This window comes from Platalea leucorodia (assembly GCF_965183815.1).
Source record: "Platalea leucorodia genome assembly, chromosome: 2".
NCBI lineage: Eukaryota > Metazoa > Chordata > Aves > Pelecaniformes > Threskiornithidae > Platalea > Platalea leucorodia.
Window position 1 is genome coordinate 18811012 of NC_138824.1, and position 65353 is coordinate 18876364.

General features: G+C 42.8%; 1 protein-coding gene across 1 annotated transcript; it reads left to right on the forward strand.

Moving 5' to 3' along the window:
* Positions 1-21606: 21606 nt before the first annotated feature.
* On the forward strand, positions 21607-46639 carry ZC3H12C (zinc finger CCCH-type containing 12C; the record flags this gene model as incomplete). Its single annotated transcript, XM_082337693.1, has 6 exons — positions 21607-21630; positions 26892-27658; positions 40176-40315; positions 43221-43455; positions 44380-44486; positions 45243-46639. The coding sequence occupies 6 exons, from the start codon at positions 21607-21609 to the stop codon at positions 46637-46639; spliced, it is 2670 nt and encodes an 889-aa protein (XP_082193819.1).
* Positions 46640-65353: the final 18714 nt, after the last annotated feature.

Here is a 65353-nt window from a genome sequence, read left to right on the forward strand (position 1 = left end):
CACATGAGGTTAATAGTTCTTCATTGTTGGATTTTAGTTTTTATGACCCTGAGAAACCCAATATTATCACAAAATTTTGCTGCTTTATTCCCCACCTCTTCTTCCACATCACCTATGAATATGTTGATCAGCACACGTACACGGGCAATGCATGTCTTGTGTAGAAAAGCACAGTATTAATCTTTAACAAGAAATCAGTACAGGAAGAAAATCCTCATTCTCTGAAAGGATGACTATACTATTTGCCAAATTGTCCTTAAAGGGAAAACCAGGTAGGTTTAAACTCCTGATGGACATTGACTTTAAAAGCTCTGCAAGTAATAGATTCAGCATTGAGAATTATTGCAATAGCTTTTTTCTTCTAGGGTGCCCAAAATGTACCTGGGTCTGCTCTCACAGACATGCTGATTTAAGGCTATAACAGCAAAAGTTTGTAGAAAGAAGTAATATCTAATTAGACTAGATAACATGGTCGGAAAAATAGAAAACCTATCAGGCATGCTGTCTGTTGATTAGATCTGCCAAGTAAACAAATGGCAGTTGTTCTTGGTATAAGCTATTTATGTATAAGTGAATGTTAAACTACATTTTTTTTAAATATACGAGACTTTGCAAAAGCAAATCATGTCTAGAAAATAAGTAACATAGGACAGTTCACATTAAAAACTTCTATGGGTTCCTTGCAGTGAAGACTGGAGAATTTAGGATTGTGTGCATGAAGTAGGTCTGGGATACAATAACATTTTATGAATTGAGTAATTTTATCTAGTATATGTCTAAAGAATCTCAGATTTATGTTAACATTATGTAGGGTTTATGTGGAAGGTGTTTGAATAGACCCACAACGGTCACCTAAATAATTTTTATGGCATGTTTGACTCACATGAAATTATCATAGTTATCTCAGCAGCTCACTGCAGTACAACTCACCAGTCTGTGTCCGTTGCAGGCTGTCAGGAAAACGAGAAAGGCTTTGGTCTTCGACTACACTCAAGAGAAAAATGGGACAAAACATTTTTTTTCTTCCAAAGAACACAGGAATGACTGGGGATTCTACTTGAAAAGAAAACAGAAAGTACAATGGGACTGGATAAAGGAATGATGATTAATGAGAAGCCTCAGATTATATGTAATCACAGAAAAATAGGTCTGGAATGGACCTTGATTAGTCACCTAGTCCATCCTCCAATTCCAATGCCAGATCAATAGTACTTACTATTTGTCCACTATGTACTTAAAGACATCCAGTAATGGAGACACTATTACACCCTCTGTAATATAAAGCTGTGCCTCACTAATGTTACCATTAAAAAAGCTTTTCCTCCTTGATGCAATTTAAGTCCATTACATCTTACCCTACCTACCAAGAACAGATTATTCCCTTTCTCTTTGCAATGGCCTTTTAAGTATATGAAGACTCTTAGCGTGTCTTCTTCTGCCTTCTTTTATTTAGCCTGAACAACTCCAGCTCCTTTAGTCTTTCAGTCTTCTGCTCATTCTTGTTGCCACTGCCCTGTCTCCTGTTGCTCACATACTTCCTGAGCTACGGTGCATAAAACTAGCCCTTCCGCTGCTGCCCAACAAACACTGCATAGAGCCCACGGACCGCTTCCCACGCATACATCTTCCTGGGATGTTTACTGGTTTTGCCATGAAAACACATTGCTGACTCATATTCAGCTTGTGACTTACGGTAGACTCCAGATGCCATTCTGGAAGATTACTTTTCACCAGTTGTTCCTTTTCCTGAATTTGTGCAATTTTTTATACCTGCCTAGCTGTAGCAGCTTGCTTTTGTCCCCACCAAGTTGTGCCTTATGTTTTCTAGATCAGTTTTGTATTTGTCAACATCCTAATGGGGTGGGGGAGGAGTGGCTGGAGAGCTGCCTGGCAGAAAAGGACCTGGGAGTGTTGGTTGACAGCCACCTGAACATGAGCCAGCAGTGTGCTCAGGTTGCCAAAAGGGCCAACGGCATCCTGGCTTGTATCAGAAATAGTGTGGCCAGCAGGACCAGGGAGGTGATAGTGCCCCTGGACTCAGCACTGGCGAGGCTGCACCTCGAGTGCTGTGTTCAGTTTTGGGCCCCTCACTACAAGAAGGACATCGAGGTGCTGGAGCGTGTCCAGAGGAGGGCAACGAAGCTGGTGAAGGGTCTGGAGCACAAGTCTTATGAGGAGTGGCTGAGGGAACTGGGGTTGTTTAGTCTGGAGAAGAGGAGGCTGAGGGGAGACCTTATTGCTCTCTACAACTACCTGAAAGGAGGCTGTAGCGAGGTGGGGGTCGGTCTCTTCTCCCTAGTAACAAGTGACAGGACAAGAGGAAACGGCCTCAAGCTGCGCCAGGGGAGGTTTAGGTTAGACATTAGGAAAAACTTCTTCACCGAAAGGGTGGTCAAGCATTGGAACAGGCTGCCCAGGGAAGTGGTTGAGTCTCCATCCCTGGAGGTATTTAAAGAACGGATAGATGTGGTGCTCAACGACATGGTATAGATGGACTTGGCAGTGCTAGGTTAACGGTTGGACTCGATGATCTTAAGGGTCTTTTCCAACCTTGACGATTCTATGATTCTAATCCCCTCCTCCAACATGCCTGCACATTGCAATTCCTCCCAGAACTGCACAGAACTGGAGCTAGATTCTAGAGGCTCCTACTTGGTAGACTCATTTTGACACTAGCCATTGATACCTGCTCTGTAGGCACGGGTGTCTACCTGGTTAAGCCCCAGCTCCATAGCAGCTCTACACAGATGATGTTTCCTTAGCTTTTTATCAGAATATCAAGGTACAGTACCAAACTATGTAACGTTACATTTTCGCATGACTCAGTTGCTGTGGTAACGTAAATTAACAAAATGTACATTGTCGTAGCAGCTTTGTCATATAAAGTCTGTAGGCTTTTCTACGCAAATAATGGCAGAAGCAGCACAAGATTCTGAGATTAAAAAGTTACTGGACAAAATGTGGTGGCTGAAAAGGGAAAATAATGCCAGGTGGAGGCTAAAGAAAGAGCTGACAAATCATCTAGGCATTTCAAGAATGCCAGTTTGGAATCAGGAATCATAACTGTGGTTAAGTGAAGAAAGGAAAGGATGAGGGTCTACCTGCAAAAGGTACTCAAAAGACTGAAGCAGAAAGCCAGCAAGAAGGAGACTTAATGTTTAGGATCTTCAAGTAAAGCAGCAGACACAGATAGCGATGACATTCTGCTGAAATCAGTTATCTGCTCTGGCACATCTGATAATCTCAGGGACAAGCTGGATCAAGAGAGTTTTGGGCAGGGGTTACCCGAGAAGTGGGCTGTTGCGAACGGAGGCACGAAAAGCAGGTTTCCCAGGCCAAGAGGGTGAGGAGCAGGTTCAGTTACACAGGCTGGCCAGCTCGTCGGACAACTGTGGGAATAAAAGAGGCATTCTCTGTGTCACAGGCAGAAAATATTCCAGTCATGAAAAACAGCTGTAGCTCGTCAGGGGAGCACAGAAATGGCAGATGAAATGCACAACACAATTGAGAAGGTAAAGAAATTTTGAAAATACGAATGTGTGGGGTTTTAATAAAAAAAAGGTAACTTTTAAAGGTAACTGTAAAGCTGCTAAAGCAAGTCTGACTTGACAGAGATTCATAAAGAAGACAGAAGGGAAATCAGAGTTAGCATGTACAGGAGGCCAGTTCTATAGAAAAAGTATTGTTTATAAACTTTTGCTATTCTGTATCGTTACATTGTAGTTATGCAAATACAGATTCTGGAAACGAAGGAGGTTCTGGTTTCAGAATGAGGCAGCCGGTCCTGTTTTCTCTCTTCTTGCTTTTAAGTACTGATTAATCCCATGAGTATGTTCTCATTTATTAACAACTTTTTCCTCCGTTTGCTGACCAGGAAAGTGTTGTGCAACATGTGAAAGTCCCAGAGAAGCTACGGAAATCCTGAGTTTCGGCAAAACTTGAAGAACAGTGATGTGGGAAAGACTGCGGACATACAATGGGGAACCAGACCCAGAGGAAGAGAGAGATGTAGGAAGTGCTGGGAGGCATATGAATCCCCAGCCCCTGACTGTCCTATCCAGAGAACACCTTTAAACGCTTTCAACCCCTGCTTCCAAGGTACTACTGCTGTTTTGGGGGTTTGTGGTCATGGGACAGGAAAATCCTGTATTCGGACTCCCACGTCTGTTTTAATTGGGAAGCAACTTGCTTCCTAAGGCAATAGAGAGGAAATGAGGTTTTCCCAATAAGCAATGTAGTGACATCAAGCAGCTCACTTAATTTCGAGAAAGCCTCACATTTGAGCAGACTTAACTTGTGCTTATAACTAGCATGTTTTAATCAATTACAAAGGTACGGTAGGCTTACAGAATCACAATCTCTGCTAAGCAGGAGATGAGGCCAAAAAGATCCTTTAGACAAACTCATCAGGAACTATAGTATACTAAGGAAAAAAAGTTAATCTGAAACTCTCTTGTGACTTTAAGTAGTTTCAAAATCAGTTCCACTCCGTATTATTCTGTTCTCTCTTATTCTGATAATTGAGAACCATTTTCTCCAGCACTACAGTGCTTTTAACTGACTCATACGCTCCTCAGTCACTGGCAAAGGCTTCCATAATAAGCAGCAAAGTAGCACTGCAAGTGTCTAATTCTTTAGTCTTGCTTTCACCGATTTCCTCTATTAATTTAATATTCATAGTTGCATTTGGACACTGCTCTGACATTTCTGAAACAGCATCAGCATGTCTGGGACTGAGGCAACAAGCATTTTATTTTGTTTAGTAGAGGTCTCAAACTCCTTCTGCACAGCTAAGTAACTAACCAGAGGAGAGAGCCACCCTCTTGCACCATGAGCTGAGCCCTCCAAACTCAGCGCCCAAGATGGGGATGAGATACACTGAGGAATTCAACAGACCTCGTACTGAATGAGTTGAACAGGCAAAGTCATGCCATTGCACTTACAGGCGATGTCAGCTCTAAGAGGGAGGGTTTATTGAAACATATATAGCAGAGCAACCCTCTGCCTCTTTTGTCCAAGCAAATCTATCACATTTTATTGGAAAAATAAACCCTGCAGAGCAGCCCTTCAGACTCATATTTCTGTGTAGGATTTGCGTAGATGAGATGCAAAATTTTAAAAATTTAGCCCGTTTTCTGCTGGGTATCGGAAGAGTTTTTTATAAACTTCAGTAGTAGAATAGGCGCGAATAACAATTATACACACACACTTCCCGTCTGTGAGTAGCAATAGCTGTATGTCGTATCTTGTATACGATACGCTCAGCCAGCTCGCAAGCCGTAATCACAACACCAGAGTTTCATTCATATCCTCCAAGCAGCCTCCTGGCGCTCAGCCGCCTCGGCAGGAGCACAGAAGGCCGGGTGGGATGGTGAAAGGTAGATTACTTCATCTGCATAAAAGTAACTGCGGGGTGGGAGGAAACATCTCATAATTAGAACACGGGACGGAAATTAAGGTTTCTACCAACTCCGACGCAGACTGAGTTTATGATCCTTGGCAAAAAGCTCTCCGACGACCTCCCTTTCTCCATCTAGGAAGACGGGGACAGTAAGGCACGGGGAGACCTGAACAACAAAGGTCCATAAGCGCCCGGACATCTTCTGGGATGGCAGCAGGACCTTTGCCAGGCCGGGAGGCCCCCGTCGCCCACCCCCGCCGGCCGGACCGCTTCAGCGCCGTGCCCCCCCTCTAGCCCCGGCCGGAGACGGTAACGTCCGGGCGTTCCGGGAGGGTGTGGCTACGGCGGCCTTCGCCCCCGGGGTGGGAGTCCGCCACAGGGCCGGTGACCCGCGTCCCTCCGCCGCCCACCGCCGAAGGCCGCTGCGGAGGCCGGGCCGGGCCCTCGCCAGGCGACGCCGAGCGCCGGGGCGGGCGGCTCCCCGGTCAGGTTTCGTCGCGGCCCGGCAGCAGGTGCCGCCCGCCGCGGCCCTGCCCGCCCCGGCCCGGCCTCCCAGCGGCGCGGCGGGCGGCGCGGAGGGGGCGGCGGCGGCGGGGGGCCCTGGCGGGCCGGTGGCAGGGCCCCGCGGAGCGCCTCTCGCAGCGCCGCGGGCATGAGGCGGGCGGCAGGAGGCGGCGCGGCGGCGGGGGAGGTGAAGGCGACCTTGCCGCTGCTCCTCCCGCCCGCAGCGGCGGGGCGGGCCGCACCGCCCTCCTGACGGCATGCGGCTGCCGGCGGGCTGCAGGTGGGTGGCTGGGGCGGCGCTGGGGGCCCGGCCCCGGGCGGGGCGGGGTGCGCGGCTGCCCGCGGCGATGGCGGCGAGGGGAGCGCCCGGCCCTGCCCTGCCCGGCCGCGGCCGGCGGCGGCTGCCCCGCTCCGCGCTCCCGCCCCGGCGCCGCCCATTGCCGGGGCCGAGCCGGCGCGTGTGCCAACACGGGGCCGCGGCGCCGGCCCTGCCCCCGGCGCCTCCCCGAGGTCGCCCGGCGGAGGTCGCCCGGGCGGCGGAGGCCGCGGCGCGGTGGGGAGGAGCCGCCGCCGCCGCTCGGCGCTTCCCGGGGAGGCGGGAGGCAGCCCCGTCCCTCTGCCCCGCCGCCCGGGGGTCCGGCGGGCCTCGGCAGGCCCCGCGGCCGGCGGCCCTCGGCGGGCCCCGTCCCTGCGGAAAGTTTTCCTGGACGTCGTCGCTGCCGACCCGGGCGGGAGCGGCCGTGCCTCCCCGCGGCGGCGGGTGGCCGCCCGCTGGGCTGCGCCCGGGGCTGGTCCTGCGGGAGCGGCCGCTGTCCCGGGGGACGCAGGTACCCGCCAGTACCGGGAGTCCGAGAAGGCATTTAAAAGTTATTTCAGGTACTCTGCCTACCCCGCCGTTCCCTGCTTCTAACTTTTGGGTTTGGGGTTTTTTAATGATTCTGTGAGAACAGCGGAGATTCATTCTCTGTGCTTTGGGTGAGAGAACCGGCTGTGTAAGTTGGCTTGCTCTGTTTAACCAAACCCTTTTGGGCAGAAGCCTCTAAAAGCATTGGTTGAACCGTTCTCAGATCCAGCTGTGGCTTTTAAGTTGCAATTTCTCTTAAAAATTAATTTTCATTCACCTGTGTGTTTTGGACCAACTTATGCAGGCATGTCTGAGTAATGCCGGGCATGTACGGTTGTATTTCTGGAGCGGTGACGTTATTTTATAATGTCCCCGGGGGAGGAAACTCTGCTGTGCTGTGTTTGTACAGCACCTTCTGCAGCCGGTCCCGGTCCTGTCTGACGCTCCCGTGCCTGACTCTGGTTTGGTAGCTTTGGCAGGGCCAAATAGCCCTTATGTGATGGCGTTGTTGAAAGTTAGATTAAGTGAACCCGTCCTGCTGAACAGTAGACCACACTTTAACAGCAGATGTATTGAAATGTCTCTGTTTACTGTGTCTTGTCCTCTTGGTTTGTGTTTGCAAAGTGGAGACATAATTCATAATTGTGGCTCTTAGGGTTATGCAATTAGCAACAGACATAAGGTAGCAGTAGCTTAAGTCTTTTGATCTGGAAAGAAAATAAACCATTCAAGTATGTCTGGGTTTTCAAAGTGGCAGAGTACTTCCTCTTCCACCTTCTCCTTACCACTTAGCATTTGCCCATATAGCAAGCCAGTGAGTTCACAGTAACACTTCTTCCAGTACTTTATTAGATAAATCTTAATGAGCTAAACTTTCTGTCTGGGGATGCTCCAAGGTGAGATTATGCTTCAGCAGAGTACTGTAGTGAACGGATCAAAATGTGAGCATGTTGTCATTTTAAAGAGTATTTGTTACATCAGTATAAAACGCATTTGCAACTATTTTAGGGAAGTAGGGAAAGGTTTCTGTGTTTTCTCTGTCCCCCTTCCCCCTTCTTTTTTATTAATTAGACCAATTAGTCTTGAGAATTCAGAAATTTCTCCCCCCTCAGAGGTAGCTGAACCAATTCAAGGTATTTTATCTCTCCACAAACCTTGCCATATTTATGGTTTTAGTCCAACATGGTTATTACACCTTTATTACTACACTAGGCTTCCATAGAGCAGCAGTCAGTGGTCTGATAATTACCATTACCGTTTGTGATCCTTTTAAAAAGGCAGTTATTATTTATGAGGTCCTGATCGACAGAGCTCCACTAACAATATTTTTAGTCATCTGCAAATCAAAACACGCTTTAAAAAATGTCATCTTATAATGTAAGTGCAAAGAGAAGTGGAGTTTATTGACGGTATGCAATTTAAAAACAAACCCCATACTCTGAACCTGACAGAGCATGAAGGGATTATCCAGACTTGACTCATCTGTGTAGATTGTGCATTTCAGGCTGACTGCTGAGCTGAGCAGCAGTCCGCTGAAGTGATTTCACTGCCTGCTTCTCTGGGTTGTACCAACCTTTAAAAGCATTACTGGTGTTCCAGAGCTGTGTTTTTTGGTTTTTTTTTCTTTGAAGAAAACTAGCCTCACAGTCGATGAGACTTGAAAAGATTGGAGATTCAGTTTGATATTTGATGAAACCTATTTACTGTTCAATTTTACATAGGTAAGTTGCAAACCTTACAAGATTTTCTTCTATGAGATATATCCTATATGCAGTTGAAAATACTCTTTAAGTGAGCTGGAAAAAGACAATTCAAAGTCAGCATGAAGTGAAATGAGGAACTTGCTTGGCTCAGGTCAGTTTTTGTTGTACTCAGAAATGGCTATGGCTAAGCAGCTCTGTGTTCAGTAGAAAGGAGATGTGTGATTTAGTTTCACTTACTTCATTAGAGAAGTCATAAAACTTGGTATTTTCTGCATCAGATTCATAACTTCTGGCTTGAATCAGTAATTTAAAAAAAAAAAAAAAAATCTTCCCTTGAACACTTGAAGTCTCTGTAGTTTTTTTCACTGGTTGCACTTTATTTTTTAATTAAAACAGATCCTAATCTGAATTTTGCTAGCCTCAGCTTCCAATCATGGATCTCTTCATAGTCTGTATTTTAAATAATTCTTAAAAACTAAAGTGCTTGAAAGAGAGTGACAGTAGTAAGAAAGGGGAGGAGGGGGTTATAGTAACTAAGAGGAAGGTTAGAAAGTGTGTGATGTGTAAGGTTATGGTGTAAGACTCCTCTTTTTCGTGTTCTGTAAATATTATTCTGCTGCTTTTGCTGTTCTGTGAAGCAGTGTCCCACATGTAGCTAGGAAGTCATGGATAATGTTTTTTTTTAAGTTATTCAAGAGAGATTTCATCGTTCACTCATTTCCGTAGTGTTTGTTGCCATGGCAGCTAGCCAGCGGCCTTTTTAGTGATTAAGGTGGTTACACTTCGTTTTTTGTCTTGTGGTACTGGAAACTGTATCTGAGGTACCGTAAGAAACAGATGTTGTACAAAGGCTGCAGTGAGTTGTTTCTATGAAGAGACTGAAATGTTTCTGTCTTCGGACTGAAGTTATTGTATAGTGATGCTTTATATCTCTTATTATGTATAATTATGTTTAAAATGCCTCCTGTCTTCAAGCTTGCTAAATATTTACAATAAATGTACTACTTCTACCATATGTTTGAAGCAAGAAACCCATTAATTGAACAAGCCCGTATTTTTATGCTTGAAAGAATTGACACTTACTTCATTTTAGTTACTAAATTGTATGTTAAAGGTAGAATATAACAAAAGCAGAGGTGAGGTGGTGTAACAAGAAGCAGAGTCATTTTTCTTACCTCCTGGTCTCAAACTGTAGTCATTCCAGTTAGCACATAGATAGAAGATCAATTGTAATCTGCTCATAATTGCCTTCCTGATAGAGTTATGAGGTATTTCTCTCCCCATATCTCTCCCCCCTCGCCCCCTCTCTTCTTTTTTTTTTTTTTTTTTTTTTAATTATTCCCCCCCCTTTCTCCATACTTTTTCCTCTGCATGTCTTGTGGAATAGGCAGCTCTCCAGAGTTAGAGGAGAAAAATACTGTATGGATATTTCTCAGTGTAAAGCTCTGCATCTTTAAATGTTTTTGTGTAACAGCTTGAGGCTCTGTCAAAAAGCATGTTCCTTACCGTGTTGTTTAGTGATGAGCAGAAATTGAGGAAGGTTTTCATAACCTTGGGGCTTTCTGTTTAGATGAATTAGGCATTTCTCTTTTACCTATCAGGATTGATTACTTCAGGTTAGATTACATTCCTTGTGTAAAAGGCTGAGCTTGCACTACCAAAAATCCAAACTGTATTTTGCTTAGTATGAGGTGCTGGGTTTGACACTTGACACTGTCTTTCCCATTCGGCAAGGATATTGTATTCCTCAGTTAAGGAATTACTTTAGCTTTTTGGTAAACTCAAGCTCCGTTCATTCTTGAATCATAGCTGCAGAATGAGACTGTTCTAAAAGAGTACTTTCATTTTAAGACTTGTACTTCTGCTGTCCTGACTGGAAAGGTCTGGACAAGACCTTTTCAAAGTTTGCCCTGGGGAGTAACGAAGCTCACCCTCTGCAACTGTGAGATTCATCATTCTTCCAGGCTCACCTCACAGCATGTGCCAGACTACCTCTCCTGACTGCCTGGCCATTTTAAGGTTGTATTTCCTTGATTTATGATACCGGTGTAACACTTTAAAATTTGACATACGTCATCCTTCTCCTTGAGAGGGGAGATGTCTGTTTATGTATATTATCTGTACATGTATATGTATGGGTAGATAGACACAGAATAGAATGCTAGACCATCCCAGGGTCTGCCATCCTTTAAATGTAGAAAGCTCCTACGTGCTCACAAATACAGCTCCCAATACCTGTTTTAGACCAAAGTGATGTGGTTCTGAGTTCTTTCAGGATAACTATGTCCTTTGCATAAAACTTCTGCAAGATTATACAAAGTGTTTAAAATGTACTCTGTGTTAAAATTATAGTTTTCTTGAGGGTAGCTAGTGAGGAAGCTAAAGCTATATTCAGGAGGAGGGATTTTACTTAATAAGAAGTTGATATTTTGAGAAAAGAGTGGGGAGAGAGGAGGGAGAGACAAAGCAAGACATTCGGTGGTTGGGAGTGCAGGAGAGTTTAATGGACGTTAGTAATCCTCCCAATGGAAGAAATATAGTAATTTCTTTTGGTATGAAAGGAATGTCTTGGGAGGTGGTTGAAAGTTGCAGAGGAGTGCCAGAGATTGGGGAAGTCGGTGAAGCTGGAGGTGTTCAGCAGTAAATGTGACACAGATTATTGCAAATACCTGAAAAGCGACTGCTTGCTGCAAGCAAGTTGGGAAGGGGTGAGGCTGGGAAGACTCTTAAATCCTTGAGTCCTTTACTAGTTGACGAAAACTGTCATGGTAATTCCTAAATGACCATTTGTGTGAGCCATCCTCCCCTATGAGCTGTAAAAAGTAATGTGTTAAGTTGCGAAATCAATGAATCATTACCATCAAACTTTGAAGTTTTGCGATGAGCTGAAAATTTCTGTGGTACTGTGACTTAGACCTTTTATCTTAGGACTAATGAAATTTGGTGGTTTGGCAGAGATTGGCTGGAAAAGGGACAGGTTGCATTTCCTTTAACAGAAGCTACTTTCCTACTCTCCTTTTGTTCTGCAAACTGTTAACGTAAGTAGCTGGTATCTATAAATCCTCATCTCTGTGCTTTCCTAGTCCCCATTATAGTTGGTGCCCTGACTCTCGACAGGTCTCTTCAGTCCTTCGTCATCTGTAAAGCTAATGTTTGAATCACTGGGTTATTTAACTTTTCCAGCATCAATGCATGGCCTCATCCTTGAGGAGAGATATTTCTCTTGTAAAAAGTACCATCAACACTTTCATGAAGACCTCCACTTTATCTAAGTGGAGGGTCTGAGGGCCTCATAGTTTGCAGCAACATCCCCTAAGGTCTTTCTACCTTAAAATACTCAACTGATTTGAAAACCTCAGATGATTTCTCCTTCAGCAATAATTCCAATACATACTATTTGTAATGCCAGATACACCTGTGGAAACAGTTTGTTCTGGCTAGGGAAGGGCTATGATGTACAAGTGCCCAGGGCTGTGCACCTGGGTTCATGAGTCTCTGTAGCAGCTGCTTCTGGGATTGCTGCTGCCATTCTTGCTGGGCTGCCAACTGGGCTTTTGCTGTTCTTGCCGAGCTGTGAGTTGGACTCTTTAGTGTTTCTGGAACTGTCGCTGTTGGGATTACAGTCTGGGTTTCTTGAACTTGTTGCTGAGCTACAGCCCATGCTTACTGTTGAAAGATTAAAATCAGAGTTTTCTGCTTCAGCTGTTGTTTCCCCAGCCACTTGTTCGCTTGTCTGTTAATAGTGTTTTATTGTAGTCGTTGTGTGGAAGAAAATAACATCTGGTATCATGCATGCATTGATGCAACTTTCATCTGGTTCCAGAAAAAGACTGTGTGGCTCATAAATGTGTTTAGGTAGTGCCTGCTAGCTGGACTTTGGCCTTATTACCAAGACTCATTCAGCGTGAGCTCTCTGCCTTCGTCTCTGAATTGACCATCGCTTATAAGTGAAACTTGGTAAACCACCCTTGCCTGACAGATTAGGAGAAATTAAACTACAGATCTTCACAGAGATTTAGCATGTGCTTGCATTGTGGAATTATGCAGCCAGTCTTTTTCAAGATTTAAAATAATTGCTCTTCGGCTTTGATAAGTTTAACTGTGTTGGTGCCATGCATGGTCTCTCCATAAGGTTTTGTTCAGTATTTGGTGATGGTCTTCCCTGCGATTTGTTTCATAAAACTGGCAGCTCCAAAGTTTCATGAAGCTGTGGTAGCAGTCTCTGGTTCACACAGGACACCTTGCTAAAATTCAGATATTACTGTGTTACAAATCGGTTACCTTTTGATATATACAGCTTTCGCAAGAGAGACCTCAAATAAGCAAACTCATTAGTGTGAAAACAAGCATCATCGTCTTAAGGCTGATCTTTCTTGCTGTGCTCTGCGTACTTCTGTGAGCAGTTTGAATTGTTCATCTGCAGCTTGGATGCGCTCATCGGTATGCCTGTGGGAGCTCTGGGGGGAAAACGTTTGTAGCAGGCAGACTGAAAACAGATGGCTCCAGCGGCCATTGTAAATAGAGTTTAGTTCATCTGCTGACATGGAATGCTTTTGTGGAAAGTAAAGCCTCATCCCTTGGTAAGTGCAAGATGATGTTGCAAAAATAAGTAATAAGGCCAAATAGGCTGTATTAGCAAGAGCGTAGCCAGCAGATCAAGCAGAGTGATCATTTGCCTCTTTTTGGCACTGATGAGATTGCATTTGGAGCACTGCATCCAGTTTTGGTCCCCAAAGGACAGGAGAAGGCACTGACTTACTGGAGCAAGTCCAGTGGATGGCTACCAGGGTGATTAGGGGGCTGAAGTACATCACGTACAAGGAGAGACTGGGAGAGCTGAATTTGTTCAGTCTTACTAAGAGAAGACTAACGGGCATCTTATTGCCGTCTTCAGCTGTGTAATGTGAGGGTATAGAGAAGACAAAGTACTCTGTTTGGAGGCATGCAGCAAAAGGACAAGAGACAGCAGTTGCAAGTTACAGTGAAGAAATTCTGGCTGGAGATGAGGAAAAATGTCACCATGAGGATACTTAAACACTGGGATGGGTGCCTTGGGAGGTTGTGGAATCTCCAGCCTTGGAGATGCTCAGAAATTGGCTTGGAAAAAGCACTGAGCAACCTACTGTAGTTGACCCTGTGTTGGGTGGGGGTTCGTTGGACTAGCTGACCTCCACAGATCCCTTCCAAACTAAATAATTTAATTCTAAATGTTAATAGCATCGCCCGTTCTGAATGAAGTCTTCCCATTTGCATCTGTCATTGTCAGATCTAACTTCATGATGAGGTGGGACTCTGAAAAGCAAAATGTGAACCCTGGGGGCCAAAAAGGGTTTGCAATATTGACCTTAATGAAGGAATCTGCAGAGGTATTCACAGGACTAAAATCTAGTTGGCTTTCCAACTTTAAAAAAAAAAAAAAAAAAAGGAAGAAAAAAGATTCATAAAGCGGAGGCTAAACACAAGGAAATTCGGTCTGTAATATTAATTTCTACTTTGAAAGTTGCAAACTTCTGAGTTCAGAATGAAATGACTCTGAGACTCTGAAGACCTACAACAATTATGTGAAATCACTAACAGATGGTTTGTCTCTTTCTGATATATTAGGTTATTAAACAAAAGTGAGCAAGGTGTTTTATTAATATATAAAATACTACGATTTCAAAGCCTGGTGTACGTAGTTCAGTGTGGGGACTTCCTGGTGATCTCTCCTGAATTCAGGGATACAGTAAATCTGAAGAAAAGCCATACCTAAAAGAGAGGTAGTAAGATAGACTTCTGTGTAGCTATTTTCTTTCTATTTATTTTTGAACTTGGATTTGCAGCTACAGTAACCCACTTTCTGTAAGATCTGGCTATTGTTGCTACTTGTCAGGTCTATTAAAAGCTTCCCCAGAAAGTAAGAAATAATTATATGCTAAGTGTGCCTCAACAAACCGCATGACCGTCTCTGTCTTCCCCAATTCTTAACTTACTAAATCCGGGTGAAAAATTGGACCTTAACATATTCTCTGGCTCTTTCATCCCAGTAGAGAGTAAATGGCAAGGCTGAAGGTCTTGCAGAAAATCCGCTGCTGGCAGCTCTCTCGCAGAAGGCTCCAGTCCAAAATGACAACTGCAGCCGTGTGGTACGGGCACAGGAATTGTCTCTCAAATAAGCATAACCCTGTGAAGCCATTTAGGGCGATGCAGAGTCCAACCAACACCTTGAACTCCGTCCAGGAACCCTGGAGATTATGGAGCTCCGTTGCCAGCAGCACGACCTGAAACACAACCTGGCCATGTCGCTAGACAGTTTGAGAGGCCTATTTTCCTCTGACGAGCCTTTCAGACTCTTAATAATAGTCTGTGGCACAGATAAAAGATGTTAGGTTGACTAGCTAAGTCTCTTAAATTTGTATTTAAATGAAGAGAATACTTTTTTTTCACATAACCATGTTAGTTTTGTTAGAGGATTTTCTTCTGATAGAACAAATTTGAATAAAAGTACTTTGCTAAGCATGATGGCGTACACTTTGTACAGTTGTAGGCATTGTCTGGCTGCCCAATATTGTCACAGGGAAAGTTAATTAGACAGTTCAAATTTTCATGCTCAGAAAGCATCCAGACAGCGTGACTCATTCTGAAAGTGGGAAGAGATCAGATCTAATGTGTATCGCTGGAAACTTTTTTTTTCCTGGAGTGCTTTGTATCTCAGTGTCTCTGCTTCAATTCATAGATAATAAAATTAAGAAAGAAATTAAACAGAGTGCCCTCCAGCGATAATCTTAAAATAATCACTGTTCCCGCATTTGTTGCAGAATTGGCAGTATGTTCCGTGCTGCCCTGGTGGTGATGAGAGCGGTTGCTTGACAGCCATCTTAGTGCATAGGGTTTTCAATGTTTTCTGGCTTGCAGACCCCTGAAAACTTTCCGGTAGGGCTGGAAGGCCCAACATCAAAGTAGCCAAACTGCAGGTTGGATTTTCTTGGGTTTCTTTGGCAAAGTATGTAAAAACAGGATAGACCCTTTGGTGTCTGTAGACTGGAATTTGAAAACCAGCGGCAGGTGATTTTTTTTTTTTTTTAAGGATTTTTAATTTGGGTAATATTCTTAATAACTTAAGACGTTTTAGACTCTTGCATCCCCAAAAACGGCAGAAACAAATACAAGATATTGTATTAAGTGCAGTTTTAAAGAAAGCTAAAAAGACTATTAAACCTACCTCTAGGTGCTAGTGGCAGCTGTTGTATTTTTTCCTTATATTTGCATTTTTAAATAAAATAAAAAGATTTTTTTTTCGGATAGGAAATGGTAACTGAGGCCTTGGTCCTAAAGGAAGACTCACAGAATGGGGTGGGTCTTACACGTGGCTGTATCAGAGCAGGGAGTGAAGGGATCTACCCCTACGAACACAGGCATAGTTGCAAAATTGAACCTTAATCTGCCAAACTGTGGAAATGGTCACATTGCTTATGTGCCTAGTGAAGGAAAACATTTCCCTGACACATTTGGTGGAGTGCTCTTGGTTGTCTATTCCCAAAAAAACCCAAGAATTTCTGTCCCTTGCAAACAAGACTTCTGTGATCACGCTGCCTGTGTGCGCACGCCCTGGTGTACTTGTGCAGGTATGGTTATAGTGACTTGTATGTTGGTGCGGGGTTTTAACCAGACTTGAGTTGGAGCATCCACTTAAAGATGGGAAAATCCTTGAGCCTGTGATGCGTCGTTGTGGCAGAGGTGGCTGGCAGTGTCCTGGGCTGCGTTAGGAGGGGTGGTGCAGCAGGTCAAGGGAGGTGATCCTTCCCCTCTGCTCAGCACTGGTCAGACACACCTGGTGGGCTGTGTCCAGTGCTGGGCTTCCCAGTATAAGAGAGACATGGAGCTGCTGGAGTGAGTCTAACAAAGGGCCACAAAGATGATGAAGGGACTGGAGCATCTCTCCTATGAGGAAAGGCTGAGAGAGCTGGGACTGTTCAGCCTGGAGAAGAGACGGCTCAGGGGATCTTATCAATATGTATAAATACCCGAAGGGAGGGTGCAAAGAGGGCAGAGTCAGGCTCTTTCCAGTGGTGCCCAGGGACAGGACCAGAGGCAATGGGCACAGAGTGAAACATGGGAGGTTTGCTCTGAGCATCAGGAAACACTTTTTTACTGTGAGGGCAACTGAGCACTGGCACAGGTTGCCCTGGGAGGTTGTGGTGTCTCCATCCTTGGTGATATTCAGATGCTGTCTGGACAGGGTCCTGGGCAACTGGCTCTAGGTTGCCCTGCTTGAGCAAGGGGGCTTGGACCAGATGACCTCCAGAGGTCTCTTCCAACCTCAGTGATTCTGTGATACTGCGGAAGGAGCATTGCTTAGGGATCCATGCCTACGAGTATCTGAAGTTACGGTATCTGAAGTAGTGCTGAGGCAACTACTTTTTCATTATCCTCTTAGGTAAACATAGTGGGGTTTTGTTTTGTAACATGCTCAAAACCATTCACTTCTTTCAAAATGAAAGTCTTTGCTTCGGAAAGCATATCTCATTTCAGGAGCTACTTCTCAGTGTGGTACTGACGGGTGATGCCAGTGCTTTTGCTGTTGCAGAATGCTGCTTTATGCTTTCTGCGTGGTTGGCTGGTGTGGCTCAAGCCTGTTGGGCTCCTGATGTAGGCAAACTGTGCAGTTAGGTGCAGCTGCAGGCAGGCACCTTGTCATCTTGTGATGAACAGCTCATGGTTACGGCCTTTGTCTACCCACAGACAAGGAAAGACTGGATCTGTTTATACCCATGGTTAGCAAAAAAGTAATCACTACTTATGATAAAACTTAGGGTTTTCCCCTTCTCTTCAAAACATGTCAAAGGATGTAATGATAAATGTTGCAACCGTTTGCTCAAGGCTTACATGCGGTCAATACTGATGATCTAATGGGATTACACTAGAAACTGTAGACCTTCTAACCTTCTTTTAAGATGATGGCCTGTGGGAAAATGCATCTCTGCTTTTTTGAATTTTAAGGACAACTACAGACAGCTGAGTCTTCTTTCAGAGTGAAAGAACTCTTTGCTGCTTTGTTTTAATGCATTTGAAAGTGCATATTTTTCTACAGAGAAATTACACTGCATTTGAAAATGCAATTGATCCTTTTTAAATATATTTTTTTTTTTAAGGCTAGTTATTCTCTAGGCAAAGCATTACTTTATCATAATATGAGTTGTTTTTCTGAATTCTAGGCACTTTTTACTGGTCATTTATTTCACTGCTCTGTATGGCTGTAGAGTGGTGGTGGGTTTTTGTTTGTTTTTATGACTCTGTGTAGATACAGTCTAGAGCACCACTTACTATTCCTCAAAACTAAGTAAACTTCTTTCAAAGTGTTCTATTTAAAGTAGTTTGCATCTTTTAACCTACTAACTGGAAAAGAAGAATTTCTGTTGTATTGCCACCTTGTAATTTTAAAGATAAGCATCTCCCTTGCAGCTCCCAAGTCCAACAGTAAATGTAGGGTATTTTGCAATGGCATAGCAGTGAGTTTTGTCTGTAGCATTTCTATTTCATAAATGCAGTGGTATGTGATTGATTTAACTTATGCAGTGTATTCTTGCAAATGCATCATTTTTTACTGGAGGCTTAGCATGAAGTTCTACAATAAAAGATAATGAAATACTTTAATGGGACAAGTTGTCTTTCTAATTGCTGCAATAATACCACTTGAGTTACAGAAGGACCATTTTATGTGCTTGCATAAAATAATTTCTTTTTAAATAAGGCTTTGTTTTCAACGTGTTTGAAACAACAAGAGTTGGCTGGAGCTAGCAGCTTTTTTTTAGGGTGTATTTTTTTCCCTTCATAGTAGTGCTTCCCTAATATCTTCAGCCTACGCTGTCTGAATTTCCCAGCTGCTCCAGCTCTCCCTCCTTTGGTCTTTCTGATCCTCCCATGCGTGCTTTTCATACCAAACTGGGCAGCGGAGGGGAGGGGATGCTCTCCTTCCCACCCCTCGCCCAGCTGAGAGGTTCACCCTGGTCCGTGTCTCTCTGCAGCATCCCATCACCTTGCTGTGTGCCGTTCAGAAATCTCCTTCCACCATGGAGTCTCTGAGCCCATCGCCTCCAGCCAGTTCAGGATTTTGTGCTGGTCTGCTGTTTAATCAGGTGGCATTAGGGACCTGATGAGCACTGCACACAGTGTGCGATCTCTAGGAGCCACAAAAATAGCTGTTTATAGCTTACTGATCTTGCAAGACCAGAAATGTGAAGAGCTGTTATGTTTTCTGTATTTTGGTGACTGGATTTAACTTACTCACTCTTTGTATTGTAGATACGGTAATAGGAGATTGCTGAATGAGTCAGATTATTGAATTTGGAGGTTTCAGCACAAGAAGTAGAACTTGCTTTGTCCATTTGCTCTGCGTACCTCCTAGTGATGCTGCTATAGCCTCTCACAGATGTGATGGGAGAGGCACAGCGTTTCTTACTAAGGTTTTTGTTGAGCTCATCATTTGCAGAAGGAAGCCTCGTGTACTGGTTAAACCTTAATACGAATGCTTTTCTGTCATCACAAGCATGATTTAATAGCATGATCTGACACTATGTAAACCATGGACAGTCCAACTTCTTTTAGGGAAGAGCTGAGGAGATGCTCCCAGAACAGACAGCTGGTTTAAGTAACTGACTTTGTGCAAAGGGTAGAACTAGAAAACGTTGTCTTAATTCATGCAACTACAGCTTGCTAGAATAGTTTCTGTAAATTAAACAATATAACGTAAGTCTTCAGATTGTATCTGTTCTGACTTTGGACATAGTCAGTGCTGCAGCGTGGCATTAGCATGAACATTGATCTGCAACTAAAGTTTAGACCTGGTTCCCTGAAGACATGCACTTGGAGTATGGAGAGTTGTTTGGGGAGGGGATAGTCATATTGTTACTGTAGAAGACATTGAGGGGGCGGGTCTTTGCAAGTAAACCTCTTACAACCTTATTTTTAAGGCACATTTTTAAGCCCGATCATACGCTTGCCCTAGTTGAGCTTGTAGAGCCCTAAGTATACGACATCTGTGCTACAGAGTTCTCTGTTTGTTACAGATGTACATAAAGGGTATCATACACATCCTCTGTATGTGTATGATACAAGCATTTCTGGTATTGCAGAAGTGCCTGGCTCTAATCAGGGAGGTATTCAACTAATGACAAGCCAAGCAATCCTGCTTGCATTTAAAGGCAGTTCTTAGACATAGGTGAACTGGACTGGCTTCCTATTTTGCCTACAGAAGTTTTAATATGCTTAACGTTATCCAATACCAGCAACTGAGGTAGTCTAAATACCACAGCAGGGACTGATTAGCTTTTTCAGATCACTGCTTTTATTCGCTGTTTGCAAAGAGGCTTAATCCAGTGCTGGAGATCAGGCGTCCCACTGTGCTCGTGGGTAGCTTTCTCTCACTCTTTGTGTTCACAGTGGCAGAAATTAGTGAGGAGTCTCCTCCTGCCTCTGACTTAAAAGCTCCAAAATAGCGGTGTTAGTAGTTGTTCTTAGGAGTGTAATGGCCAGTGCAGAGAAACTGTAGTTGGGGTTTCTGCTTTGCAGCTTAATATCTGGGCACATGATAAATGCATCAGTGTAATGGCATGATGATATGTGATTTCATTTACTATGTTGAATCGCTTTAATATCCACATAAAGCTTGGGAAATTACTCAAAACAGTTCTAACAAACCTATTCTCGTTCTTTTCTTCTTTTAAATCACAGTAGATGTTTCCCAGCAGATTGCCTGTCCTCCCAAGCAGAGGAGGACAGCTGCCTGTGTAGTTCTCAGTATTGCTTTTAGTCATGTAATGATGCTAAAGTTCAGTAAATACACTTTTCTAGTAGTTACTCAGATGAATATTTGCAAATGTAGAATCCCCTCCTCCTGTGTGCTGAGCTGTCTTCACTGAAGTTACCAGCAGTGGCAACATTTTTTTTGAAAGTCCACATTGCTTCACTTTTTTTTTTATCAGGCATCAAACCTTGCTACCGTTATATCGCTAAATGTGTGTGTTGCAGGACTTGGTGGTATTGGAAATGTTGGGCAGTGAGGGGAGGGGAGGTGTGGACTGGAGTTTGTGTTTCCATGTGGCTTACTTCAATAAAAATAAAACCAACAGAAAGCTGGCTATGGCCTAGCTCCTGACTTTTGTTCAAATATTTCATCGTTGCAAAGAGACAGGAGGATCTTGGCATCTAGAACAGTCTGTGAAATAAGAGGGAAAGAAGTTCTGTTGCAAGCAAATATGAGTGACTCCAGAACAAAAGAGTGGTTTGTAGTTCCTTTCTATCAAGTGCCTTAATGTTTCAATGCCGCTGCTTAAAAATTTCTCTTATTCCATATATTAATATTACATGGTTTTAGTTTAACCAGTTTCACCTTCCATTGAAATTACCCACAAGTACTCTGTTAGAGTTTTGTGTGTAAACGCAAGTTTATTACATTTATTGACTGGTGTACAAAAGTGTCGGGAAATTCAGAAAGCGGTTTCTGAATACATTTCAGTGTTTAGTGTGGTCTCCTTTCATACCTCCTTGCACTTTATACCAATATGATTAATTCTGCTAACAAGAAAAGGGGACTACAATAGCTACTGATAGATTTATTTCTCTTTAATATTTTTCCTTACAAAGAACTTTTTGTTTCCATAATAGAAGGGATTATATTCCTTAAGACTGCTATATTTTAATAGGAACTCACAACTTTTACTACTTAAAAATAATTCCTTTCTTTGTTTCATGAATTAGAAACAATGAGGAGAAGCTGAAGTCTGCCCAAGCCAGGTGTTTCTTGTTGGCAGCCTGCTCCCTAATGACTCTGGCTCTCATACAGCAGCTGCCTGCTAGTCTCTTTTGTATGGCCTATTGTTGCTGCACACCCCTCGTTAATACACATGCTGCCCGGGGCAGACCCTGAGAATGACATCAACTTGCTTATCTTAGAAACCTCCGAACCTGATGCAGGGTGGGGAGGTTGCCTTGCATCTGCCCGGCCAACTAATTGTGAGCTCTGCCGGTCGTGATTGGCTCCGCGGCCGCTCAGTAATAGGTTAAGCAAAGACATTGCGGGTCCATCTGTTCGTCCATTCATTGTTCTGCTTGCTTGCCTGAAGTCTGCAGCTGAAATCCTGTTAAGGAGTTGCTTCTGGAACAGCTACAAGAAACCAATGTCTGTGTGTTTTCCAGCGAACGTAAGTATACGGGCTTCTCTCTGCAGAAATGGGACGTTTCGCCTTTCTGGTGTTTCAGCATATCAGTTTGCATTTGGACAACGTAGCTAGCCTGTGCGTCGGCTGAGATTGACACACTTTGAGTGTCTCTTGGAAAAAGTGGGAAAGAAAAACAGTTATGTCTGAAGATTAAGTATATTAAAGAGCAGTGATCTCACTGAGTGCGTTCTATTAAGGAACTTTCAAAAGCATCGGTAATGGTGTATTTCCAAGAATTTGAAAATGGTAGGCAGTAGCCATCAACAGAACAAATTCTCCTCTAGCCCCTTGGGGGGAAGGGGAGGTTTCAACTTTAAGTTGTAGGTATTTACCCTTCTTTGCAAACAAGCTGTTATTTACTTTCATTTGTGACTGGTGGAAAAAGCTTTTAAGAAAAAAAAATCAAACAACTTTTCCATTGTAGCATACAATGGGTGAAATTTCCTCTGTTTGTGAAAATAGGAATAGCTCCATTGTGGGCTATCTGAAGATACTGAAGTGCGAGATAGGGTGCTCTTAGGTGGGAACATGTTCCAGTCAAAAGTTTTGTGCTTTGAAAGCTATTCATAAGTGTGTCAGATCTAGCCTGGCTATTTTTATAAATTTTCTAATCTGTTTTGTTCTATGTTTTGAGTTCAGATGTTAGGCTGAAGAGCAAACACTGTATACTCCATGAGCCGGTGTTCCAAGGATCCTGTAAAGAAAAAAACAAAACAAAGACCTTCATATATCAGTTGGGAGGGAAAGAGAGCATATAAAAGGGTTAAAAAGAGGTTTGCATTTCTACCACATGCCCTATTGTGTGAACATATGCATGAGTCTATTGAAAGTTTTCAGAAGATGGGCAGGCCACCAGTTGCTGGTCTCCTGCAGTTCCAGTAGACATCTGTTGCCCCAGAGCATTAACCAATCTGTTCAATGGGACATCCTTCCTTTGTTGGGTAGAATGATGCAGACAACAGCACTCGCTGAAATACAATGGTAATTAAATACATAGAAACTACAGCAGTGGGTATTTATTACATATTCATTATTTTATTTGCATTGTTGCAGTATCTTTATCATTTGGATAACTGATACATTCATTTTTTTTCTTCTCTGATCAGCCCTGCACTTCTGTTTGTGACAAGTAATGACAGTGTTTGAAAAACTGTGATTTCAATATTTTCCATTTTATGTTTAGAAGACTTAGAAAAAGTCTGCCTGTGTGCAAACATGCTGAACTATTTCACTGTAGAATGTATCTTCAGAAACTTTTGACGGTCCTTTGAGAATGCACAATTTCTGTTACACTGTGCCACATGACACGCTGTTTTACTCCTTGTTATCTTCCTCTGTGAACTAAATTTGCATTAAACTACTTTTCTATGTTCAGCTGTAAGTGGAAAATATTCTGAATACATATTAAAAGATTAGGTGATCTCCTTGCCTGCATCCCTTTGAGAAATAGAAATATTTTGTGTGAAGGTGAATTAATGAGCTGGTTATTGTTAATGGTTAGTGGAAAATAGTGGTGACTTTTAAGAAATGGGAAAACAATACAGTTCTACAATGTAGTAGCACAGTGCTCATCCGGAGTATTATACTTACACTTGATAAATGTCTTTGACTCAGTAATACAGTATTTTAGGCCTTTAACAACAAATGTAGTGTGAGATACTGTAGTTTTAAACAGGCTATAAATATATATATGTATATACGGTTTAAAACTTATCTTGTCATAATAATATGCGCCTAATGAGAGTTGCTTGTAAATAAAGAGTGCAAGGAATTCTTATCTGATGTTCCTCCTTGGATAAATGTGACCTTTTCCGGTCTTTGTGAGTTTCATTGTCCTATATATAGGTACACTAGTGTTTATTTGGAATACAAATTCATTCAAATAGACTGGCTAGCATGTTGCTCTTCCCTAACCAGATCAAGATAAAATAATCAATTCCAGCAGTGTTCAACAGTGACATCTGATTTTCATGGTTCTAATCAATGAATCTCATAAAAGACATCATGTTGGGAGCTCCAAAGTCTAGCGTTTCTAAGAGATGCTGCTGACCACAAATATGGCGTACAAAGTTCACAGACATTGTAAAAATTTGTCTGAAAATAAATTCACTTTGCATGCAGGGTTTAGGCCAAATGCCAGGAATAGGGTACTGCTTATGCAAAACTATTTCAGAAATCTTTAGCTTTGGATTTACAGTGTAAGCATCATTTTAACTACCTTTTAAAGCAATAGTATGGTGGCTATTTACTATGTGTGGCAGATTTTAAAGTTGCTGCTCTTATTACTCTCTTATTCTTTAAATACTTTCTGAAAAAGAGTAGAGTTCTGTGCAAAAGAAGGAATTATATATTGGAGCAAGATGGAGATTGACAGGAGACTTAAAGCAGATAGATGCAAGGCTGATTATGTATACATTCCCAACAATGGACAAGGCTCAGCTTATGGTCGTTTTTCATATGCAGTTGATGTGCAAATCATCTAAAGTATGTTTCATATAATGCCTGATCTTCAGACACATTTGTATGCTAGTAACTTCTTTGGATCCCACTGGAAGGTGTTAGGATTGTAGTTGCTGTAAAGCACTTAAACTTCAAGGAAGAAGTGATTGGAGAATGACTTAAGTATTATTTTAATGCTAAAAAAAAAAAAAAAAAAAATCCTCTTTCTCATCTGTGCACTTCAAGCTTTGTTTATTCCATGCTGTTAATATGCAACCTCCTCCTCCCCCCTTCCAAAAAAAACCCTCCCTCTACTTTTAGTTCAATACTAAAATGACATTTCACAGTACACGGATTTAGGCAGTGACCCATTATCTCCCCGTATTCTGCGGTGGCAGTACATGAGCCAGCTCAACTTTTCAGTCCAGCTTAAAAGTGTTGCCCATTAACTAGACTTCCTAGAGTCAGAGCAGATTGTGGGGTTGGTGGAACAATGATGTCGGGGCTTCCAGATCGGTTTGGCAGCTGCATTGTTCTCCGAGGGGAAACCAGACGCACTTAAGTCCCGCTCTCTTTCATGGGCTTTTGTTCATACCAAATTATTCTTTTGCTGTGCTAGTATTCATGATGGTATGTTAAAGGAGCGCATCCTAGCAACTAAAGGCTGGTTGCTAAGCAGCCTCGCTTCTAGTAGGGGTTTCTTGTTGGAGATTTTTTTTTAATTTTTTTTTTGGGTGTCAGTTCTGTGGAGGCCACAGTGTTGGGTTTTTTAACTGTATCCTTTTATTGGGATATTGTTGTGATTTGTTACTAGTGCTGTGCCATCGAGTGCATTACTTCAGTTAATAAATCACTGTGTGAAAAGGTTCGTTTCCTAAATTCTCATTGTGTTTAATCTGCGGTGTTGCTTGAAATCCTAAAGCTTCGAGTGAAGAGAAAGTAATACTCCTTGATACGCTGCTTGGGAGTGTTACAGCCCTACCACCTTCTAGCAAGATCAGATCTAAATAAAACTTTAAGAGTATTTTCTTTCCTGTCAGTCTTGCCTGGATTAAAGTGTTGGAGATGAAAACGCAGATGATAGATTCGTTTATTTATTTATTTTAACTAGAAATGCTTAGGTAAAGTAAGTTTTTGTGCTCCATAGCCAGAAAGCTCCACCACAGTGGTGATGTCTTGGCACTCAGCGCCTATAGAGTCTGCTTTTACTGAACCACGGATTGGATTTTTTGCTTGATTCTCTCTAGTCTTAAGCCTGGATGAATTTCTTTTATGTGCACTCTCGGATCTTTATCCCAAGAAGAGGAAAGTACACCATATTTTAAAAATACTGGGTCATTCTTAAATGCTAACCTGTAAGGGGATGGGAGAGTTTAATGTATTTGCTGACAGAGATTTTGGCTGTTGGTGAGACATACTTGTAATTTGTATTAGTATAGATCAAGAGATTCTGTTTGACATAATGTTTGTTCTCAAGATATCTTCCTTGACGAAATTTGTGTCTGTAGTGTATCTGTCAAGTTCAAGTGAAGTCCTTTGCCTCTAGTTCTTGCTTTTATGTTCTGCCTTGCAAGATGGAAGTGTGAAAGAACTCTTTGTTTCATAGTCTTCCCTTAATGTAAATTCTTCTTTTTCGTGGTAACCTTGCAGTACAATTGGTCCATATGGTCCATTTTTATCTATGAGAAATAATTTCTCTTTTACTTTCTTTATTGAAGCAATTAGCAAAGATTCCTGTTTAAAAGAACAAAATAAGGGAGAGAGGTAGCAATCTGCCTTTAAATGTAGACTGTGGAAGTAATCCTTGTGATGAAATGGGTAACTAAATTTTGTATAACTACCGTTATGCAAAATTCCTCCAGAAAAACTGATGTGGCAAGTGTATGAAGTCCAGAAAACCACAGCTTTTCTTCTTCCGTTCTTTCTACATTATTTCTATCTATATACTTAGTTTTGATTCAGCAAAAGTCTTGCACAAGTCTAGTCCAAGAGTTGAAATCAGATTTTAATTTTGTTGCTGTGTTGGCTTGATGAATGGTCTGTTGCAATCAGTGCACACGCTTCCATTGGCTTTATTGGCCATTAGATCAATCCAGGTCTCTAAATGCTGTATGTGTTAGTAATGCAGCACTCTGTTGAGAGCAATTAGTCTTTCTTGACTTAATTGTCACTTTATAAGGGAATTCAGAAATAGTTTGAGTGTATTCAGTTGAACTGATAGTGTCTTTCAGGGCCAATAAGTTTTCATTTAATCATGTTTTCTGTTACTAATTCATTTTATGTGTTATGATGTCTTATACTTGCCTAATAAGCCAGATAATCTAGTACTATGCTAATTTCTTTCTATTCAACAGAGAGTTTAAGGTATTTAGTTTAAAAAGCTTTTCTAGTACTTGTATTTTATAGCTGCATTTTTTTTACATTGTTACAATACTGTCCTGAGCTAGAAGAAATATCTTGGTTCTTTTAAATTGTGACAAGACTTCTGTCTCTGTGTTACAGTAGGTAAACTTAGTGTTTGGTTTCCTATTCTTTAATAAACCCATTTCTAGAAAGGTTTAAGTAAAAGCATTTGATACACTTAGAAAACAGATGATCAGTTGTTTATCCGTTTCGCTATGGATGTTCCTTAGGAAAAGTTTTTCCTCAAAAAAGTTTTCCATGGCTTTAAAAAAAAAAAAAAAAAAAAAAAAAAGGTCATATTTCTCTGCCGGGAAAGAATGAATGCAGTTCTGAGGAAGCAGCAAGAAAATACAAAATAGTAATATGTGTAACCAGTTGCAACGTTTTTGTTCTCTCTTTAGGAATACGGAACACTTTATATTCAGGAATACAAGAAAAACAGCAAAGTGGAGTCAAGTACATGCAGCAGCTTCATGGGCTTGAAGGATCATCTGGGGCATGACTTAGGCCACCTTTATGTGGGGAGCACTGGCACACAAATAAATGCAATTGTACCTTGGTCAATGGTGGAGAAGCCAACGATGGATAAGGTTAATTCTAGGAAAGAAGATGTAGACAAGGAGGCATCTGAAGAGACTTCTGGAAGCTCCAGCTGTGACTCTGAAGAAAGCACAAATTCTGATAATGATTCAGAAAGACTGAATAATTCTGCATCAGAATCACATTTATTGCCTAAGACTCACAGACAGCTGTGCCGATCTCCTTGCTTAGAGCCTCATATACTAAAAAGAAATGAAATCTTGCAAGACTTTAGGATAGAAGAGGCTCAGATAGTACCTAAGGAAGTCAAAAAGCCCCCTGATGCAGTGAAAGAATATCAAACCAAACTGGACTTTGCACTTAAGTTGGGTTACTCTGAAGAGCAGGTTCAACTTGTACTAAATAAGCTTGGTACTGATGCTTTAATAAATGATATTTTGGGAGAACTTGTCAAACTTGGGAATAAAACTGAGACTGATCAGACTGTAACTAATGCTAACACTAGTGTAATGCGTGAAGCGTCTTCCATAGAGTCTCAGAGGTCAGAGTCTCCGCTGCAGGAGGATGTGACAGAGGATGGTGACAACCTGAGGCCAATAGTTATTGATGGCAGCAATGTTGCAATGAGGTATGTGACCATGAAGAGTTTGCTTTTATATTTAAATGGTAACAGAATGACCTTGTCCTGTTCAAGCACTGGTGTTCAGTATAATTGCCTAAAACTGTGTGCAGGTTCTCTCACAAGCGTCTTCGGCGACGGCACAGTATGCCAGTCTTGTAATCAGGCTGGAGGTCTGTAAGAGTTCAGTGGTTTGTACTCACTGTTATAACAACCATAGGTTAATGCCAGTCTTCCTTTGTAGGCAGCTATCAAATCTCTCCTTCCCACTGCCAGTCTAGTACTTAATTAATTTTTGGTAGGCACCATTGCTATGGGCAATTGCTGTGTCCAGTTACATACAGGAGGTTAAAGCAAATGTAGGATTCCTTAAGATTATAAAATAGTGATTTAGAATTAAGTGGCTTAAGGGATACTTCTCCTTGGTAGGCTATTCTATGATAACTGCTCTGTCTGTAAAATTGGTCTTGGTTATCAGATTTGGAGTTAGGTTTTATTTCCATTAATTCCCGAGATTACTATGCTTCAGACTTTCACTTACATGCCCACAGATAACACATTTACCTACAGCATTCACCCGTCCTGACTCCAGTCATCTAGGTGCGTAGCAAGAAACTTGTCTGGGGGACGCGAGAGGTTCTTGCTTCATCAGTGATGAGAGAGAGAAGGAGGCAGCAGAGAGAGAGATGCTGGGAGAGGGGGGGTTTATGGCTATATAAATGATTAAGTGACAGATGAATTAGTAACTAATTGGGTAATTAATAAGGATTATCTGATTACTAGCACTATGGTTTAGGAGGTCAATTTTAGTCTTCTGATGACTTGTGTGGTTTTCATTAGCTTAGTAATAAAAGTTTGTGTAAGACATTTGTGGGCAAAAGGCCCAGGTTTTTTTAGCTCCTAATCAAGTCAATTACCTTTCCATGAGGCTTTTTAAAATGAAATGTAAATACAGCTCTTATTTACACCAATATGATAGTTTTTGTCTGTTGAAGTAGATGTGTTATCCCATAAAGCAAGGATATTACTTCTTTGTAAATAAGGTATTCCTGTGAGTTCTTTCTACCTGACATGTCATTCCTAATCTTTTTATTCAACTTGAGCTGTAAAGGAAGTATGTCCAGTTGAACAAACACTATTCTGGTACTCAACCAAGAAGTTATCCAGAGACTTCTAAAATAGGTTTGGGTTGTATTTCACATAAATCCAAAACAGTTGTGTAAGTGTTAGCTGGTTAGCACAGCTCAGACTTAGTGGGTGGACTTAGGTTCAGCTTCTCCACAAACTGCACTGAACACATTCCAGAAGTAGCTCCAGATCAGTCACTTTTCCTTAATGTTTATTCAGCTATTAGCGTAAATATTTAGGACCTGCCTTCCTATGCTCAATTTACTTTCTTGACCACCTACATAAAATGAGCCAAATATGAATGCATGCTGTGCATACTACAAGGCCTTAAAACAGATTAAATCTTTTAATATAACGGTCTTTCTGTAGCCAAGAATCAAATTAACAGGTCTTTACTTGTTTTCTACCGAATTTAATCACAGAATCATTCAGTTCGGAAGGGGCCTCTGGAGATCTTCTAGTGCAATCCCCTGCACAGAGCAGTGTCAATTCAAGACCATGACAAGTTGGGTTTCGAATGTCTCCAAGGGTAGAGATTCTCTGGGCCAGCGTTTGAATGCCCTCACTGTAAGAAAGTTTTCTTTTTTTATGTTTAAACAACATTTCTTGTATTCCAGTTTGTGCCCATTGCCTCTTGTCCTGTCACTGGACGCCAGTGAGAAGTCAGTTTCTGCCCTCTTTATTCCCTCCCATCGGGTGTTTATACACATGGGTAAAATCCCCCTGAGCCATCTCTTCTCCAGTCCCAGCTCTCGTGGCCTCTCCTTGTATGACAGGTGCTCCAGTCCCTTGGTTGACTTTGTTGTCCTTCACTGGACTCTCTCCAGTATTGTCCATGTCTGTTTTATAGTGGGGACCCCAGAACTGAACCCAGCACTCCAGATGTGTCTCACCAAGGCTGAGCAGAGGGGAAAGATCACCTCCCTTAACCTGCTGGCAACACTTTTCCTAACACAGCCCAGGAGGCTATTGGCCTTCTGTGCTGCAAGTGCACATTGCTGGCTCATGATCAGTTTGGTGTTCGCCAGAACCCCAAGGTCCTTCTCCTCAGAGTTGCTTTCCAGTTGGTTGGCCTCCAGCCTCTACTGATGCCTGGTGTTAGTCCTCCCCAGGTGCAGGATTGGCATTTCCCTCTGTTGAACTTGCTGAGGTACCTGTTGTCCCATTTCTCTACCCTGCCAGGGTCCCTCTGAGTGGCAGTACACCCATCTGGTGTACTCCTCCAGTTGTGTGTCCTCTGCAGACTTGCTAAGGGTGCACTCTGTCCCATTATCTAGGTCATTAACAAAGATGTTAAGCAATGCTTGCCCCTGTATCACTCCCTGGGGTACACCATTACTGATTGGCCTCCAGCTGGACTTTATGCCACCAATCACAACCCTTTGAGTGCAGCAGTTCACTCAGATTTCAGTCCACCTCTCTGTCCCCTTATCTTGCCCATACTTCATTAGTTTGTCAGTGAGGATGTTATAAGAGACAGTGTCAGAAGCTTTGTTAAAGCCACAATAAACAGAATCCACTGCTCTCCTAATCCACTGAGCCAGTCATCTCACCATAGAAGGCTATGAGGTTTGTCAAGTGTATTTCCCTTTCATAAATCCATGCTGACTGTTCCCAATCACCTTCACCCAATCTACAGAATTCGTCAGGAAAGGGCTTCCAGGAGGATTTGCTCCATCACCTTTGCAGGGATCTAGGTGAGTCTGACCAGCCTGTAGTTCCCCGATTTATCCTTCTTTCCTTCCTTGAAGACAGAAGGGATATTTGCTCTCTTCTAGTCCTTAGCAACATCCCCAGTCACCACAACCTTTCAAAGATTACCAAGAGTGTCCTCATAATGTTATCGGCCAGCTCTCTCACCACTCTTGAGTGCATCCCGTCAGGGCCCAGCAGCTTGGGAATGTCCCATTTCAGTGTTCCCTAACCTCTGCTGAGGGAAAGTCTTGTTCTGTCACCTTTGCGCAGCTTCCTGCACATCAGGGTGGACCAATCTTGAGCTTGGTGGAGGTGATCCTTGAAAATCAACCAGCCCTCCAGTGCTCCTCTTCTCTCCAGGGTCATACTGCGTGGGATTCTCCTGAACAGGCCAAAGTCTGTCCTCCTGAAGTCGGGGGTTGTGATCCTGCTTTTTGCCTTGCTCTTTCTTCACAGGATCCTGAATTCCACCACTCTCAGTCACTGCAGCCAAGGCTGCCCCTGACCTTCACATCTCTGACCAGTTCTTCTTTGTTTGTAAGTATGAGGTCCAGCAGGTTCCTTTGTTGGGTCCTCAGTCACCCATGTTAAGAAGTTCTCGTCAATGCACTCCAGAAACTTCCTGGATTGCTCATGCCTTGCTGTGTTGGGCAGCCTATTGGCAAAGACACTTTTCGCTCTGCTTTTGGTCAGCCAGTTGGCAACGATGCTTTTGTTCTGCTTGATCAAGTGGATCCCACCTTTTCCTCGAAATCAGTCTTGAGTATGAAAGCCAGTACCATGCTTGTAGAAGATGAGTCCCTGTTCCTGACACCAGCTCTGCAACCAGTTGTTTACTGGCAGGGTCTGTCCTTTTCCCTTCAAGAAAATAGGTAATAGTAAATAAGCACTTTAAATACTTAAAAGGAAAGATTTCAGCTTTTACATGCAAAAGAACAATGTTCAAAGCAGTGGAAGAGATAGAGGAATTCACCTGCAGTCTAGACAATCTCTTTCAAATTTCTGTATCTAAATGTCCAGGGTCCTGTTACGAGTTACTAACCTATAAATTGGCACAGTCTATTGTTTTCTTTGTTTTTCCAAGCTGTGGCCAATGAGTTCACTTTGGAGTTGCTAAAGGGAAATGGGCCTGTGCCCTAAGCAAGACTGTAGAGAGTCTTTTGAGAGATATTCTTGGGAGCTCTCATATGTTCTCACAGAAATGGGTAGACTCTGATCTATATTCTTACTCCCATGTTGTTGTAATACATGTACTTGATGGTACCATTTACTATGAGAATTATTCTAGATAAGAACTGCTAATTTTCTTTTAAAGGATGTATTTGATGGGGGAGGAGTTTTGTGGAGAAGGTTGAGGTGAGTGATGTCCAATAATACAAGTAGGGTGAGGCAGCTGTCCTCTTCTGGAAGGATCAAACACTGTATGCTGCCCTGTCTCTCCATTGCATGACTAATTAAGGATGCGGTTTCACAAAACATCTAATGAGTGACACAGAGTGAGTTACTTTCAGCCTTGCCTGGATTTGAGGGGTTGCCTCTATCTCACTGCCAGGGATTCTTTCCTACCTGCATCTCATCTAGTGACTGCGTGGCTGCAAAACGAGTTGATTCAACTTCTTAATACAGAGAAAAAAAAAATCAGAAACGATTATTCTTCCATTAGACCTGTAGATGAAACCCAGTGTTTTTGAGGTTGGGAGAACAGCTAGGTCTGACACAAAGGAGGACGGATGTGTCTGATTATGTGACTGGATGTTCATATTTGTGTAACTGGTTGCATCTAGTCAACTGATGATGAGTGGATTTGTGAGTTCCTTGAGGGCAGCACAGAACAAGGCTTGGGCTAGAATAACTTATTTTGGCCAGCCAGAGCCAGCATGTATGCTGGTCTAGTCTGGTGACTACTCCTGCTCCAGACAAGCTGCTTTAGCAAACTGTAGTTAAAAAAAGAAAACTCATTTTTTCTGCCTTTTGGTAATGCTTGGAAAGCTTTTCTTATACTTTTGCTTGTCATTTGTGCCTTACATCTGATCAACCACTTTCAGTTTATCTTGTGTATTTCAAGTTTAAAACTCCAATATTGGCTAAAGAATATGAATTGGTTAAAGTTTTAAAAACAAGCAAACCCCCTCTTTCAACTGAATAGCAGAAAGGTGGCTTTTGCAGGCTATGACTTGAAGAATTGCCATTTAGTTTGTATGGGATGCTTCAAATCTGGTCGTATTCTTCCATTATTCTAGGTTTCATGGTGTTGACTTAATCCTTTTTCAGAAGAGGAAAGGTAACTATGTGTTTAAGTGTAACACACACGAAGTCTTTTGTTAGAACGCTCTTACAGATGAGACTGATTTTTCTCTGTGTGTGTGTGTATATAAACTTACAATCAGGGCTGAACAGCAAATTAGACAGTCCCCTAGAGCAGCTGAGGAGCTCTCGATAGACACTTCCCACAGCTGAGAGTGAGGCTGGACTTAGGGGTAGGACCGGGGATTCAGTTGTGCCGTGCCTGAGCAGTGGCCTGTGTTAGCTTTCCAGAGAACTGTGTAGCTCTAACCCTGCTTCATTAGGTGGGGCTTTTTTGCATGTAGATGATGATGTTGTAATGCAAAATCTTCATTTAGAACCTTAGTCCACATGCGTAAGAAAGGCATGTGTCCATTGACATAACAATGCACTCAGGACCTTATTTAGTGTAAACTGCACCGCGTAGATACTAGACAGATAACACATTTCAGTCAATGGTAGTTCTGTATCCTGGTGTGATGAGACTTAAGATACCCTAAATTTTCCCTTTACGTAACTGAGATAGGTGAAAGAAGGTGATCTGTGCCCATCTAGCAACAGCAGATCGTCAGCTCTTCACCTCTACATCTGTCTGTTCTCCGGTGTGTTCTTGGACCTGCTCTTCATGCATCCCTCTTCCTCGGCTGAGCCTCCGCAGTCTGGAACGAAGGGGAGAAGGTCCTGTGTCTCCATGAGGCAGCAGAGGCAAGGTTATGAGGTTCTCTTTTGCCCCTTCATTTTAAGACTTCCCTTTACTACTGAGGTTGAGAGAGAGGGATTTCCTTCTGAAGAGAGAAATATACTGCAGCATATTTACACAGTCCTTTTCCTTTGCTGGTCCTTTTCAAGGATAAGGTTGGGATGCTGAAAATTGCCTAAAATCAGTTATTGCTGTGATTCTTCCCTTTGCTGGAATCAAAGTCAGGTTTTTGCCACCAAGAAGTAAAGAATAAGGAACAGAGTTAGTTGTTAGTTACAAAGACAGTGGGAAGAATTTAACTATTTTATTCATTTGCTTCTGTTCTGTATTTGTTAGTTTTCCCTGGCTACCCAGAGTGCCTTCAGATTTTCTTTGCTAACGGCAAAAAGAATGAGTTTCAATTTTTACATAAATGTACATAAAACTTCGTGTTGAAAACATACAGGCAAAAAAGTCTTCTGTGCTTACAGAGAGAGCAACATGAAGACAACACCGATAAGCAAATAATTGGATATTTTACTTGCTGTATTATAATTTTTAGACAACCACTTGCAGATGATATAGGCAAAAGAACTGAAGTATTTTGGTCATGTACCATCTGGGTTTGCAGGTTGAAATCAATGAATCTTATTTTGAGCAATTAGATTCTTCTGAAAACTTCACCCTCAGGATTCCCAGTCCATGGAGGTGATGCACTTCAGTTTTCCCTTTTGGAAAACCTTGGCCTGTGTATTTAAATGGTGCCTGATAGTACTTCATTGCACAAGGGAAAATGCAATGTGAGATAACCATTGCATACTTAATTTTTATTTGTGAGAGGAAGGAGATAACCATTGCATGCTTAATTTTTATTTGTGAGAGGAAGATGCTGATTTGGGGGGGTTGGTTTTTTAGTTAAATGCACTCCCACTTGAGACAGGTATTTTACAGTTTTCTTACAGCTTTCATGCCCAGCCATCCCGCCAGCCGTGAATGAGTAGGTGCTTGGTGGCATCAGAAACATATACCCAGGCCTGACAGATGTGACAGAGACCCCAGTGCCATTCAGGAGTGGCATTCAGCTGGAGGAAGTGTGAGATACCCAAAGGTGTCTCAACCAGCATTAGACATCTCTTTTTAGGCTGCTGAGTCTTGTCCCCCTGTGTTAACCACAAGGCAGGTCATTTGGCTGTAGTGAAAGGTTTGCTGATACCCTGTCTGCATAGAAGTTTTTCCACAACTGCAAATTACTCCCTGCAGTGTCAACCAAAGGATGGCTTGATTTCTCTCATCTATGCCAGATGTAGTTTTCATCTGGCAATTTAATTGCATATGTATTATAACAATCTAACTAAGAATTTAGCTCCATTAGCCTCTTCTCAGAGTGTGTGTTGCTGAGCTTGGTAGACGTGATGGTACCTTGGTACCTTGATTCAGACGTTCATCTTTCAGTGGCACTGGCTGTCTAACGCAGCATTTTCCTTGTAGCCTGGCTTGTTTCTTAGGTTATTTTGAGAAGTCGCTTTAAGGAATAGATAAAAATGTTTTTCCAACAAGTAACGATCATGCGGATAGGAGCTTGTCACTGGCAGCTTTGAGTATAACTTCTCTTTGCCTGATGTGACCTCTGCCTGCTGAGTGCGTGACTCTTGCTTGGTCAGACACCCGTGTGCGTGTCTGGCTGGCGACCGCGCTTGCCGTGCTCCGTAGAGTGCCCCAGCGTTGGAAGCCCTACAGACAAAAGTGTTTTGAAAGATGTTACAGCTTCCGAGGCTTTTTTTCCTTCAAAGGCCTCAAAGCATCGGAGTAATTTGTCATGGGCTAATGGAAAAAAACCATTTGGGAATGGTTTCATCCGTTTTGTGTCAGCACCAAAATGTATATGTAAGAAACAAATGCAGGACTGACAGAAGGCCCAGGGTACTGAGAAATGCTATGGGACAATTATTACTGTGATAAGGAAATTAGTGGAGCTTTAATAAATAAATAAATAAATAAATAAATTTTTAAAAGGGATGAGGCTAGTGACAAAACCAGGCTGCCAGGCTAATGAGTCACTAATCTGATACAGGGTGGAAATTCTTATCCCTCTATGCTATGGACTGAACACTGTTTTCCTCCCATAACATGATGGAAGAAAACAGTTTGGTAACTCTAATTTTACTAGGCTGATCTTGATGTGTCCAGATTTCAGTCATATAAAAACCTGTATATATGTTACAGCAGACATTACTGTAGACCTCAGCTCTAATGTCTCTTGTCATCAGTGTGTATGTTTTTTGTAGCTTTCAAAATCTGAGAGCTCTGTGTTGGTTTGAATATTGGGTTACAGCGTGCCAGAAGTCTTGCATCTACTCTAAGTAGTCAGTGTTTTAAGAGTATGCCACAACTCTTCAAGACTTTAGTCACTTGAAAATCTCATCTGGGGCCTAGGAGGGTAACGGAGAAAATGAAAATGGTTTCATCGTATTTTACCACTTTCTACTAACTCTGCTAGCCTCAAAAATCTTGATTGATTTTTGCTCAGGAAGTGTTATATTGCTTTTTTCTTTTAAAAATAAAACCACAGCTATCAACAGGCCAAATATAAAAGTGGTGATAAAAAGAATCGTTCGTGCATGGTATGAAAGAGAAATAGATATGTCTTAAGGAATATACTTAATCTTCCTTCAACTCAGAGTGGTAGATTAAATATAGTCAGCAAGCAGAACCAAAGCAGAATACACCGATGTCTCACCCAGGGCTACAGCTGTCACCCTGACTGCTCTGAGCTTTCACATACTTGTAATAATTGGGAAGAGATTTTTAAAAGAAAGTTTCTTGACAAAGTAGTACAAACATTTCTCCTCTTTCTTACAACTAAGCAGAAGGAAAAAAGTCAGAGGAAGAAGCATGATTTCAGTCTTTTCACCATATGATGTATCATAAAGCTGATGAAGCACAAAGATCACAAAAAGGAGAGAATCAAATCTGCATGACAACAAAACAGAAGAAAAGAACAAATTTTAATTGCACATCTTTTTCACAGACTTTCTCACTAATCATTTAAATTTCTTGGAATTTGTATCCACTCAGATACCAGCTTAGGCATGTGTCTGAAAAGGAGTGGAAAAAAATGTGAAGATTTATATGAGCTATAAATCCACTTGCTCAGCAATGCAGAAAAGCTAGTAGTATGCATTGTAATGCATTTCCTATTTCTGTTTCTTACAGTTTAAGTATATTTAAAATTTATGTTCTGGATGAAAGAATTTTAATGATCTGTATTAGGCAAGAAAAAACTGAGCAGCTGAGCTGCCTGGTCCTCCCTCTGCCTTTAAAAGTGTGGCTTGAATTCCAACCCGATGGAAAGCAATAGGCAAGAACGTCCATTTCTTTCAGAGAGGCCAGGATTTCATTCCACAAATGATTTCTCAGACTTACGGGAAGAAACATACTGTAACTAAAATGCAGTCTAACAAAAGGCTTGTTCGCTGTCAGGAGTGAAAAGTGGTTTTATCCATTTGAAACCATGGAGACTGTTTAAAGTAATAACAGTACAGTGATTCCACTGGAATTTAGTAGCTGGAACAAGCCCTTCCTGACTGTTTTAAAATGGATTGCAATATGTTTATGGTTGCACATGACCTGCTCATAGCATGCACAGTAACTTCTTGTATCTCAGGCTTTGCAAAGGAGGGTCCTGAATGCACCCGAGTGTCCGGATTTTGTCTCGTCAGGGGGAGGTGTAATTAGACTTGCCGTGGCTGGAAATACTGTTGGCCATATTTTCTATGCATGTGTATAAGTGCATTTTAAATGTGACATATCTGTGTGTGGTTTGGTTCCCGTTCCTGGGAAGTTATGAAATACGCAAAGATACTACTCTTTCAGCCAAACAAGCACAAGAATAATTGTATGGTATAAAACAATGCCTAGAAAAAATATTGCTATGTGTTTTGTGTTATTACAGTGTAATAGTGTATTACACGATATCACTGTACTAAACAGGGAATGTATTACTGCAGAGGGCTATACCCATAGCTAAACAGGATATTAATGTACATAGATGTCTTGTTCCTGCCGGTGTTTCTAGTATAGCCCTATAGTCACAGAAGATGGACTTAAACTGTCCTTGGGAGTACCTTGTGCCAGCTAAAATCTACAAACTTTGATGATTATATCCGGCAACAATTGCAATATCTTAGTATATGATGATGTTTCCAGGTCTTGTCTTCAGCATCATTAGAAAAGGAAGTAGTACAGTTCCTCGCTTAAACCCAGATAATGGTAGTGGGCTCTTTTTTTCCCCTCTTTTTTTTTTTCTTTCTTTTTTTTCTTTTGTTTGGGACCTGTGACCTTCAACACAGCCTCTGCTGACGTGATGCTTTGTGAGAGGCGTTAGCCATGACTCATTCTCTCTCGACACCTAGATGCAGGTGAATGTGTACGCCACCTCCTTTGCAGGCTTCTGGAATCTGAGCATTGTTTTGAAATTTTTCTCAGTTCTACTGTGTCACTTTAGCCATTGCACAACTACTCAAGCTCCCTCAAACTATCAAGGAACATATGGCAGTGCTATGTTTTAGAAAGCTGGAAATAGTAAGTACTTTAAAATGGTCCTACTAAAGAAAAAGTTTTTAAATAGCTTTCTGGTGTTTTTATTTACCTCAAAACATGCAAGTAGGAGGAACTTTTAGGATCCCTGTGTCTGTCTATCATCATATTGTCCCCTTCACAAATCACTCCACAGTGAAAGAATTGTCTTTTACCTTTTCGGAAAGCAGATTGTGGTATACGTGCTATACAAGGCAAGCCAGCCAAGCGAAAGGTAACAGCTTGCTGCCATACCCATGTATTTCTTCTGTTACTGAGAGCTGTGGGGTTGGGAGAAACCTCAGAAAAGTTGCTCTTCTCCTGTGCATGGAGAACCCAGACTGGCCCCAGAGGAGCCGTCTGACTTGTTCTGCAAAGTGTCCGGTGAGGAGATCCCAAAATCCATGGGCAGACTGTCCCATTGATCAGTTAGAAAGCTTTTGCTAACATACTGCTTAACTGTTCCTTATGCTAGTTAAGGACTTTTCTGTCCTTACCCAGTGGGACTATGGTGGGTTGGCCGCGGCTGGCACCCGGGCACCCACCCAGTTGGGTTCTCGCTCTGCCCACCAGCAGAACAGGAGAGAAAACAGGAGGAACAGGAGCAAGAAAACTCATGGGTCAAAACAGTGACAGGGAAATCACTCACCAAATACTGTTGCATGCCAAACAGACTCAACTTTGGGAATTCAGAATAGAATAGAATAGATTATTTCAGTTGGAAGGTTAACATAAATATTTAATTACTGATTCAGGTAATGGGAAACAAAAAAGACAACCATTAAAATGCTTAGGGGGAAAAATGTCTATCCTTTCCTTTTCTCAGGCTCACTCCACTCCAGCCACCTCTCCTGCACCTTGTCATGGTCACAGGTGATACTCAGTCCCTTCAGAGAGGCAGTGAATGGTGCTGGGGCTTGGGCTCAGGACATGGCGGTTTCTCTCTGCCGCTCCTTCCTCTCGTGCTTTTCTTCCTGTTCTCCACAGGCTGCAGTGCCTCTGGGGGTGTACCTGTTCCCCATGGAGCACCTCCTCCTCCTCCTCAGGCCTTGGTGTTCCCTCCATTCCCTTCTCCTCGGTTGTGGAGCTGGCTGCAGCCAGGCATGCCCGGCAACGGGGCAGCCCCTGACCTCTTCTCACAGAGGCCACTCTGCAGCAGCCCCCTGCTACCAAAACTTTTCCATGCACACCCAACGGTTGATTGCTGTCCTCTATTTTAATTACCTCCTATATATTGAAGATTGTTTTGTTCCTCCACAGGCCGCCTTTTTTCTCCAGATTAACTAAATGCAATTCCTTCAGCCTTTCCCCATAGGTCTCGTTTCACTTTCTTTTGGATTCTTTCCAGTTCCTCTGTGTCTTTTGTAATATGTCATGCCTGAAACTGGATGTAGAAGCTGGCTTGAGGACTCATCTGCATTTAGAAAATGACATAATTGCGTCTCTTGCCTTACCTCAGACAGTTATTGCACAGCAGATGCACATCTCTTGTTTTGCTTGTGTCTGATCGGTTTCTGCTGAACTGTCTCTCCGTGGCTTTTTTAATACACAATTAATTTCTCCTTCTGAAGTGCAGTACTAAGCAAATTCTTAGTTTTGTCATGTCGGTTTTGGACAGTCTCTCCAGTTTGCCTAATCTGTCCTGCAGGGTGCCTGCCACCTCCTTGGGCTTGGAGTCCTTCTCCTCTCTTTCCCTGTTCGGATGGGACATCGCAGAGCTCCTGCAGCGGGGATCCGCTGTCTCTTCCCCTGCCGCCGTGCACACCGGTGCTCCCTACTCATCTGCTGGCATTTCCTAAACACACTGCCCTCTTTCATGTTGGTATTTCAGGCCTCCTGCTTTCCCTCATCAAATCTCCATGGTGCCTGTTATACCCCATACTTTTGGTTGGGCTATGAGGATTTGTAACACTACTAATATTTTTTTCCTTACTTGTTGAATCTGCGAACAGATGCTAAAAACATTTGGCGGATTTAGTATCCCTCTCCCACACCATTTTGCATGTGATGGCAATGTTTGGGCAAGGCTCAGACTGACTCCCAGCTGCTTTTAGAAACCACGGCGCAAGTGAAGAGCATGGCTTTGAGATACGCGTTTCGCTGTGCTCCGTTTACAGTCATAGAAAAGCAAAGTCATATGATAAGGAATTTTAATGTGTGTTTCAGCCACGGGAACAAAGAAGTATTTTCTTGTCGAGGAATCAAATTGGCAGTAGACTGGTTTTTGGAAAGAGGCCACAAGGATGTTACAGTGTTTGTGCCAGCATGGAGGAAAGAACAGTCGAGACCTGATGCTCTTATCACAGGTAAGCTCTGTTCCAGCTTCGCTGGTTTGTTTGATGCTTTGCGCAGCATGAGTGCTACTGCTCAAATGAACAAATCTTTACAAATGAAAGGCTATGGTAGAAAGTATCTTTGGTGTAGTAACTTCATTGTGATCCTGAGGAAGGAAAAAGACAAAGCAGTGCCCTCTCCAAGTCCTCCTTTTCTGCTCACCTGATGAATTTTCCATTAACGTTGCTACTTATTTCTTGAAGAATGTAATTTCCAGTTGTTAAATCTGTTACGCCCATGTAGCATGGGCAGTGAAGAGGCTTGAAGTTAGTGATTCACTGGGTGATCTTGCTTGTGGTGAGCAGATTCTGCCAGGCTGGCCTGTCTGCCGGTCACCTGCAGTGACTCACTGCCCGCGCTTTGGGAATTATCCTGACAGAAAGGGAACGGTTCCCCTTTTCATCATCACTATTGACAAGTGAGATAGCTTTTGAAAAATCTTAATTTTGAACGTGTTTATCTAGGAAAAAAGATCGGTAGAGGCACTTACTTCTTGATCAAACTGATTGATTCTCTGTGAAGGCTGGAGAGTCGTCCTCCCTCTGCACTAAAGTTGAAGCAGAGGAGAACTCGGGTTTAAAGAAAAACCTAGAATTTAGGGGGGATAGGGAATTGTGTTTTTTTGGGGGGTGGTTGGGTTTGGTTTGGTTTTTTGTTTTGTTTTGTTTTTTTAAGACATGGCTACCTTTAAAGGGAGGGAAGCTTTTGAGAGTAGTAGCTATGGTTTCTAAAAGAATATGGAAGCATGTTTTGATGACCACGTGCATTTTCAAATATCTAGAAAGATCTTCACAACACTTCATTTGCTTGATTGCTACTAGAATATATCACATTAATGCAAGAAAATGTTTGGAAAGCTGCTGTTCTCCCCTCATCACAGGCAGTGTGGAGCCTTTCTCTTGAAGGCTTTCTCTTTCACTATACTAGTGTTTGAGGTATGAGAAGAGCATTGGCTAAGTAATAAAGATTTGGCTGTTTAGAAATAAATTGTGACATATGCTGGAGCTGTGGATAGGGCTAGCAGCCCCAAAAGGAGTTTCCAGAAAGCAGCAAGACTTAGAATTGACCAGTTATCTCGCAATGAAAAATCAGTTTGCCATGTGTCATTATGGACCCTGAAAATGGGAGGAAAATCAACAAAGGTTATTGTATCTTCTGTAAAACAGAAGTTCTTCAGTTTTTTTTTTTTTATCAGGATGCTGGGAGCCTTTTTGCTACCAGTCTTGTGGAATACATTGTGCTGACACTCCATTTCCAGAGATATGCACCTGAAATATGCGGCCACCTGCAATTTTGAAAAAGTCTTAGATGACTAACGTGAGGATGCTTCTAGACTATCAGTATTTGTGAGAAGCTTATTGAATTAAAACAACAGCTGCATCTTCCTTATTATTACCTCCCAATCATCACATGGCAAATTTTTTTATTCTTTCTTAGTGAGAAAAAAAAAAAAATCACCTTCCATCACACTCTTATTCGTCACTTACCACGTGGTGGGGTGGTGTGTGAATACAGAAAGGCTGGATTTCATTGAAAATCTTGTGCTTTTTCTACTAAGCAGATAAATGCTTGTATCAAATATATTGCTTATATGTAATATTAATGCTGTATTTCTTCCTGTTGGAGTCTTTTTTTTTTTTTTTTTTTCTAGATGGAACATGTTCCCTGTCAAGTTTCTTGTGCTACAAAACAGTTGAGTTATTTGAGATCTAAACCATTATTAAGAGCCGTGACTCATATTCACTGCGCAAACATCTTCTGCCATTTTAGATGTTGCCTAGCTTTTTGTTTATTTTTCTTTCATAGCTTGTCTGGTCTGAAGAGAGTGATAGCTAGGAGAATCGATTCAAGGGGTATGTGCTTCAGTGCTAGGTGCACTGGTGCTACATCCAGTATCTTAGTTCAGACCAACCTCCTTAGGCCATCTTTCAAAGCTCCTTGGGATCTTCAGGTCCCACACAGAGAAAGAGAAAAGGCTTTTGGATAGGTGATTCATGGACTGTGTAGGACAAGAAGGAATTAGATAAAATGTTAAACACATTTATTTAGCAGGATTAAAGAGAAATCTGTTTGGACTTGCTAAGACTTTATATATAAAACTGTAAACCCTTCAAGGAAAGACATGTTCTGAACTATTACTGAAGGTAAAATAAACCAAACAAAAAAACCCCACATTTTCTCTTGGTTACAGGATGACATTTGATGTCTTTTTAGGGGATGCTGTTAACACTTGTGAAGAGCCTGAGTGTTTGTACAGAATGTGGGTTTTCTGGTCTTTGTGGGTACTAGTAGTAACCCCTTCTCTTGTTGGGCAGAAATTGTATGAGGCAATCCCATTAATGTGAGCTACTGGAATTATTTCAAAATCTGTTTCTTGCTGGGTACCACAAAGGGTCTGTCTTTACCAAGGAGCTCAGTTATGGGAAACCCTTGGCTGTACTTGAGTGTAGCCCTCCTATTCGCTGAAACATTCAGTAAGATTTAAGTTTGTGGTTGGTTTGTTTTGGTTTTTTTTTTTTTTTTTCCCCCTCCTCAACCAGAGGAGTTTTTGACAGGCATTTTGATAAGTAGTGTTTCTTTTAACCACAGCAACCTGAACAAGGTCCCCTGTGTTGGTCTTAGAGAAATTGTGTGGAGCAGGAGGTTTCGATTTGGTTTGGGTTTTTGTTTTTTTTTTTTTTTTTGAAAGTATTGCCAGTTGACTGCTGATTGTAACTTCAGATACCATATATCAGATACCTGCTGCTGGACTATAACCGTTTAAGACATGTTTAGTCCTAAATGTTTGGATTTTCTTCCTCAAATCTAATGTCTTTGGAGATTAAACAAGCATCTTCTTTTCTTTCTTTTTTAACTTTCGATTCTTATTCCTTGTAGATCAAGAAATCTTGCGTAAATTAGAAAAGGAGAAGATTCTTGTGTTCACGCCATCCCGCCGAGTTCAAGGGAGAAGGGTGGTATGCTACGATGACCGATTTATAGTGAAGTTGGCCTTTGAGTCAGATGGCATCATTGTTTCTAATGATAACTACAGGGATCTAGCTAATGAAAAGCCTGAATGGAAGAAGTTCATAGATGAACGCTTGCTGATGTATTCATTTGTTAATGACAAGTAAGTCATTCTATCTTTATACATGCCACTAAAATAATTGAGGAAAGGACAGTTTGAAGACTTGTATGAATTTCTTATCTTACACCGAAATCATTAAGTACATGTAGGAAAACAGGAGGAATAGTCAATCATAGATTTGGTCTTCTGATTAAAAGTACTCAAACTCTGTTTTTTGCTAGAGCTTTTTTATAACAATATCTTTATATCTTTTTATGCTATTCTTTTCCCCTTTTGGTGTATGCCAATATATATGCTATATTTGGTATATGCTGTGGTATAGTATTCCAATTCTCTTGATATACTGAGCCAACGTTTTTGAGTGCCTGTGGTTAGACTCCTAAACCCTAGAGTCATAGAAAAATCCATGTTGGAATGAACCTCAGGCGGTCTCTAGTTCAGCTGTCTGCCTAGATCCACCTACAGTATCTTCACGCCCCAGCATACGCATCAACTGCAGTTACTACTGGTGCTTTCTTGTAGTGGGATGGACTCAGTACTCTGCCAAGCAGGCACTTGTATTTGAGTGCCTAAGTAGTGATGCAAGAGTCCTAGACAATGAGCACAGTTTTGCGAAGTTAGTTGTGACACTTTAAGAAATCGCTGCCTGTATTGCTGCCCTTACTTTGGTTTAGGAATGGGCTGTGTGCAGTCCTGCTTTGCCACAGAGCAGTCAGCTGAGCCAGACTGAAGGTGTCTAAAGCAGACTAGGGGTGTCCACACAGTCTCTTTCTATGACTTACCTCTCGGGCCGTGCCTGCAGCAGAAAGGTGGCCTTTCAAAACAGCTTGCAGAGTACCCAGGCTTAAAAATGTCAGCATGGCAGGTTGTGGTGTAGGACTCAGTCATGAGGTTCCTGGTCATTGCCTGAGGAATATGAAAAGGCTTATTTGCTTCCATAATACCTTTTTATTTTTTACTTTATAGATTTATGCCTCCTGATGATCCTCTTGGCCGCCATGGTCCAAGTCTGGACAATTTTCTTAGGAAGAAGCCTATTGTGCCAGAACATAAGAAGCAACCATGTCCATACGGTAATTTGATTTAACTTGTCAGTTTTCTATACTGCTGGGACTGGGGACCGAGCTCCTGCTTTATTTTAACACTGCCAAAAATAAAAGCTTTTTAACAGAGGTTTTTACATTGTTGTCTTAGCCTGAGAATGGTTGAAATGCTGAGCTGATGGTGGAAACTAATTTTTTTTCACGTGCTAGTTAGAGAACACTTCTATCTACTAGTTGAACTAAAGGAGCAACTTTATTAATCGTTCATAGGAATAGATCCAAAACAGCACCTAAATTCTGCAGGCTTCAGAAAGCCCTTTTCTAATGGATTTGGTCATAACACATCTAAGTTTTCTCCCAGAAAATTGATTGATCTGTCTGAAGTTTAGCTACTGAGCATCCCTACAGGCACACCACCATCTTGACTGAGTTGAAACCTGCTGGTCTTACGACTCTGTGGGACTTACGCAGGCAGAAAACTTAATAGGGTTGTCTCCTTGGCCCAATACAGCAGGTGTGTACAGACGCACTGACAGCATCATGTTCGGCTCAGAATGTGGCTGGTAGTGTTGATCTGCATTCCTAGAGCACTAGCTGCAGCACACTACCACTGCCTCTCTTTCCCCACAAGAGAGAGGATCTTAGATCTCACTCTGTGTCACATAAAATGATTTGCAAGATCTTTCAAATCATCACTAAAACTTTAAATGAGGTGCGTTTCCATTGTTTGATGAGTAACGGATTTTGGTTGAAGTTTTTTTAATCTGATTATGTTTGTATTAATAGGGAAGAAATGTACCTATGGACACAAATGCAAATACTATCATCCAGAAAGAGGAAATCAGCCTCAGCGATCTGTAGCTGATGAACTTCGTGCCATGTCTAGAAGCACAGCTGCCAAAACTACAAATGAAGGAGGACTGGTAAAAAGCAACAGTGTTCCCTGTAGCACTAAAAATGATGGCACTTCTGAGCTAAAGCGTGTTGCTCCAAAGAGGCAATCGGATCCTAGTATAAGGACTCAAGTCTATCAAGACTTGGAGGAAAAGCTTCCCACCAAAAACAAATTGGAAACCAGGTCTGTACCTTCTTTAGTTAGCATACCAAGTTCCTCTGCTGCAAAACCCCAAAGTACTGCACCTTTAAGTAACGGCCTTCCATCTGGAGTTCACTTCCCACCTCAGGATCAAAGACCACAGGGACAGTATCCTACAGTGATGATGGCAACCAAAAATCACGGAACGCCAATGCCTTATGACCAGTATCCAAAATGTGAGTCTCCTGTGGATGTAGGGTATTACTCTATGCTGAGTGCATATTCAAATCTGAGTATATCTGGTCCACGTAGTCCTGAAAGGCGCTTCTCCTTGGACACGGATTATAGGATTAGCTCTGTAGCTTCCGACTGCAGCAGCGAAGGGAGCGTTAGCTGTGGCAGTAGTGATTCCTACGTGGGTTACAGCGATCGCTCTTACATGAGTTCACCTGACCCACAGCTAGAGGAGAACTTGAAGTGCCAACATATGCACCCCCATGGCCGCCTTAACAGTCAGCCCTTCCTGCAGAGCTACCACGAGCCTCTCACGCGAGTGCAAAGCTACAGTCATGAAGAACCAAAGCATCACCACAAACCTCCAATTCCATACATGGCTGTGCATCTACAGCATCCGACAGTCGGTGCTCGTTCTAGTTGTCCAAACGACTACTCTACATCTCAGAGTTCGTCACATTCAAAGACCATGCATCTGGGGAGAGCTCTCGTGTCCACAAGAATAGACAGCATTTCAGACTCACGTTTATATGATAATTCTCCATTAAGACACAGAAAGCCTTATTCTGGCCAAGATGGGCTTGGAAGTTGGGATAGGCAGGGTTACGGGATGGATGCATATGGCTACCGCCAGAATTACTCCTTGCCAAGTAACCCCACGCAGCCGTGTTATGAGCAGTTTGCCTTCCAAAGCTTACCTGAACAGCAGGACCAGACCTGGCGTGTACCTTACTGTGGAATCCCTCAAGACCCTCCAAGGCACCAAGACACCCGGGAGAAGGTTTACATTAACCTCTGCAACATCTTCCCCCCTGATCTTGTGAGGATCGTGATGAAGAAGAACCCTCACGTGACGGACGCTCAGCAGCTCGCTGCGGCCATCTTAGTGGAAAAATCTCAGCTAGGTTATTGAGAGATGATGCATCTTTGTGGTGTCTAGTAGTTTTCAGCTCAGCTCTAACGCTGAGGGAGGTTTGCTACAATAGCATTTGGGATCTCCTTCTCGGCAAGGAGGTTATATAGTAATCCGTTTATGTGAAATACTGTATCATGGAGTCTGTATGTATAGCCCCATGCATCAGAAGTACCAGATATGTTTTGTGTTCTAGTTTGAAAATTTTAAAATGGCTATTTTCACAGCTGGAGAATGTTCCAGTTTAAATTAATATATATATATATATATATATATGAAAAAATCTGTGGTTTCTGGTTATAATCTTTGGTGCATCAGGGGTTTATATGCAGCACTTTCTATCCTTGTTACATGTTGGGATTTTTGTTTTCATTTTTTAACTTGCTGGATGTTTGTCCTTGGGCTGTGTGGTATTAAAACAACCTGCAGAAAGAGGATTTTGCTACTTCTGGCAGGCAATTTTCAAGCCAAGTTTTTGAACTTTTTACACCACCACAAGTATGTATGTTTGGTTGGTTGGTTTTGTGAGCTTTTTTTGTGCTATAATCATCTATTTATAGGAAACAAAGATTTACTACAGCACTGACTTCATTTTTTTAAACAAATAATTAAGTTACCAGTTAACAGTGAAATGGGTAACAATATATTGGTAATTTATAGTATGGCACTTTTCATTACTTTCTGTGTTTTGTTTAAATAGTTACATGTTTTGTTGATGCAGTCGATTAGTAAGATCAGATGCAATCAGAGAAGGAATTTTTTTTTTTTTTCTGATTTATGGATAAGGTCAAAGCCTTATTGCCTGATTTTCAAAGGTGCTGAGAATTAGCGGCCCCCTTTGAACCTAACAGAAGCTGCAAACACTCAGAACTTCCCCAGACCAGGCCACCCTGTTTCAGTTCCCCGTGTCGTTACCCAGCTCGGTATAGTTCTGGTCAGTAGAAGGGGGCCTGAAATCGTAGGGTCCCTTTTAGTTGTTTTATGTGTTTTTTCTTTGTATTGCTGCACAAGTGTACTGGATAAAATATGCTTTTCATAAAATATTTACCTGTTTTTAAATGAATTTAATTATCTCAATGCAAGTTTTGTATTTAAGATACTGGGGTTTTTTTCTTGCTATTTATCAAGGCTGGCCTGAAAAGGTTTTGTGCGTTGAGGATATGCAACATTTATGAACTGCACTATGGTAATGATATTGTAGCTCAAAGTAATAACTTAAACTTTTTTTTTTTTTTCTTTCTGTTTCAGTTGGGGAGGGGAGGGCTGCAGGGAGAGAAGATACCGTATGTGTTCCTGAAGTTAGTTTTTGGCCTGTTGTATCGTGTAGGCCTGATTCTTGCCACAAATAGTGTAGTTTTAGAAACAGACAAACCAAGTCTGTTTTAGTACTAGTAAGGGATATTTCTGGTTTTAAGTCATGGGTTTTACTAGCACCTCGTAAGCTTTTTTTATATATATATATATATATATATATATATAATAGAAATAGATTTTGCAATTGATGTCAGATGTACTTACGTGACATAGTCAGTTGCCGACAGTTTTAGGTTTCCATCCATTGTAACAATGTTCAGTGTTAAAAAAAAAAAAAAAAAAATCACTAGTTTACACTATTACTGCTGATAATTTTGGTACGCTTGCTGGAATTTAAAGTAAGGCCCTGAAGAACCAGAAAGTACCTTTTACTGTTGATACAAATTGTATCTTTTTAACTGAGAACTATTTTGATTTGTAGATTTAGTAGAAACACAAATGTATAACTATTAACTAGTCTTTTGGGCAACATTTTATCCCTTATTTAAAAATTAGAGATTTCAGACATAGAATAGACTTAGGCAAGTAAAAGTAGATATTTATTTAGGTGTCTGTCTCAATTTCACATGTTAAAAAGAAAAAAGAAACTATCGGGATCTTCTTCCTTCTAAAATCTTTGTAGTGGGAACTCACTAAAATAAAGGTAAAATGCTGCCTGAAAATGATGTCCAAGCACCTTTGAATACGAAGACATTTTCACTACTTGTGCGACACCATGTGTTGCAGCGAGTAGGGTTTGGGTATACAGTAAATGCTTCTAAAGAGCATTGTGCTTATAGACATATCCAATAATCTGAACCATGTTCAGCAAACCGATTCAGGACGTAGTGCTCATGCAGCTTCCGCTGCTGATGTGCTGCGGGATCTGCCGTCGCCTGTCCCTGCGGCGCTACCGGGGGGGCTCTACGCCATCTGTCCTGCGTTGTCTGTTTAGGGAGAGGACCTCTTCACCTGTGGCAACAGTTTTTCCCTGGATTTGGTTGGTCGCCATCCGTAGAGCACGTTTTAATATAGATCAATGCAGCGCTGATGCTGAGGTTTGGACTGGGAAATGGGTCTCATCTTAGTTGTACACTAAGATTTTTTTTAAATTGAATTACACTTAAGTACTACACCATAGTGTAGATGCAGCTGTTTTAATAATGCAATTATTATATTTGTGTTTTTAATGGGTTTCTACATTTATTTTTTATGTAGGAATTCACTTCTGCCAAAAGTTGAATTCCTTTAAGCATGAACAGAAATGTGTATGTAATAGAGGTGTTTCATCTTTTTTCCCTATGAGCATCAGAATGCTTCCTACTACCTACATGTAGCAGTCTGGCCTAGAGTGTTGGATCAGCAGGCTTAGCCACGTTGTTAAAACGGTGCGAGGAGACGCATGGGACTGTGCGCTGCAGCACCCGGACCTGGGTTGTCAGTATTGGTTGCCTCCGCGTACGTTTAATGCAGTATTGAATCCCTGAAAGTGTGTTGATTGCTAGAGAATTCTTGTAATAGGTTCTGTGCTTTGTACTCGAGCACTGAAAATGCTTTAAAAGTGTAAGAACAGGAGTAATTTGGTGGTTTTTAATGTTGTGCAATGATGTGCTAGTTCCCCTTAGACTCTCTTATGTTGGGTAAAGCAAGTTTACTGTGGACAAAATACTGGCCTTGATATTTCCTTTGTTTTTGCTGTGATAGTAGAGAGAAGGAGGCGTTGCGTGTGAAATCCTCCATGATGAAGAGATCAGTCTATATATTTAACAGCCTTTAGAGAGAACACCAGTAATAAACATGAGCGCAATGATACTGGTTAAATACTACGTTTGTCAATGTAATTGCGTTGATGCAAATAACTGAACTGTAACATCACGTGTTACTTAAGCACTAAAGGTAGTTCAGTGATGCTGTCTTTGCCCCAGCTGAGTGCTAGAATGGCAGTGAGGGATTAAGTACCTTCAAGTTAGGCCTGTCCCACTGCTGAGACAAGGGCAACTCTTTCCCTTATCTTCGGTACTTAAGAGCTGTTTTGATACTTAGCAGAAACTCCCATGGTTTTAGATACAATCCCAAGCTGTTATAGCTACCTACATCAGTAATAATACATAGATACACAGTATTTTGAATGCGCATTTACGTTAGGCGTCTGCCCACAACTGTTTTGTATACAATGTGTTGCCAATATTTAAAGTTTTTAAATATGTCCCATAGATACCTAACTTTGAGCTAAATATGCCCAGGCTATGACAGTATTAATCACTTTGTTGTCGTCTTACTTTTTTTCAAATGTGCGTGTGTGTGTGTGTGTGCATATATATGTATATATACACACTCACGTATACTTGGCAAGTAGGTTTAAGACTAATGCTAATAGTCTGAGGTAAAATCGTATATTTTCAAGTGTCCTCTTTTCTTTGGTATGTCTGAATTGTGGCTTGGTCCTCCACTGCAGAACAGCTCTGGGGAGAGCCAAAAGCCTGCTGTGCTCATGTGACACCCCAAAAAGAAGGCGTGCCGGTCTGGTGAAGCCCTTGAAGGGGACTTTTGCAGCCTTGGAGCGTGTGGACTGTTGTTGAGCTGTTGATGATCTTCTGCTGTAAAAGTCATAGCTAATAACACTTTTCCAAAAATATCAAAGCTGTCAGTGTAAACCAGAGTACCTCACTTGGAATGGAAAGCTGGGGACGTTTGCCCCAGCAAGGCGAGCACCGGAGGACTAAATGCCTTGGGTGAGAGATACCGCAGCATCTTGCTGCAGTAAGAGACTACCAAAACATTTATCAGTTTTATCAGTTGATGGTTTGACCAAGGTATTTTCAATGTGTAAAGCTTGAAAAATGAGACACAATGCTTTCATACTCTCTGGAGCATTTAGAAAAATACCCAACTGACTTTTCATTGCTACTGAAAATTTAAAATACTGTGCAATTAAAGAGACCATTTTTTAAAATAAAAATAATTTAGAAGTTATTTATTTTGATTTACAGTGTGACTCTTGCTAATTTATTCCTTGCATTGTAAGGCCGTGGTGGAGTGCCATTTATATTTTTTATTTATCATAGGAACTAAAACTGCTGAGAAGAAAAAAACAATAGATTTAAACTTAAAACAAAACAAAAGTCTATGGCCTTGTTTTGTTTTTTATAGAAGGGCTGAGGTTTTATAAATGTCAAATCATGTGTTTTATATACTTTGTAAATTTTAGAGAAGCGTAGTTTAAGAATTTTGTTCAAATTAAATGCGTATGTGCACATTGTTTAGACTAACCACATAACTAATCCTAAAATCATCTGTGTTAAATGATTGTTCCAGCTAACCTCTTGCTAGGTAACATGAGAGATGTTCAGACTTCATCTTTAGATGTTCTAGGATACATTTCATATGTCTTAAGGTTTCATCAGAAACTGGTGATCTAGCCACCTAGTCACACGTGAGATGTCTGTCTGCATGTGAATCCTCCTCCTGTGTGCTGGGTTTTCTTGCGGTGCATTACAAGGTAATACACCAGTACGTGTGAAGTATGTAGCAGTTTATAAAGGCACTATCAAATACAGTGTGTTGTTCATAGTTACAAGTATGCTTTAAATAATTTTCCGGCTTTCATTTTCAGGTCTTAAGGGGTTGCCATAACTTGTGCTTGAAGTGTTTATTGCTCCGTCTACCCTTTAAGCTAAAGGATTGCAATAGTTCCCGTCCCCTCTCTTAGACTTAATAGCCATTCGAGAGCCCAGTCTCCTGAATGCTTACACATCTGCCCGACTTGAGCACAACTGGTATGCGTGTAAGTGTGGGAGGACTGGGGGCCTTGAGGCGCACAGCTGGAGCACAGCTGGGGAACTGCCTGCTCCCAGAAAGAGATGAGAGCTCACTGGTGCTGGCAGGTCGTTCGGCCAGGATTGCACTTTGTGGTCGTTGGGAACACCTACAAGCCAAATCTACTTAGATGTTTAAGCACACATCCATCCTCAGTGCTTCAAAGATGTAACAGTCTGCTCTTCACCTTGTCAAACAAAACCTTTCTGCCTTTTGTAAGCCAACTTTTTCTTTTGGTCTCAGATGAAGTCTGATTTACCGAGCTAGGTTGGCTGGTTGGATACTTTTTATCATCTGAATGACATTCTTAATGAAACTGATATTTAAAAACTGTTTTACCAGCATATTACAGAACATCTTGCAAGGAAACAGAAATGCAGATACAGCAGCAATAATTGTGTTTTGTAGTTCTTTTTCCCCTCATTATCGCTGTACTTGTGTTGAGTAGGTGAGATTTTAATATTGTCCTGAAGGCCGCTCCGGCAAAAACATCAGTTAAAAATAATGTTTGGACTACTTGATAAAGCAATTGTCAAACTGGCTCTTCATTCCTTCACTGGTTGTTCTGTATTATTTCTGTGATGTGACTATTCACATCTTAAAACCACCTTCTAAACTATACAAAAGAACATGTACATGGATTCTGCCTTTAGAGAAAAAAATAAAGATTCATTTTCCTCATTGATGGGTTGTTTTTGTTTCATAAAAAAGAAAACAATCTTGAGCAGCATAGAAAGTACCAGTGAGTTATAGACGGCTTTGTGGTCCTACCTGCACAACAAAACTGCTCACTCTGAGTAAATTTAAACAGATAGAGAGTTTCAAACATAAAAAAATTATTATAGATTATCAGTTCATTTCTAATGCAGTAATTCACATTTAATAGGTGCTTTCCCCTCATTTCGCTTACTGAAAAGACTGAAACTCTGGGGTTAAATAGCAATGTCAGTCACTTAGCAGAATTTGGATGGAGACTTTGTGCCAGTGGACCTGGTCTCCATTCAAGTACTGCTACACATCTGTTCACCTTTCACTGCATCATTATTAGCGGCCTAGCTCAGAATATTGCAGGGTAAATAGAATAGAATTTAGACTAGAATAGAATTTAAACTAGAATAGAATAGTTATCTGATGAATGTAAAGATAAAACAGAAGCTGCTATAAGCTGTGATAAAAGGGGTGTTCAAAATACAGGGAGCTGTTGAGTTGGTTTTGTGCCAAATGGCGTTGCCTGGCTGGGGCCCGCATGCCAAGCTGGCGGGGACCCCTTTTCCTTCCCGCTGCAGCCCTGCGTGCGGGCGCAGGAGCAGCCTGCCAGCCCTGCAACAGGGAGCGACCCGGGGTGAGGCGCGTGCAAACGGAATGAGCACTTGGCCTAAAAAAAACCCCGTAGTGTTGCCCTTCATCAGTTGTGACCACTGGTAATTTGCTTAATGCAAATGTTTTGCACAGCTGTGAACATCTGCTGTTTTACTGTATCCAGCCTGAGCATATGATATGACTGCCTCCTTTCAGGGCAAACGAAGGCACTGGAGTGGAACGTAAAGGTCTCTCCCCAGCAGCTGGGTGGAAATATTGCAGCGATGTACCTCCGGGGATGCTGATCTCAAAACTCATCATCCTGTGCATGAACTGTGACTGATCGCGCTGGCAGCGGAGCAGAGGCGCGATAGGAAGCTGCGTGTCTGTAATAGCAGGGGCGGGAAGCGCTTCCCTGCCTGGCGGGGTGAGGTGGTCCCGTCCCAGGAGCTGCCCATGCCATCGTTCACGTGCTGCTGGGCTTCCGCTTCTGGTTCCTTTGCAGGCTCCGGCGTGAGGCTGCTTGGTCGCTAGCATACCATTTTGTGCTTGCATTGCATTTTTCTGATCTGCTGCTGGACTCTGAGCACCTCTGTTGTCAGAAGTGAGGCTGGGGTGTGATGGGGTATCACTAGCCCGGGTGCTCCCATCGCCTTCAGCTCAGCTGAGCCTTCGCACTCACCGCATGGAAATACATCATTTGTTCTGAAGCACTGTTTGAATTGTCGTAGCTACTTTTCAGTAAATCGATGCTTGGAGCTTGAGCAAAGAGCGTGTCTATAGACAGAGGGCAGGCTCGGGGTGGATGATCACATCTCCAGCGAGAAGAGATGGATCGATGGCCTGAGGTGAGGTTTCCTTGGCTGCTGATCTGCACAGCACGGCGCTGGCAGTCCCTTTGGCCAGCTGTTTGAAGTGTCTCGTTCGAAAGAATTTGCGTTGTGTCTCGCATGATAGATTCAGAAATTCTGTCTGCAGTAGATGAGGAAATCAAATAGCATCATCTGCAAGCTTTCCCTTACACTTTTTAAAATAGTATCATATGTTATTCATCTGGCAGGAAAATGCAATTTTTACAGGGCAGAGGCTCCATTCCCCCAAAGCACAAGTAAAGGATGGACCTACTTTATGGCCTCAGAGGTGCAAATCACTTCTGCTGTATATATCAGGCTGAGCAGAGGTGTCTGAAGATCCCCCCCATATCTCTGAGGGCCCTGTCCTGCTCTGCTTGACCTGCAGCCTCCACCCAGACAAGACGACAGGTTGCTTTTCCTGCAAGTCTCTGTTCCCTCGAAGGCATTGCTTCAAGCAAGGGAAGAGAAAAACCCATTTCAGATACAGAAGCAAACTGCAGGTAGGAGATACGTTGAAGCTGAGCCACTCCAGAGCTGAGAACTGTAAAGCCAGAGAGCTGAGGAGCAAAAGGTAGGGTTGGGTGGGTGCCTGCAGCCTGACCATAACCATCAGCTTGTTGGCCCTGCAAAGAGCAAGAGGTAATGGGGCCTAGAGCATATCCTGAGCTGTCACCAGGCTTGGGTTATAAGCCTAGTAGAAGATCTAATGAGCAGGTTATAACTTTTCTGTTACGTAGTTGTTTAGCACACTGAAGTTATTTATTTTCCAAAAAATAGTTGCCGCTTCCCTGGTTGCGCTGCTTGCTTCCCTGTTTGACTCTCGACCGTCGGATGCTCCAGCTCTTGCTCTTGAGCTGTGGGATGGTACCTGGCAGGGGATGCGGGGTGAGCATCACGGTCTTCCCTCCTGTGAGGGGGCCAAGCACCCCCAGAGCGCAGCTTCCAGCCAGCTTTTGGCCACAAGTGCTCTAAAAATTGCTTAATTACTGAACTCATTGCTTATGTTTATCGTTGTGATGCTGCATGCAGCCCACCGCAGCATGCAAAAGTAAAGATCCACCCACTCTGTTCCACACAGTATGCTCATCGGGGATGCTGTTAAAACACTGAGGGAAGTGCAGGAGAAGTGCTGCAGCTGATCTCAACCGAGAATCCCTCGGATAAGTCCCTGGACATGCTCTTTTCTTCACAGGTGGTTTGCTGGCACAGGCTGGATTTCATTTTATGAAATTGCTTCAAGAATGCCAAATCCAGCCTTTTTTTTTTGCTCAAGCCCCTGAGCTGCTGATGCTTGTGTAATCTGGTTTGGTCTCTTTGGATGGTGGTCACACCACTGCCTGAGGCCTCTCCTCCGTAGCTCTGATTTCTCCCTTGGGCTGATCAAGGAAAGCGAGTTTCCCCAATTCAGTTGAGTCTTTTAAGTCCCATGAGGCTCTGCTTGCCTGCATCACGCGAGGCAGGCTTGGACAGCCTGTTACCAGGTTACAGATGTCTCTTGCGATGGCTTTAGCAAGAGCCCACGTGAGCCTGGCAGGCATCACAGCAGCTCCTGACGCAGGTTGACGTGTTGTTACATTGGAGATGATGAAGGGGCTCTGTCAGTCGTCCTGGAGCTGAAACCTGAACTAGCCAACCTGCACAGCCTTGTCCAGAGGAGCTACAAGGGAGGCTGTTGTACAGCCAGACAGGGATGCTCCGTGCGAGGCCGTTTCCCAGCAGGAGAAGGTGTCACTTTGGCTGCGCCGGGCAGTGTCCTCCAGCCTCGCAGGATCTTTGAGCTCATTCTGTGCTGAAGAAATGTATGAGAGATTTTCTGCTCCAGTGCACGAACTGTCCCCTTTTTGCTCCAAAAGTTTGCTGTGACTGTATAGAAAGGCTGGCAAGGAACCGGGCATGTTAGGAGTGCACGCATTAAATGCCACCCTCATCCTGCTCTTCAGCATAATGACAGAGGACCCGTGTTCAGTAGCCCCGGGACCCACTCCTGAGACCCCCAGCGTGGCAGAAGCAGCAACGTGTCGAAAATTATTGAAATATCCTCCACTGATCAGGTTTGTTGCACACCCTGTTCCACTGCACCTTCCCAATCGCATGGTGGGCTCCCGGGGGCCTAAGCCACCGCCAGGAAGGAGCTGCTGCCCTGCGTTTCTCTGCTCAGCCCCGGGGATTTATCCGACCCCACAAGCCTCTCCAAGGAGAGCTTGGGAAAAGCTCCAGGCTGAGGAGGACCTGCCTAAAACCAGCTTGTAGGAGACCCAGGAGACCAGTCCTCACTGGAGTCCCACAGGGCAGGACCAGGGGTGCATTGAGGAGCAGGGGTGCCTGTCTCCCGCTGTGGCCAACAGCCGGGTGCTGGGACGTACGTGTGAGCACCCCGGGGTAGGTGTGGGGAAGATGGTCCTGGTGTCTGTTTAATGGCCTCCATGGGAAGGGTTGGGCTTTTTTCTTCTTCTCCCTCCCCCCGCAGCTGAACTTGCCCAGAGCAGCAGGTAGGTACAACAGGCATTAAACACCGCTATTAATTTACATGAGGTGGGTGAAGCGTAAGCAAGAGGAGGGGGGATAAGGAGCTGGCAACAGGTGTTCACCAGGCAGGTCCCCTCCATCGGCCAGGCTCACCTTACAGAGATCCCCGATTGCGCCCTGGAACCAGAGCTGCGGCGGTGGTCGGGGCGACCCAGCACTCTGCCCCTCGGGGCGACCCAGCACTCTGCCCCTCGGGAAGCGGCCTGAAAAGGGGAAAACTGCACTGGGGTCTTGCCAGGGGTGCTTGGGAGGCAGGGAGAAGGAATTTGGTTTTCATCCACCTATACAAAACTTTCAGGCACACACCAACCTGGGTTTAATTTATATTTTGCCAATTTCAGAGATGATAGAAATGCTCTTTTTTTTTTCCTCTTTTTTTTTCCTCAGGGGAAAAAAAATGAACTGAATTCAGTAGCAAAACTCCCCTTGTCGGGTGGTGTGTTTTCCTACCTGCCATCTTGCAGGCCACGGCAGCACCTCTGGCTGCTCCAAGAGCTGCCGGTGGCTCCAGGATGAGCCATGTATTTGCAGACCATCTGTAACCACCAACCTGCCGGGGCTCGGCCCCAGTTAAATGGGCTTGCAGGGGTGCAGACTGCGGCGTCCCTCAGCCCAAACCTGCCCCCAGCATTCGGGGGCTGAGGCTCTGCCCTGGGCTCGTCGCGGTCACTGTGGCCAAGGAGAGGCAGATGCTCCGGGAACTGCAGAGAGGGATGATGTTATGTTTCTTTCTTGATTTATTTTATACAAGAAGAAATGAGTTTCCCTTGGCTCCTTCTGTGATGAAGTGATTTAATTAATGCTGAAACTCCATGCACACAGGACGCAGCAGAGCTGCTCGTGGTTGGCATGGGCTACGTCTAGGGAATTATTTCAGAGAAAGGAAAATGTCAGCATGATAAAAATGGAAAGCGCTCGTGTGCCACGTGCTGCCAGGAAACAGGGCTGTTACCCTATTCTAAACCCGGATCAGACTTTTAATGAAACTTGACTTGTTCACCCCACCCTTTTCTTTTGACATTTAAAACTAATTTAGCAGGATACCACCCCCACCGCCGAGGGCCAGCACGTGCTGCCGTAGGAGGCTGCTGGGGTTCGGGGAGGCACGCAGGCTTTCATTCACTAACTTGCCAGGGCACATCAACTATGGAAAGCAAAGCGGCAGCAGAACTTCAGTCACGCCATCACAGAAACTGGGGAAAAAAACCAAAAATGTATGTAGGTTTACGATACTGCCCTCCGCAGTCAAGGCGGTCAAGCCCCGAGACGCAGGGTGCCTGCCCCCCGGCCACCGTGTGCCCGCCTGGCCCGGGCCAGCTGCAGCCCAGCTGCTTCCAAATCCAGCCCCTGCTGCGGCCACAAATGCAAAACCGACTTGTGAAATCAGAGGAAAGAGCCGTGATGAACTTCCGCAAGGAGCAGCAAAGCCGCTGGCCAGCCACCAGGCGCGGAAATAGCACGGAGGCGAGAGGTGAGGGGGACAAGGAGGGAAAACGCCACTTCAAGTGGTGATCAAGTTGCTTTCTGCCTTACAGGCCAGGCACTGCTCTTTCATGCCGGGTATTCACAGGCACGATTGAATTCACACTTTCCATCCCTGCAGGACAGCATCTTTCATCATACACCTCTGCTACAACAACACTTCAGACAGACCTTTACCTACAGGTAAATACCAATCTGCTGTTTCAACATCATCATCTTCACCAGGGCAAAATCCTGACCCCCCCAGGGTGACTGAGAAACCTCCTGTGGTCTTCCCACAGGCACGACTGTCACCCCGCATGGAAGACCGTGACAATTTTCAGCCATCAAGGCTTATGCGAAGAGGCTGCTGCAGGGGACGAGGCGATGGCCCCGGGCTGGGATCTCCAGCCGGGAGCGGCCACCCCTTCGCAGACCCACTCCTGCTGGCCACCAGTGCTGGCTGTGACCCTGCACGCTCCCGCTAACGAGCAGCCGATCTGATCTGTCACAGCTATATCAGAGCAGCTATATTTTGAACCAAGCTACGATCAGCAGGGAGAAAGAGCCCAAAGCTTTCATTACGTCAAAATCACTTTGGTTCAGGTTTCTATTTTAAATCTGGCTGCTAAGGTCCATCACCCTTCATCTCGCGCCATTCCCCCTCCGCAGGACGTCCACCAGAGAACTTCAACACTGACAACAGAAGCCAAAAAGCATCGCAGGCAGGCATCAGCAAAGGCAGCACGAGAGTAAATAAAATCCTCGCGAACATTTTGCAGTTGCACTGAAGATGTATCTGCATGAAAGGGTCTTATTACCTTTTACTGTTAGAAACCTGAAGTAAACACCGTCTTGGCTGCTTCAAGTTGCAGTTATTGCAGAAACACTTTAAAATCTGGCTAGAGATAAAATTCATGGAGGCCACCGTGCCTTGATTCCCCTGAGCACCAGGAGCGTCCCTAACCCCCCACATGGGTCACGCAGGGAGAGAGAGGCTGCAGAAACAATTTTAAAAGAAGCACCCAAGTGCTGAGCAAGCCGGTCCCAAGGCACCAGTGCTAGCCGAGATGTGCAAAGCAGCCCCTGAAATCCCACAGCTCTGGATATTATGTTCGCCTCGGGGTCCTGAACCCAAACGTTGCCCTCCAAGAGCTGAGCCAGGGTCTCGCTTCAACTGGGGGTGCCCTGGTGTAACCCACCACCGGTCAGAGGTGGGGGGAGGCTTCCTTCCAGCTCTGCAGGGGTTTCAGCAGGAGGCCGGCGACGACCCACAGCCCGCCCTGCCCACCCGCAAACCCTGCCCGGACGGAGAGCCCCTGCACGCAGCCCCCCGCCATCGGCCGAGCTGGGGGGCTGCTCCCCGCAGGCGGTGCTGGTTGCCCACAGGAGGCACAGCAGCGAGCACCGAGGCAGCGTCCCCGTTCAGCGGGCGGCTTGTAGAGCACCGAGGCCGTTCCCTTGTTGGGCAGTTATCAGCTACCGATTTTGGACACGTGCTGTAAGGCTTTGACAGCCACTGTTTCAGATCTGAGTCCTCCGATGGATCTATACCTGCACGGTTCCCAGTGCAGGAGGCCATTGTGCAGGAAGGCACTGCAAGGAGTACAAATGTTTCTAAGGTTTGGTATATTCCCAGGGGATGCTAGCTGAATTTGGGAATAATTCAAGTGTCCGTCAACTCAATTACCAGCTGCCTTAATTACCAGCTCCCATCTTTTCCTTCAAGAGTGATCCATTCTTTGCAAATCCAGCCTCCCATGGCTCATCTGATCACAGGACAAGACGTATACCTGGAAACTCCACTTTGGATTGGTGCCACAAAATGAATTAAACTTCTCAGAGAAATAAAAAAAATGGTACAGTCTAGCGATAAGCAACACTGATCATCAAATGAATAGTGAGTGATTCTTTGGATTAACATTAAAACCCATTTATTCAGGCTTTTGTGCAGGGTGCACAATTCAACGCAGTTACGTATACACAGTATGCACATCCTAATAGCGTACAAAAAGGCAAGTAGCAACGGGTGCTTACACTGGAAATGTATGTACAGACATAATAAATAGGGAGTTTTACATTAGAAAATTATCTGACGCTATTCATGTATCATCAAGGCTATTAGAAATTGTGTAGAAAACCAATAAAACTTGGAAAGTATCTACTCTTACTTCACTTGACCCACGCTGAATAGAGTCAGGCTTCCCACGCTACATCCTATTGCGGGCAAAGCCTACAAGATCCCCGAGCACTTTGAAGGGTCACATCACCGTTCACTCTAACACGTCCCATTACATGTTAAAGATTAACATATTAGTATTATTTCCTGTTTTTCTGGGAAGAACAGCAGCTTAAGTACTTCAAAAAGCTAATTTTCTCCTGGGAAAAGACAACAAAGGATTTAGAGAGACCATGAGAGAACCAAACATTAACGAAATGTCGTAACAGCACTTCTGGTCCTTCCAGAAAACTCTTCACGGACCAGGCAGCACCTAATTTAAAGCGCTGTAAACTGTCCGGATTTACAGAAGCGCAATGGCAGGCCTTGGCAGACCCCAGGTCTTCTGCTGATCTTTACCTTGTTCCTATCCTAAGGGCTGCAAGAGATCGTACTTTTGTAACCTGCACAGAAAGACACAGAGAGATCAAGTAGATTTAGCAAAAGGATACTAAACAAAAATAATAAATAGAATTATGCAGCAACATCGTAAGAGCCATACTTTACTCCCTGTAACTATTCTGAAAAGTATCAAATTCCTGAATTTAATCTCCAACTGAATCTTGTTCAAGATGTCAGCAGAACGAGGGAGCACCCGAAAAGGATGATTTAAGAAACACATGGTTCTTGCAGCCAAGGCCCCCAAGGACACGCAGAACCCATCTTCATTGACTTTCAGCTTGAAGAGCAGATCCAACTCTGTTTAACTACTCTTCTATGCCAGAGTCAAATTCTTGCACATACCAGTACAGTTTTGATGACAAATTTTACCATTATAAAGAACCTAACCTAAAATCCACCCAGGGAGTAGTTTTAAAGGACTAATTTGCTAATGCAGATGACACAAACCACAGCTGAGTACGACGTAGGTAAGACTGTGTTAAAACTGCTCCCAAAGGTGGCTGAAGTAAGATGTCTTGTGCATAAATACACCAAATATAGGACATATTTGTAGAACATTCAATCACAGCCAGTATGATTTCAGACATCTCTTCTTTTTAGCACCGCACACATGCCACTTGCCGTATAAGCTCTGCGGTTTTGTTTAGTCAGTTCATTGCCTTGCATGAGTCTTTTGGAGAATAGGGGAGGACAGAATAAGGAATCTCTCTCAAATTTATTTCTCTCCTAAAGTTCAAAGTTCTCTGGTGGAAGTCTTTACAATGGGTCAAAATCTACTTGAGTAAAGATGTATTTCAAAAATGTGTATTTTCCATGTTGATTTTTATGAAAATTCGTTGTTGAAGTGGTTTGAAAAATGTTTTCCTTTTAGAGAATGACTTCCTTAAATATATTATATTTAAGGCAAAGAATAGGCAAAGACTAATCAGTATTTTAATTCAGCCTTCCTATAGTGTGAACCTCTCATTCTGATTGTTTTAGAGAAACACTTCAGCTATACGTATTCATAAATCAGAACTGTATTCAAAAGGAATCAGGAAAAAAACCTAATGACCGGATTCTCTTTGTCATTCAATAAGCTTAGGGAGTGAGTTGCTATTCAAAAGTAGGAAGCCCTCAATAGCACTTTTTTACGTTTACGAGTGCAGCTACAGCAGGTAACACGTAGGAGCATCACATCAAATTTTATCCCACAGCCTGTTTCCCGCACAAATCATTTTCTGGCCCAGAAAGTCAGTGAGAACTTCAAGGGCTTGAGCATAAGCAAACAAGACGTGTGGCTAAGATTTAGAAGTACTAAAACCACTCTGGCGTTTTAAAAGTCTGACAGCAATTCCTGGCCACGGGTGGGGAGGAGAAAGAGGCTTCTGGCAGCGAGTGAAACTGTAGACTGGGAAGGCACCACTGAAACCAGTGAAATGTTTCCTGGTGCTAAGAGATCCCCAGAAACAACTGGCTTTTGCAGGAGGATAAAAACAAACATGCAGGTAAATAGATCTGATTTTGATATCAAGGACAAAACTGAACATTACTCACTCTGCATGCTGTAATATTTTCAAAATCATTTTTAAACACAGTTAGCTTTAAAAAGCTTGATTTCTAAAACTATTCAAGATCAAAGTTTATATAAAAATAAGTAGCAGCTTGTGTATTTCACTTTAATATAGCCATTACAAGGCCTGATGCCACATACTGTAATAGAAATCTCCAGTTTAACCATGCTATATATACATCTTTTTTTATATATATGTGTGTGTATAGATAGGTATAAATTGTCAAGCTCAGTTAAACACAAAGCAAATTATACTACCTTTCCCTCAGAAAATAGTTTCATCCATTAAGCTCCAGATTGCAAAGCTAGTTGCAGTGTCATAGGCAAAACACAATTTTACAAAATCACTGGGGAGCAAAAAGGCATTTTTACTCTTAAATTGATAGAATAAGCCACAACAGAAGTAATTAAAGGAAATAGGACTGAAGAAAGAAATACAGAGTGTTCTCTTCTCCAGTGCCCTCTAAAGAATCCAGCAAATGTCAATAAATAAATAAATAGCTTGGTGAATTTTACCCAAGTACTTTGCTACCATAAATTTAGTTTGAGAAAAGCCTGCCTCGCCATAGGTAGCTGCCTGCCTCTTATTTTCACCCTGTAGTCTAAGTAGTCAGCTAATGCAACGCATTTCTTTCGGTAAGTCTTAGGGCTTAAACTTTTTTCCCCCCACAATGTTTTTAAACTAGTAACTATGCAACATCTTCCTTCCCTGCCTTAATTTGCATTCTCACACTGAAACAAAGTTATTTAATTGCATTAAAGCTCTCAATGATCTAAACTGAAACCTGTTCTTCAGATGAAATAAATGGCATGACACACTAGCAAGGACAAAAAAAAAAAAAAAAAACCCACGACAAAACAACAGCAGTAGAGCAAGGTGAGAAGTAAGAACCAGTTCAAAGACTGGGAGAAACACGTATGGAAAGGGCCACCCAAAGCCTATAGAAGCCACTGCTAGAAAGAAGGTTCTCCAGAATTTATTTTCATGGGCCCATATGAAAATGAAGAGAGACAGGTAAGAGATCTTTTCCCCCCACACCTTCCACTGCTTCTTAAAGTCAGTGCAGATGGATGGAGAACTCCTCAAAGATACCTGAGCTTATGCTATAGACGACTCCAGCTTTTACCAGGGTGACCTGCAGACGAGGTTCGAAGCCAGGCAGCAATATAACCATAATTCTTTTAAATAAAGATCCACAGGAAAAGGTCAACTATTTCATGTTTTTTTTTCTTTTTAGTATTCTTACACCCAGGACAACTGTTGTTCAGAAAAGCAAAGCCCCAGCACTATGCAGTTGTGCCCGACGGCTCTGCCGTTTGGGCGGGCACAACCATCCCATTCCAGCGCTTTCTCTGGCACAGTCCAGCCAGGCAGATAAGCTACACAGCGAAAGCCCAGAATCTCTCTCCCACGTGCTCCCTTGTGTGCGTGACTAGGGCTAGGCTCCAGGTTGAGCCTCATGGGTATAAACACTGTGATTCAGATCTTCCCCAGTTTTCTGCATGCATTAACATATTGTTTTCTGACATTTTCTGTTCTCCAGAATGCTACTAGCAATTATTAACAAGTCAATGCAGTTATTTCTTCTACAAGGTGGCATATACTATGCATGCCTGATAAGAGAATATGTAGCCAAAACTAATCCAGATATTGTTCCAAGAAGAGCAGTAATAGTTCTAAATTTAAATACGATGAGTTAGCCGGCTTTGTTGAAAACAACACTGTAAGATCCCAAATGCAAAGGAAGAAAGAAGAGCTGTGTTTTCAAATTGCACAGAGAAGTACAACCGGCACGGACCAGCGAGACAGATGCCTGAAAGACTGTTCACAGGAGAAGAGATCCAAGAATTCAAAATGTGAATTAAACTGAAGAAAAACTATTGAGTACAGGAAACATACGGCAGAAGCGCAGATTAGTGATATGAAGATTTCTTATCATTTTTAGAAATTTTTCTGATGTGTGAACAAGCTTGCTGTCCTGTCCCAAATCCCTAAACGCTGAATCTGCTCACTCAAGCATAAAAATGAATTTGTTCCCAGTAATAAAGGCGGCGGCAGGTCTGCGTATTCTGGATGTTACCTACACATTCTCAACTTACTTTGTTGAAGATTGAAGTGCACTTGGCAGAAAAGTTTTCAGCTTCAGCCCCGATGCAAATGAATCTCTCTCTGGCAATACGACTGCAATTACCATATTCATAGAGATTATTAATTAATCAGAAGTGCTGCTTAAATAAGAGTAAAGCTAGACTATTTCAATTCATCAGCATAATGTATTTTAAGAAAACATTTGACACAATGGTCAACCATTTACTGAAAGCTCAGTTTACTAGAATATTATTGAAGTTATCGATTAAGAAGTTAAATACTGTATCGAGTTTAATGAAGAAATCAAGGGTGATTAAGAAGCGTGAAAGCTGAGGCCACAGGGAGCCGTAGACTTGATATGAGATCCCGCGGAGTTCAGCTATGTGCTCACGGAGCCTGTCATGCGATCGCTGTTTCACATGGGTACACATGGGTTTCACATTGCTGGAACAAGCAATGGGGCAGCCAGAACCGTGGATGAGCACAACTCTTATCTTGTCAAGGCAGAAATGCTCCAAGGCAAAGTTATCAGGCTGCAGAAGATGTCCCCTGCTGAAGTTTAGCACGCTATAATACAGAGGCCAGTCTGGGTACACACGGCCTTAAGAACTCCAAGACCTTTCAGTGCTGGGCAGCAGGCTTTCTAAAAGCCTTCCATTAAATATTCAGATAATGGCAACTCCTCTTGTGTAAATAAGGTAGTTGAAAAGCAAACAAACAAACAAACAAAAAAACCAAAAACCAAACAAGCAAAAAGCAGCAATGCAGTTGTCCTACCTCTGAGCTTGATCTCTTTTCACCTGATCCACTTATCCAGAGCACAGGGAACATTAACTCCTATGCACGCGTGCATTAGGAATATTTGCACCAACCAGGCCGCCTCCTTTGATGTGCATTTCCATCTCCCCTTGCTTCTTCTGCTGCCTAAAGCCTACTGCTGTGAACAGAAACACTCTGACACATTATTTACGAAAGCCAACATAAACACCTAATGGAATCCCAGCAATTCCAAATGCTCCATTTCCCTTTGCTAACTTTGTCTTTCCCTAAAATATGAGCTATGTGGGCTCTCTTCCTGAATATCTAGAATGTTGCAGGCACTGCTGCAAATATTGTGGTCTCTTCTTGTGAAGAAAATTGATGGTTTGGGATTGGCGTTTTGGGGGGAGGTTTTTTGGGCTTTGGTGAGTCCACCTCATTCACA